The sequence below is a fragment of the Muscardinus avellanarius genome (genome assembly GCF_963383645.1).
Source record: "Muscardinus avellanarius genome assembly, chromosome: 13".
NCBI classification, from domain to species: domain Eukaryota; kingdom Metazoa; phylum Chordata; class Mammalia; order Rodentia; family Gliridae; genus Muscardinus; species Muscardinus avellanarius.
The window spans coordinates 44,707,080-44,779,168 of NC_137799.1; the positions used below are offsets into that span (position 1 = coordinate 44,707,080).

Sequence of the window (72,089 nt, forward strand, 5' to 3'; positions counted from 1 at the left end):
ATATTCTGTATATGTAACTTTATTAATTGAATTATGGATATGTTATAGTCTATTTTATTATTGTGTGTGTGTTTTTATTTTATTTACTTTTTTATTTTTATGTGGAACATATTGAAAATGGAATATATTCAGACTATGCTTGATACCCTCCCCCACTTCCCCTTCCACTCCTCCCAACAATGAGTGTCCAGGTTAAACAAGCTATATTTTATTTTTACACAAATTAGGGTGTATCTTTTTCATTAATCAACCTCAGCCTTCCTCCTCTTCTGTCCTTCCATTCTAGCTTTGATGGGGTTTCTCCTCCATTGTTCGGAGTCCCTCTGGTATCCCTAATACTCCCTAGTTTGGGCATATTAGAGAAAACCTAAGTCCCTTCTCTTTCTGTTCTTGGCTGATCTCTCTTAACATAATGTTCTCCAGCTCTTTTCATTTTCTTGTAAATGATATGATTTTGTTCTTTTTTATAGCTGAGTAGAATTCCATTGTGTGTATATCCCATAATTTTGCAATCCATTCATCTGTTGATGGAGACCTAGGTTGGTTCCATATTTTGGCTATTAAAAGTTGTGCTGCTATGAACATGGGTATGCATATTTTACTGTAGTTCTCTTATTTCAACCCCTTTCAAAAGATACTCAGGAGTGCTAAAGCGAGATCATACTGCTATGAACATGGGTATGCATATTTTACTGTAGTTCTCTTATTTCAACCCCTTTCAAAAGATACTCAGGAGTGCTAAAGCGAGATCATACACTGGGTCCATTCCCACTTTTCTAAGGAATCTCCACACTGATCTACATAGAAGCTGAACTAATTTGCACTCTCACCAACAGTGTAAAAGAGTTCCTCTTTCCCCACATCATTGCCAGCATTTGTTGTTATTTGAGATCTTTATGCTTGCCACTCTGATTGTGGTTAGATGGAATCTCATCGTAGTTTTGATTTGCATCTCCCTGATGGCTAATGATGTTCACCATCTTTTCATGAATCTATAGGCCATTTTTATCTCTTCTTTTGTGAATTGTCTATTCAGTTCATTTGCCATTTTGTGTTTGGGTTATTTGTTTTGCTAGTGTAGAGTCTTTTAAGAACTTTGTATATTCTGGATATTAACCCTCTATAAGAGTGGTGGCTGGTAAATATCTTCTCCCATTCTGTAGGCTTTCTCTTTAGGTTCTTGATAATTTTCTTTGATGAGAAGAAACTTTAGTTTAATGCCATCCCACTTATTAATTCTTGCTTTAATTTCCTGTGCTTTGGAGGTCTTGCTGAGAAAGTTACTGCCTATACTATATGTTGGAGTATTGAGCTTATGCCCTCCTCTCATGACTTTATAGTCTCTGGTCTAATTTCAAAGTCTTTGATCCATCTTGAGTTAATTCCCGAGAGGTAAGAATTTAGTTCCATCTTTCTACAAATGGATAGCCAGTTCTCTCAGCACCATTTGTTGAAAAGGTTGTCTTTCTCCAGTGTACAATTTTGGCCCCTTTGTCAAAGATCAATTGACTGTAGGTGTGTGAATTTGATTCTTTACCTTCTATTCTATTCCACTGGTCAGTCGGCCTGTTGTGCCAAAACAATGCTGTTTTTACTACTTTTGCTCTATAGTATAATTTGAGGTCTGGAATTGTGTTGCCTCTTGTTTGGATTTTTAAAATTTATTTATTTATTTATTTATTTATTTATTTATTTATTTATTTTGCTGGTACTGGGGTTTCTGGAAACCCTTCTACCTCCATTCTACATTCCCAGACACCTATTTTTTATATTTTTATTTGAAAACAGGGTTCTTTAAGCCAGCAAGGCTGACTTAGAATCTGTGCGATCCTCCTGTCTCTACCTCCCAACTGTGGGGATTACAAGCATGCACCACCATGCCTGGCCTCTTGCCTGGATTTTACTGCAGAGGATTGCTTTGGCTATTCTGGGTCTTTCTTTTCTCCATATAAAATTCATGACTGATTTTTCTAGGTCTATGAAAAATGTCGTTGGTATGTTAATAGGAAGTGCATTGAATCTGTAGATCACTTTTGGCAGAATGGCCATTTTGATAATATTTAGTCTGCCTATCCATGAGCAAAGGAGATCTTTCCATCTTCCAAGGTCTTCTTCAATTTATTTCTTTAATGCTTTATAATTTTTGTTTTGGAGGTCTTTTACATCTTTCATTAGGTTTATTCCTAGGTATTTTATTGGTTTTGAGGTAATAGTGAATGGAATTGTTTTCTTTATTTCTTTCATTTTGGATTCATTGTTGTCATAAAGAAAAGCAACTGATTTCTTTAGATTGATTTTGTATCCTGTTACTTGCTGACTTGGTTTTTCATCTCCAGTAGTCTTTTGGTTGGGTTTGTTGGGTCTTCTATATAAAGGATCATGTCATCTGCAAATAAAGATAATTTAATTCTTCTTTTCCTATTCAAATTCCTTTGATTTCCTTCTCTCGTCTTATTGCTGTGGCAAGAGTCTCAAGGACTATATTGAAAAGAATTGGTGATAGTGGGCATTTTTGTCTTGTTCCTGATTTTAAGGAAATTCTTGTAGCTTTCCTCATTCAATATGATGTTGGCTTTGGGTTTATTGTATACTGCCTTAATGATGGTGAAATACATTCTTTCTAGTCCAGTTTTCTGCAGTGTTTTTAACATGAATGGTGTTGTATTTTGTCAAATGCTTTTTCAACATCTATTGATATGTACATGTGGTTTTTGTTCTCAATTCTATTTGTGTGGTGAATAACATGTATTTTTGTGTACGTTGAAGCAGCTTTGCTTTTGGGGATGAAACCTACTTGGTCATTGGGTACAATTCTCTTGATATGGTTTTGAATGTGTATAGCTAGTATTTTGTTTAGAAAATTTGCATCTATGTTCATCAAGGATATTGGTCTGTAATTTTCTTTTCTTGAGGTATTTTTATTTGGTTTGGGGATTAATGTGATTAATGTGCTCAGGCTTTTTGCAGTGGATCCCTCAGTACAGAGTTATTGGATTCCTTTCTCTGTGGTTCCTGTTTCTGTTTTGGTTCATGAGCTGTATGTATTTTGCTCATCTAGATGCTGCCTTCTCAATAGTTGAACTTGTTTCTTTGTTTCACCTACTGAGATTTGTTGCTTTCCATGGTTGCCATTTTGAATCTCCTTGTGTGTGTATTTTAAATGTCAATGTCAGGGGAAAATATTGTGCTATTATGTTGAATATTTAATTCATGACTAAGACTAAAATGTGTAATGCATATAGTTTTCTGAACAGTATAAATTTACTAATTCATTGAATGGAATTTGTTTTGAATTAGCTTTTTTTCTTATATTTAAAACTATTATAATTATTATTAACTACTAACCTTTTCTTTTTTACATTTGTGCAATTTAAATATTTTATTTTTGATCCTTCAAGTGACATTCTTAAATATTACTTTGAATTTGAAAATGACATGGAGTGGGGAATGGAGGGAAGTTGGCGGCCACCGAAAAGGACATGCATTCCTCGAAGTAGCCCTGGACACCAGATGTTGTTTTAATTTCTAATTGGGACAACTTAAGGAGATATTTCCAGCCTCGACTTCTATCTAGAATACAGGGGAGAGAGTGGATAATGGTGGAATTAGAAGCAAGATGACAAGGAGGTGCCCACCATGCAAGAAAAGTGATTTTTGGAAGAATATCTCAGAAGAGATTAGAGAAAATCCACTTTAGCCACTCATGTTGGGGAACTCTTAACAGCATACCTTGTAAGAAAAATGATCCGGACATGGTGGATGGAGCCCAGCAGTGCTGGGCGGAAAGTCCAGTCATGCATCCCAGGGAACTCAGAGCGCCTGGCCACCACACTCCTCTGTGCTGTGCTCAGGGATGTGATACACTCTCAACAGCACATCCTGCTCTGTGCAGTGAGGCTGTGGGCTGCTGAGTGCTCAATCTCACAACCTCTTCAAAACACAAATACTGTCTTCTCTTATTAAAAAATATTGTAGAAGGGCCAAGATGGTGCCAGTGGCTGTCTGAATTCAGGAGATGCAGGCAAATCCTATCCAATCCACCTTGAACTTTTGGAAAAAATTCTCTGCAAAGGGGGACTGCTCTTGCTGCATATGCTTAAGAATTCTGGACATCATACCATGTAAGAAAGGAGCTCATTGGGGAACCAGGAGGAAGGCGGTGGCAGCAGGAGTGGCAGAGGCCAGTATTTGGGAGAGGCAGAGATCTGATCCAATCCACCTTAAAATTTCTAAGAAATTGCCCCACAGGTAGGCTTCTACAGCCATGAATGCTTAGGAATTCTGAACAACTTGCTGTGTGGGAAAAGTGTTTGGGAAAGAACTGAGATGGTGGTAGCAGAGGTGGCAGCAGTGGTGGTGGCAGCAGGGGCGGAGGCCAGTATTTTGGAGAGGCAGAGATCTGATTCAATCCACCTTGATCTTTCCAAGAAATCTACCCAAAGGTAGAATGCTACCACTGTGCATGCTCATGAATTCTGGACATCGTGCAGTGTGGGAAGAGTGTTTGGGAGAGAATTGAGATGATGGAGCCAGTGGCAGGAGAGGTGGCCAGTATCCAGTATCTGGGAGAGGCAGAGATCTGATTCAATCCACCTTGATCTTTTGAAGAAATTGCCCCAAAGGTAGAATGTTACCACTGCACATGCTCAGAAATTTTGGACAACATGCTATGTGAATAAGGTCCTTGGAAGAGAACCGAGATGGCTGTGGCAGTGGCAGCAGTCGTCAGTAGTGGAATAGGCAGAGATCTAATCCAATCTACCTTAAAATTTTAAAGAAATGTCCTCAAAGTTAGACTGCTCCTGCCACACATGCTCAGAATCTGGAAAATATACTGTGTGGGAAAGGTGTTCAGGAGAGAACCAAAATGGCAGTAGTGGCAGCAGCATTGGTGGTGACCAGTATTTGGAGGGGCAGACAGATCCAGTCCAATTCACCATGAACATTTGAGGAAATCTCAAAAGTAGACTGCTAGTGCCACACATTCTCAGGAATTCTGGACAATATGCCAAGTGGTAAAAGGTTTTTTGGAATATCAGATGGAGCCCTGCATAGCTAGGATGGGCCACCACACTGCATTTTCTGGGAGACATCAGCCCTCATGGACACCTCGCTCCTCTGTGCAAAGCAGGAGGCCAGGGTGCACGTGGAGCAGCAGAGCCTGCTCTCCAAAGTGAAGCTGTGGACCACTTCCTTTGGAGGGAAGACAAAATTCATTGCCACTAGGTATTAGGGGTCCCAGCTTTTGCAAAAGACATGTACTGATTTCTCATATTAAAAAAAAAAATGAAAGAATGCCAGGCGTGGTGGCTCATGCTTGTAATCCCTGTGCTTCTGAGGCAGAGACAAGATGATCGTGCAGGTTCGAAGTCAGCCTCACTGGTTTATGATACCCTGTTTCCAAATAAAAATATATATAAAAAATAGGTCTCCAGGAGTGTAGCCTGGAAGTAGAAGGGCTGCTTCCAAGAACCCTAGTATTACAAAAAAGAAGAAGAAGAAGAAGAAGAAGAAGAAGAAGAAGAAGAAGAAGAAGAAGAAGAAGAAGAAGAAGAAGAAGAAGAAGAAGAAGAAGAAGAAGAAGAAGAAGAAGAAGAAGAAGAAGAAGAAGAAGAAGAAGAAGAAGAAGAAGAAGAAGAAGAGGAGGAGACAGAGACCAGAGCCTGAATCACAGCAAGGCCAGTGCTGGGGCATCTGAGGCCAGGATAGGAGGCTTTTGGGTGGCAAGGCTGGTGCTGGGGCCAATGAGTCCGGGATCGTAGTCTGCCATGTGGTGAGGCCTGTGCTCGGGCCAATGGGGCCGAGATAGGAGCCTGCCATGAGGCAAGGTAGGTGCTGGGGCCTCTGAGACCAGAATAGGAACCTGCCAAGGGGTGAGGCCTGAGCTGAAGCCAATGAAGCCGGGATTGGAGCCTGCCATGAGTACAGGCCAGTCCTGGGGACTCTGAGGCAGGGATCGGAGCCTGCCAAGGAGTGAGGTTGGTGCCAGGGCCAGAGAGGCCAAGATCGGAGCCTGCTCTCAGGCAAGGCCAGTGCTGGGCTTCCGAGGCTGGGATCGGAGCCCGCCATGTGGCAAGACTGCTGCTCGGGTTGGTAAGGCCTGGATTGGAGTCTGTCATGTGGTGATGCTGTTGCTGGAGCCAGTGAGGCTGGGTGGGAGCCTGCCTTAAGGTAAGGCCTATGATGGGGCCTCTGAGGCCAGGATCTGAGCCTGCCTTGAGTCAAGGATGGTACTGGAGCCAGCAAGGCCAGGATCAGAGTCTGTTGGGTAGCCAGGCTGGTGCCAGAGACTTCATGAGTAGGATCGGAACCTGCAATGAGGCATACACAGAGAAATATCACAGAAAATAAAAAATTAGATGCTTTCCCTAATATGCAAAAACTAGGAAGAAATGGGTAATAGGAAGAAATCTAGTTGAAGAAAGGGCCCTATGGAAGAGCAATTAAGGCAACTTATCAGAGGGGATGGGATGGGGAAAATGAAATCTCTTTATTTTTATTTTTTTTAATTAATTTATTTTTTAAATTGGTGCATTGTAGTCATATATCAATCACATTGGAGTACAAGACTTGAGAGGATATACAAGCACACATCATCCAATTAGCCCTCCTCCAGCCCCCGTCCCATTCCCTCCCCCTCCCTCCATCCCACACTTCTTTGGTGATTTACTTTGATACATTTGTTTATGTACCTCCTGCGTTTTAAAGAGGCTCCGTCCTCCAGTATTACATACCCTCTGATTGGTCACATTAGTTGCTTCACTATAGGGCCCTTTCTATAGCTCAATCTCTTCCTGCTGCCCTTTTCCTCCTAGTTATTGCTGATTAAGAGAAGCGTCTGGTTTATATTTTCTGCGATATTTCTCTGTGCATGCTGCGTTGCAAGTACCAATCCCACTCTTGATGGTCCCAGTAGTGGCCTGGCTACTCAGTGGACTAATCCAGACCTCGCTGGCTCAAGCAGCGGCCTTGCCTCATGGGAGGACCCAGTTCTGGTCTCGCTGGCCCCTGAACCGGTCAAACCCCTAAGCTGGCTTTGGTCCCGACGTTGGAGGCCGCAGGAGTGAACTTGCCTCACGCCAGGCTCCGATGCTGGCCATTGGCCCCTGCACCGGTCTAACCCCTTGGCAGGATTCCAATCCCGGCCTCGGAGGCCCCAACACTGGTAATGCCTCACGACAGGCTCCGATGCCGGCCTCACTGGCCCCAGCACCGGCCTAACCACTTGACAGGCTCTTATCCTGGCCTCAGAGGCCCCAGTACTGGCCTTGCCTCAAGGCAGGCTCCGATGCCGGCCTCGCTGGCCCCAGCACCGGCCTAACCCCTCGGCAGGCTCTTATCCTGGCCTCGGAGGCCCCAGTACCGGCCTTGCCTCACGGCAGGCTCCAATGCCGGCCTCGCTGGCCCCAGCACCGGCCTAACCCCTCAGCATGCTCCAATCCCGGCCTCGGAGGCCCCAGCACTGGTCATGCCTCACAGCAGGCTCCGCTGCCAGCCTCGTTGGCCCCAGCACCGGCCTAACCCCTCGGCAAGCTCTTATCCTGGCCTCGGAGGCCCCAGTACCGGCCTTGCCTCACGGCAGGCTCCTGCCGAGGGGTTAGGCCGGTGCTGGGGCCAGCGAGGCCGGCATCGGAGCCTGCCGTGAGGCAAGGCCGGTACTGGGGCCTCCGAGGCCAGGATAAGAGCCTGCCGAGGGGTTAGGCCAGTGCTGGGGCCAGTGAGGCCGGCATCGGAGCCTGCCTTGAGGCAAGGCCGGTACTGGGGCCTCGAGGCCAGGATAAGAGCCTGCCGAGGGGTTAGGCCGGTGCTGGGGCCAGCGAGGCCGGCAGCAGAGCCTGCCGTGAGGCAAGGCCGGTACTGGGGCCTCCAAGGCCAGGATAAGAGCCTGCCGAGGGGTTAGGCCGGTGCTGGGGCCAGCGAGGCCGGCATCGGAGCCTGCCATGAGGCAAGGCCGGTACTGGGGCCTCCAAGGCCAGGATAAGAGCTTGCCGAGGGGTTAGGCCGGTGCTGGGGCCAACGAGGCTGGCAGCGGAGCCTGCCGTGAGGCATGACCAGTGATGGGGCCTCCGAGGCCGGGATCGGAGCATGCCGAGGGGTTAGGCCGGTGCTGGGGCCAGCGAGGCCGGCATCGGAGCCTGCCGTGAGGCAAGGCCGGTAGTGGGGCCTCCAAGGCCAGGATAAGAGCCTGCCGAGGGGTTAGGCCGGTGCTGGGGCCAGCGAGGCCGGCATCGGAGCCTGCCTTGAGGCATGACCAGAGCTGGGGCCTCCGAGGCCGGGATCGGAGCCTGCCGAGGGGTTAGGCCGGTGCTGGAGCCAGCGAGGCCGGCATCGGAGCCTGCCGTGAGGCAAGGCCGAAATCTCTTTAAAGCACATGATTTACTTAAACAAATATATCCAATTCAATCACTAAATCAAGCATGGGATCGAGTGCGGGGAGGGAATGGGATGGGGATTTGGTAAAACTAATTGGATGATGTGTGCTTGTATATCCTCATGAGTATTGTATGCCATTGAGATGGCTACAATGCACCAATATAAATATATTAAATAAAAATTTAAAAAATAAAAAATAAAACTGAAACATAAAAAAAGAAAATGACATAGAGTTCTGTTTTTCTTTTTACTAAATCTCGACTCATTCATTTTCTTTTGCTCTTATATTAATTTCATTTACATCTTGTCCTTATAAGAATTTTCCCCCTTTCAAACATTTCTCCAATAACATTAATTTATTTAATCTGTTTTCAACCTAGCTTAGTTATATTAGTATTCTTAAGCTTATATCAAATATACAAGTGCAAAAGAGAAAAAATAGATATTGACCTTACTATTATGTCTTTTAAAAATTGTATAACTACATGGACTTTTTTATTTTTTCTCTTATATTTCTGTTATATTTTCTCATATTTTTTTGCTTTACTACAACTATTATATATTATTGTTGTGTCCTTTGAAGAGTGTACCGGGGATTGAACCCAAGGACATGCTATCTCCTAGCTACATGAAAACATGGTCTTGCTAGGTTCCTGAGAGTCTCAATTGCGGAAATGTCAAGATCCTCTTCTTTCTATTCCAACTACTGAGGTTACAGTTGTGTACCACCTTGCCTGACTGCGTGTTTCTATCTTTATATGATAAGCTCTATGGGAGTGAGAACCTTGTTCCTTATATATTTTTCAAATTCCCCCCATGCCTAGCAGAATACTCTACATAGGTATTCAGGAATAATTTTAACATATTTATTATCAAATTTAAAAGCTTAAGGGAAATGAGCCAGGCTAGAGTAAATCCTTGGAAATTCTTATTAATTAGCACTAATGGTTTCCATTTCTTTATTAAAAACAAAGTTTCATCAGGTGTGGTGGTGTATGTTTGTAATCCCCACACTTGGGAGACAGAGACAGAAGGATTGTGAAGATTCAAAGCCAGCCATGCTGGCCTAAGAGATCCTTTTTCTAAATAAAATATTAAATAGGTCTGGGAGTGTAGCCCGGAGGTAGAAGGGTTCCATCCCCAGTACCACAAAAAAAAAGTTTCACATTTTATAGAAATATTTCTAGTTTCAAAGATTATTTGCTGTCATTTTATTTTATTTTTCAAAGATAATGGTATGGTAGGATGATTGACAATAGACATTAGAAATACACATGCTCTTATTCTGAAAATAAATAAAATAAATCTCACTTTGGTATAAGAAAATTCTTAATATTTAGCACAAATTGATAAAGAAGATAGTATATTAGCAGATTCATTTTTCATTGACAGTATTTTTATTTATTTGTAGTGAAAATGTACTGTCAAAGTAATTTAAGAAGGTATTTTATGACTTCAATTTTTAAAACATACCATAGAATTTTGATAGTTTTAAATTATTGATTAAATATATTTATTGTATTTTATTCATTATAAATGTTGTTACATAACTCTATGAATCAACTCAGAGAATTAAATTAAATGGAAGAAAGAATGAGGTTTAAAATCTTTTACACTGGTAACTTTAAGACTTGAATTCCCAAATGTTCCTGCCAAATTCTGCTAAACTAAGACTGTCTGACCAGCATTTACACTACCACAATTTCATTTTTACTATGCCTACACAGTGACCCATTATTTATATAATCTGCTTCCCCATACCTTCCAGAGATTTGTATAGTGAACAATTCTTAAAGTAAAAGTTTGAGCATCTTCAGTTAGACAAAATTTCAAAGTTACTTGTTGATCCCTTTCACAACACTTAAACTGTTCTCACTTGCTTCAGCTTGAACTAACTTTATGGTTTGGACTTTCTTTCTTTCTTTCTTTCTTTCTTTCTTTCTTTCTTTCTTTCTTTCTTTCTTTCTTTCTTTTCTTCTTGCTAATATCATTCAAAGTAGAATAAAACATCCTTATGTTTAGCCTGGAATACTTCAGTAAGGTTAAAGCATTATGGAAATTTTTTGCTATCTGCCTTCCTAGATATTCATTATTGGGCATCTAACAGCAGTAGCTTTGCTATAGTCTGTACTTTTGTTTTAGAGGACAACAAAAATAGATATTGTTCCTGTTAATTGGTGTTATTGTTATTATTATTAATATCACTTTTTTGAGACAACATCATTGATTTATATTATTGCCAGTAATTTTTAAAAGTCAGGTAATAGCAGAGAATTTATTTTGATTGGTGGTTACTTATAGTTGTTTGTTTTTCAACAAAAAGGCAAAAGCCAGCCATTACTTGTTAACCTTGACACCAAGACAATTCCCACCTACCTACAAGTGCCAATGATACAGAATATTTGAATTAGTGATATAATTTCAACAATGACAAACTATAATGAATAATTTTAGAATTTTTGACTTTTTTTTACTTTATAGGCACCTCAGTACAAAAGGAAAATAATCTAGTTGTGTGACCCAGAAAGAGAAAACACATTTACAAAGAGTTCACTTTATTTAAGAAGGCTATAATAAGTATGTGTATGTGTGTATGTGTGTGTGTGTCTGTGTGTGTGATTGTTGAAATGAATTTCTTACATCTAATCTTATCTATGTTATGCAGAAGAAAAGGAAATAACTTTTGATAGTTGTAAGTATGCATTTAACTATTTCTCCCTTAACTTTTTAATTTTTTTCTTTCACTGTATTCTTTCTGTTTAACAGTTTTTGGAGATTTACTAATCAAAGTAAAATGTTGTCATGTGTTTCTTGTCAACATTTAGTTCAGATCTAGTCCAGATATATAGCAAACCCTTCTACAAAAATAGATAAATATTAACCTGATTTATTTTCCTTTAAAATTATGTGAGCTATGTTTAAAAAAAAGCTGAAATAAGAGAAAATAATTTAGTCAAAAATTTGCAGGTTATATAAGAGAAAAACAAGACTTCTGCTCCAACAGAATTAAATAGAAAGTTTAAACATGATTTAAGCAATGAATAACAAGTTAAGAAATGTGTCTTGTTTACTATGTAAATTAATATAAGCAGCCAGGCATGGTGGTACACACTTGTAAACCCAGCACTTGGGATGCTGAGACAGGAGGATCTCACAAGGTTCGAAGCCAACGTCAGCTACTTAGTGGGACTCTCAACAACTTAGTAAGACCTGGTTTACAAAAGTATAAAAAAAAATAGATCTGGGAGTGTAGCTAGGAGGTAGAAAAGCCCCTGGGTTCCTTTGCAGTACCACAAAAAATAAATAAATAAATTAATTAATTAATATAAGCAAAATGTTCTAGTTTATGCAAGATTATAAGTAAATATTTAATGATTTAAATTTTAAATTTTTAAATAATTTCAACATTTACTCTCAAAATAGTTTAAGTTTAAAAATTTATAAAGAATTTAAATAAATTAATGTACAATAGGGTCTCTTTAATAATATTTAATCTAATTAAGGCTAATAAAATTATGAATAACAATGCACTTATTAGTTATTGTATTGGCTTTAATCATAATTTATAATTTTTTAATTAAACTTAAGACCTTTGACTAATATTAAATTGTCTTAATATATAATCTTTGCTTATCTCTATAATTTCAAACTAAAAATAAAGTTTGGCCACTAATTATATAGTTTTAATTTACATACAAATGCCTTTGTATGGTATATGTATTACATTTTTTCCTAACATAAAACATATAAAATATCTGCTTATAAAACTTTAATTTAAAAATGTGTCATTTATTTCAGTGTGCCTATGTCTGGAGGGTACAAAAATAACACTGGTTAAAATGAAAATTCATATGAGTAATTGAATTATAGCAAGTATAATTATAAAATAATTTAATGTATACAAAATAATTGTTTTGAAGAAACTTTTGCAATTTACTTAGAAGGAAAATTTAATGATCATACAATATGTATTTAAAAATTTAAGTAAACTTAATCATATTTTAGTTAAAAGAAAAAAGGTAGTTTTATTTAGTTAATGAGTGTGTGAATAAACACACATAAACATCTGGATACTGTGGGGCATGCCTACAATACTAGCAATTCAAAAGGCTGGCAGAGCTGAGCATAAAAGTACACTCCTGGAACCCTGGTATTTGGGAGGCTGAGGCAGGAATGTCACAGTTTCAAATCAAGCATTTTAGCAAGGCACTCAGCAACCCAGTAGGACCATATTTTAAAATAGAAAATAAAATAGGGCTAGGGATAGCTCAGTGTCCAATTTTCAGCACACACACACAAAACACACACACAAAACACACACACACACACACACATACACACACAAATTGATTGAAGAATAACAAACTGGAAGCAGTCTAAGGAAATTATTAAGACCCTGTTTCAAAATACAAATTTAAAAGACCTGGCTAAGCTGGAAGTGGTGGCACATGCCTGTAATTTAGTACTTGGAAGACTGATACAAGAGGGTTTCACATTTGAGCTTAGCAATTTCGTGAAACTCTAAGTGAGAGAGAAAGGAGAGAGAGAGAGAGAAAGAGAGAGAGAGAGAGAGAGAGAGAGAGAGAGAGAGATAGAGATATGAACAATAAAATTAAATATAAAGTACATTAAAAACCAAGTTTATTTAATATCAATAGGTTTACTTTGCTCAGATTAAAAAATTCTTAGTTTTTGAAAAATTAAAACTTCTTATAATAATTGTTTTTATTACTGATTTTACTCATTGAAAATCTATGCTTTTATTATTTTTTAGTTTTTGTTACTGCAGGTCTAAATATATAATAGTATAACTCAGTAATTTGGGAACATAAAGAAAAAAATGATACAGTTTGGTTATGAATCATACCCAAAGTCTCATGTGTTAGAGGTTTAGTTCCCTATGTAGCAGTGTTCTGAGGCTTTGCTTTTAGGAAGTGATTGGATCTTGAGGATACTAATCTTATCATGGAATTAATCCATTGATAGATGAATTCACTATTGGGAGATGGAAACTGTAGGGGTAGTGTAATGGATGGAGAAAGTATGGCAGTGTGGGGGTTATTTCTTTTCCCTATTCTTCATTTCTCTCTCCTCCTACTGCCTTCTGCCTTGTTCAGAATAGCTTTCTTCCATCATGTGTTTTCACCACAATTGTCTACCTCACCTGAGGCAAAACTATTAGGACTAGAACCATGGACTAAAATCTCTGAAACTGGAAGCCAAAGTAAATATTTTCTCCTTTAAGTTTTTATGATAGTTATTTTGGTAACAGCAACACAAGGCTGACACTAAAAATAAATGCTAGAAAGTAGGCTCATTGATGTGACTCTACCTGACCTGATCGTGGTTCAGAAGCCTTTGGAAATGGCTTGGGGGAAAATGTTGGAATGGGTTAGGGAATCCTTATAGTGTTTTAAGTGGAACTTAATAGGTGATTCTGGTGTGAGTTCAAAAGACCAGAATATTTATAGAAATAGTTCTGAGCAGACCTATATTGTGGACAACATTTCAGTCTCAGTAATTTCAATAATGTTTATTATAATCATGGCCAAGGCAGGTTATACATAACATTATGCAATTTATGATATTTTAGGCAGAGAGAGGGCTAGAAAAAGAGATTAATAAAACCTAGAAAATAGGTTGGTTAGATCATTTACCACAGAGCTCAGTTGTATGTACTGGGGTCTCAGGTGTGAATCACTTGCCTCTGGTCTGGGTCTTCAGAACTGACCCTAATCAGTACTCAACCAGAACTGAAGGTGAGGAATGACCCAACAGCATTTAGTCTCATTATTGGTGGTTGGTATGGCAAGGCGGCAAAGCTCCTTAGCAGAAGTACCCACAGGTTTGCAGTCTCAGGTACTTACAATTATAATACTCAGATTGCTCAGGGACTGATATGGTTGTCAAGTGCCCATGGTCAGCAGGCCTTGTGCCTATGCATTGCCTATTAGGTTTTAGGCACCTTGTGTCTGGTATCTGTGTATTGCCTCTGGTATCCAGGGAGTATTTGCTGTGAAAGTTATATTTATGCACTCCACATTATGCTAAAATGTGATGAGTCACACACAGTTATGTTTTGGAAATTAAGTTTTTCTTTGACTTTAATGGAACACTTTTTATTATTTATTTATTTGTTTGTTTATTTATTTTTGCAGTACCAGGGATGGAACACAGGAGCATTCTAACTCTGAGCTACACCCCCAGCCCTAATTTTTAGCTTTATTATTATTTTTGAAACAGGGTCTCACTGAGTTGTAAAGAGCCTTGCTAAGTAGCTGAGGCTGTCCATGAACCATGATCTTCCATTCTCTGCCTCCCAAATGCTGAAATCCCAAAAGCATGTGCCACCACCCCAGCTAATGGAATCCTTTTTTAAAAAAGAAATGTACTCAATACAGAAATTCATATAGTAAAGGCCATGTACATGAGGTTTCAGATGGGAATTAGTATTGTATTAACAATTGGACCATAGGCCAACACAAGTCATATTTTGGCAAGAATCTTGTCTATATTTTGTTCATCTTGAGACTTTGTGTGAGGCTAAATTTAAAGGTGGTAGAATAATATACCTGGCAGAGGAAATTTCAAGGAGGCACAGCATTCAAGCTCTGGCATAAATAATGCTGGAGTGTTCATCTAGGTTGACTATGAGGCAAGAAGAAAAGCAGTAAGATTTAAATATTTTGCAGTGTTTTCAGAAAAGTGCATAAAAGATTGGGTCTAAAGAAAGTGTGGATGGTGAAGAGATTATCACCACTAAAGAAAAACCAAGTACTTTGCACTAAAAAATAGTAAAGCTGCCTTGAATGTATCTCAGAAGTTGGCTAAATCCCACCCACTTTAGGCTTAAGGATATGGAAGTGTAAATGCATGTGAAAGACATTGCTTTGAAAGTAAAGGTTTCCCTAAGAAGTTGTTTTCCTAAGATTCATTTTATCTGTTTAGGCAGGCCTGATTGCTGCTTCTGTTGACCGCATATTTTTGTATCACCCATGTGGTTCTGGTTTTGCAGACATGAAGAATGCAAGAGTTAGAAGGTAATGAAAGCTTCCACTGAGATTTCAGAGGGAGGCCTAGAAGGCCAGGCAGTGTTTCGTGATCAGAATCCCTGAAGGCTGCCTCTGATGACAGGACAATATGTGAAGTTGTAAAAGTGAAGCAGAAGCTGCAGTAAAGACCCCAGGAAGTGAGATGCCAATAGCATAAAATTCCTGACAAGAAAAGCTGCCAAATGATCAGGGCCAATGTAAGAGTGAGGCCATGTGGGCTGCAGCCGGCAAGGCCATAAGTGGGGAACCCCAAGCCCTAAAAATGGAGCTCACATCTCACTACCATGTGCCCTGGATACTAGATGTGTAGCTATAGGGTTTAATGTTTTCCCTCCTGGTTTTCGGCCTTACTTTTATCCCATCCATTCTTGCTATGTCCTGTTCTTCATTTTTTTGGAATGAAAATGTTTTTCTGTGCTATTGTATTTTTGACTTTGTATCAAGCTTTTGAATTTCTAAATGGGCTCACAGATAGAAGTGTGCCTTGATTCTCAGAGGAGACTTTGGACTTAGATTATTGAGCATTGCTATTACTGTGAAGACTATGGGAACTCTTGGAGATGAACTGAGTGCATTTGGTATTATGTGATGGACATAAACCTTTGGGGGCCAGGGAAAGAATTCTATGGTTTTACTATGACTTGTCTCTTTAAGACTCATAGGTTAAATAATTGGTCTTCAGTTAACAAAACTCAGGTAGGGCTTTGGGAGAATGATTGGATCATGAGGATTCTGACCTCATCAGTAGCCTAATCAACTGACAGCTGAATAAACAAATGAAAAATGATGGACTCTGCAGGCAGTAGGGCAGCTAGAGGAAGCAGATCACTAGGTAAATGCCCTAGATGCTTATTTATTATCCCTAGCCCTTTTTCCTTCCCCTCACCTTTTTTTTCTTTGTTTTCTGACTACCATGAGGTCAATAGCTTTATCCCTTACACAATTATAATCTACCTCACCTAAGGTGCAAAGCAATGGAGCCAGCCAAACACAAACTAAAACTGTAAGCAAAATAGATTTTACTTCTTTAAATTGTTTGTATCAGTTATTTTTGTCACACCAACCAAAGGCTAAGATACACACACACACACACACACACACACACACACACACACACACACACACACACATTGTAAAGGAGAAATGCCCCTATTGGAATGTGGAATGGGTGGTTTGTAGATAACTTGTTAGTTGGAAAAAGCAGCCTAAGGGACATAAACTAAAATATTTCAGCACACTAAAAAAATTATTTTCTAACTTTACAGCTTCCTATAAGTTTTTTGGAATGTAGCAAAGCAGAAACAAAGCATCAATAGAAGGATACTATTAACATTTCAAAGTTAGGGGCTAATATTTGATTGGGTTATCACCCTCTGCTTCATTCTACTGATAGGTACCCTGGCCACCAGAGACACTGGTAGTTGCTGGAACCTACATATCAGACAAGACTCCCTAATGGAGAAAGAAGGTCTTGCTCAATATATTTTTTGTTATTTTGAGGGAAGTCCAATCCCTTTGGATTATAGATATTCTACCTAATCATTTATCTAATAAAAACCCTGACCTTGAACTCTGGGAGCTCAACTGATTCCCATGATAGGCTGTATTCTTCCTTGATAGTGTATACATTCACTTTTACTTTTTAATAAAGCCCCTCTTTATTTTGTAAAATCTGATTTTTCCCTCAAATTATTTCTGGTCACTAGCCTGTAATGTCTGAGTAGAGGTCTTTTCTGCCTCTGGATAAACATCTTAGAGCTCCTTATAGTGACAATGGAACCCAGGGGCATTCTATCGCTGAGCTACACTCCTGGCCTTATTTTTTATTCTTTATTTTGAAACAGGGTTTCATCGAGTTGAAAAGAGCCTCACTAAGAAGCTGAGGCTAGCCATGAATCACAATCCTCCTGTCTTAGCCTTCTGAATCCTGGGATTACAAGCATGCATCACCATACCTGGCTTTAGTATACATTTTGTTTATTAAATATCTCTAGATTATTTTGACTGACTCAGGTAGAAAATATTATATATATATATATGAATTAAAATAGTTATTAAAGTTTACTTATTCTTCTATAAATTTTAAAAAACATAATTATTGTGAGATTCATCTAATGAACCATAGATTTATTATCTATAATTAGCACTTTCAAATTAAAAGAAAAAAATAAGTTTAAGCTCAAAGAGTAGGAAGCTTATTGGTCACAGTCAATTATTTTGCTAGATCTCAGTACACTTCTCAATCACATATAAAGAGTGATAGTTGATGATATATCAATTTATAATTTGTAGCATATGATTTGATTAAGATGCTATAATTCACAATAACTTAAAGTTGTGTCAGTGTTCTATTTTTCAATAAACAATAATCAATAACTATATCCTTAAAATTAATATAATATTATCTTAAAAATAAGGATTTTTCCCACTATTTTATAAAATTTAAAGATGGTTTGGATGGTGAGACACTGCATATTCACACTTGGAAAGATAATAGGCAGAACTTTTTGTCACTTATAACTATAAAGGATACCAGACAAGGCCACATAGGACATTGTACTTAAGGACAGAATAAAAAATTGGAGCTGTAGGGAGCAGCATATGTATGAAAAATGGTGTGTGGTATAGTAGGTTTCCCAGGAATTTCTGTAGTTTCAATAATTAAAATAATTTTGTCCTACTGGGCATAGAAGCACAGGGATTATCCCTAATTATCTGATATCTGGACCAGGAGTTACTAAGGTAATTGCATAGTTGCCTGAAGTGTGAGGGCCTGATAAGGAAAGTGGGTGAGAGAATGAACTTAATCAGCTTTCCAAAAGGAACCGAGCTTCAAAACAGTGTAAAGACAACATTAAAAAAATAATAAAACCCACTATTTTTATTTTCTTTTTCTTCTTTTTCTGTGGATCATATTGAAAGTGGCATACATTCACTGTGCTTAGTGCCTTCTCCACCACCACTTTCCTTTCCCTCCCTCCCTCCCAATAATGAGTGTCCAGGTTGACCATGTTACATGCAAACTTTTATACATAATTGAATGTAGCACCTCCATTAATCAACCTCAGCCTTCTTCCTCTCCTACCCTTCAATTTTAGCTTTACTGAGGTTTCCCCTCCATTATCTGAAGTCCCTCTGGTATCCCCAGTACTCCCTATTTTGGGCATATTAGAGAAAACATATGTTTACAACTGACTCCTCGATGTTTTGACATCAGTTATATTTTATACTTTAATAGATGAATTATAGTCTCACATCATAATGTAGTTCACAGTGATTGTGACATACATGCACACAGCACTTGGTGAGCTTTCTGCAGCTCCCTGCCCTCTCTCCCACTTCCCCATACAGGGTATTGAGATTGGTATTGATATTCTCACATAGGTACATATTGTCAATGGGAGTGTTTCCTTGATTAATTTTTCCTCTTTCCTCTACTCACCTCTGCTAGTTCACCTTCTTTGTTCTACTGGAGTTTCTCCTCCATTATCCAAAGTCAATTTTATATTCTCATTACTCCTGGTTTCCATATAAGAGAATAAACACATGGCTCCTAATTTTCTATGATTGACTAATCTCACCTAACACAATATTCTCCAGGTCCATCCATTTCCTGCAAATGACATTATTTTGTCCTTCTTTATGGCTGAATAGAATTCCATTGTGTGTATATTTTATGATTTTCTAATCCATTCTTCTGTTAATGGGCACTTAGGTTGTTTCCATTAGCAGAAGTTTGGCTATTGTCAATTTTGCTTCTATAGCCAGGCGTGGTGGCGCACGCTTGTAATCCCCGCGCTTGGGAGGCAGAGACAGGAGGATCACGCAGGTTCGAAGCCAGCCGCGCTGGTTTAGGAGACCCTGTTTCCAAAAATAAAATAGGTCTGGGAGTGTAGCCCGGAGATAGACGGGATTCCAGGAACCCCAGTACCACCAAAAAAAAAAAAAAGAAAAAAAGAAAAAAAATGTTGCTTCTATAAATTTAAGTCCCTTTGGAAAGATAACCAGGAGTAGTGTGTGTATGAGTGTGTTTGTGCATGTGTGTGTTTGTATATTTATAAAACATATGTATATGTTTGCTGAAACAAAAAGATAAACTGGAAAATAGAAAAGCCATTTTTTTCTGTTGAAAAGTGCTACCTAAGCAGCTACCCAGCTCTCAGAAGCAGAATGTGCTTATTTTTCACACAAGATACAACAAAGGGTCTCTATTTTTATTGACTATGATACATCAGTAATATATATATATATATATATATATATAAACTTTATAAAACTATATAAAATATATAAATATAAATAAATATAGTTTTATATATACATATATAAGTATATATGTATGCATGCATATACTTTTAGTAATGCATAATAATCTCACATAATAATGTAGTCTATAGAGATAGTGACATACATACACACACTTGGTAAGATTTCAACAAGCTCCCTCCCCATTCCCCATTCTTCCAAATACAAATTTTGAGATTAATATTGGTATTTTCACATAGGTACATATGTTGGTGGAAGCGTTTTTTTTTTTTTATCAATTCTCCCTCCCCCTAACCTTCCCCCAAACACCTCCCTCACTCCATACCCAGGAATTTTAAGATCTGAATTCTGGGTATTCAAGTAACCTACATAATAATTTAAAAAATAACTTTTAGTAACTAGGGCATAATTTGTCATAAAAAATTAAAGAATGAAAAAGAAAAAAAAAACAAGTGGAAATATATACAAAGGAGCCTTGTAAACCAGCTTCTATAATCAGGTTTTCCTTTGGAAAACAGATCTGAAATTTTCAGAGTCTCTAACATTATCTTGATGTAATGTAAAACTATTTTAAAAGTATTAATTGCCTGTTTATTATAACAATAATATCTTAGTGTATTTCTTGGATCAAGATGGCAGGTCTCTCAATTAAGATAGACAGTATGAAATAATACTTTAGTGAGGTATATGTAAGGTTAGTAATATTTGTCACCAAAAGAAAAGCCCAATTGATGGTCATGATTGGAGACTCAGAACTGAAAGTCATGGTAAAAAACAAAACGGTTGGGGGCAGTAGAAGGCCCTGGAGATTGGAGGCTTTTCATTCTAGGAGGCCAAATATTGGGAAATATAACAATATCCATTTGTTTTTAGAATGGCACAATTAGAGATAAGCTCTGCCACACTTTCCCACATTTCTCTTTAGACATGGTACTATAGAGGTATACATTCTGGCAAAGAGCAAGTATAGCAAGGTCAAAGCTTAAGTGGACAGAGAGCTAAAATGTAGTTGAGAACCTAATGTCAATGGAAAACAGGGAATTAGTATTTCATAACCAATTCTCAACACCTCAAAAGAGGCCGAAATAGTCTCTAATAAAGGAAAAAGTAGTCTCTGATCTGTGTACAAATTAATCTCCATTAGTGAACTTCTAAAAAAAGATGATATTGTCTGAAATATCAAAGTATCCTTTCTAACTGAATACCTAGTTAGGTCGATTCAGTTCATTAAGTCAGAGGTTCTATGGTATTAGAGTAAGTTTCAGATACTTGCAGAAATTGAAGACAATGGTAGAAATGGGAGCTTGACATTTAAGTATAAATAGTAAATAAATACTCTTAATTCACGAATTTTTTGGGGGGGCAGGAAGAATAGTTACCAAATAAAATATTAATGTAATTGGTATTGATGTAATTCAGCAACTGGACTAAACCCAGAGAACCCAACCAATCTTAAAGTCCAAATGAAGGGAATCTGAGTTTAAAAGCTTCCAATAGTCCAGAATTTTCCCCACATCTGAGATAAGAAATGGTTCTGCTGTATTGGATTTTAAATCTGTCATCTAGTTTTAATGCATGTGGTTAATAATGTGTTATGTGCTTTGTCAATTAAAATATATTGAGATTTAAGCTCCAGCATTATCCTGTATACAGACTCTTCAACTTGTAAATTATTATGAGCAGACCCTAAGTTTCAGCTATAAGTTTGGCTCATGACGGGAAACTCCCTGATGTTGTTGGGTTATGTGGGACTTGTATTAGCCAAGCTTGATCACATGCTGTTCCCAGCATTTGTCCTATTTGGCTAAAACAGTAGCTTACATGGAAGATATGAATTTAGGAATCACAAAACAATATAAGTACTGAGAACATTAGTAGCAACACCATCAGTTAGCACAGCACTGTGCACAATAGCTTGACAGGTTTTTATTGCCTATTGATTTTCTAGAGCACATATTATTACCAAAGAGAAATTATCTGGTTTCATGGCTATGGGATATGGTATTGATTTCATTATGATATCTAAAGGTGATTTTTATTACAAAATGAAATATTCTACATTGCTTTTGGTCTTAGAAAATGTTCCAGAGTACTAATCTTTAATTTCCTGAAGTGATGAGAGGATAAACCCAGATTATAAGTATTGAGGAGCATTTTTGTGAGTGGTATGTTTTATGTTCAGATGGGCTTTTTATCAAGTGGTCAGGTACCACATGTAAGATAATGTATTAGTAATAAGTCTCAGGAGAGTATATCATGGTTTCTAGCTATTATGGAATATGTCCAGGGTTGAAATTTATAGAGATAGAGTAAATAATTATTATTATGATAAATGAAATAAAACTTTACATATATGTAGTTTAAATATATCTCTCTTTAAGGACAGTAGGAATTCTTTTTTTCTAAAATTTTCCATTTAATATATTTAGAGCAACACTGAATAATGATAAGTAAAATCTGATAAGTAAAATCACAGAGAGGAAAATCATAATAAGTGGAGATTATTGTATATTATAAATAAATAATCATAGTAACCATTGAATATTATAAATAAATAATCATAGTAAGTGGAGATTATTGTATATTATAAATAAATACACACATTTTTGTTTGCTTTGGATTTAATTTTACTTTCATGATGCTTTCTGTTCAATATTCCTCACTTTGTACTGATTAAAATTTTGTAATGATAGACTCTCTTTGCTTTAGGAATGCCTTTCAACATATCTTATACAATGATATCAACCACTAAGCCAAACATGTTAAGGAGGGATGGGAAGGGAATGGAGTGGGGATTGGATAGGGGCTAACTGGGCGATGCGTGCATATAGTCTACACAAGTTTTTTTTTTTTTTTATTCCATTATGATGTACGGATACAATGCACCAATAAAAAATAAAAAATAAAAATAAAAAATAAAGTACTAAAATTAAGAAGAAAAAAGACAATCAACCCAGAATTATAAGTTCATTAAAACATCACTTAAAATGAAAATAGAATCAAGATTTTATCAGATACACTCAGCCCATTTATTGTAAGGAATTTTCATTTAAAGTTGGTGTGAGTCATTCAAGAAGTCTTGAATAGGAGAAATTGAGACCTGAAGCAAAATAAATTCACTTAGAGGGCTCTCTGCCATTTTGTCACTTAGGAAATTTTGGAGAATTCCATCAAGTTTCTAAATTAACCTTGATGCCAAGAATGTATTAGGGACTATGAGCCCCAAAAGAAGTACAGGCATAACCCCATTTATTCTGTGCCCATCTTGCACAGCAACAGATGTGCATTTAGCTATATTAGCATGACTGGGCAAAATACAACAAGTCTGCCCATGTTCACACTAGCATGGCATGCACCATTTTGTCCAGAACTTTACATAAGGAACAAGTGTGTAGAATAAATCTGCTGTTATTCTTCTTTTGATGGCAACCTCAGATGTTTTCTTCTCTCTGGAAATCTCATCACTAAAACCTTCCCTGCAATCACAACTGGCTCCTGACACTTGGTATAATTAGCAGGAAGAGGTGAGTGCCCCCACCCAGTGCCCCTCTAGAGAAGTAGCCCTGAGAGCAACAACCCAGGGTGGAGATGTGGCCACTGGTCTCCTTGTGGTTTCAGTTAGCAGAATCTCTTGTGGCATAAAGTACATAAGAGGACTGTGACAATGTATTTCTCCAACCAGATGAGTTCCAGATATCATGACAGGTGCTGAGGCCAGAGGCTTTTGGTGGTGCACCAAAAGGCAACCAGATGGGTATCCTAGATGTTCCTTGCAGTCCTAGGGCATGCTAGTTGAGAGATTCATGTGGCTGACATTCTGCCAAACCAGGGACCTAGCTGGTGTGCCCAGCTAATGATAAAATCAGCTTACCTGAGGCAGTAAGTGGAATTGACTATTTATTAATTTCCCATCAATGTGCTGGCACTAGTTGATAGGATAACAGACAGCACCCTTCTCTTTGGAAACCTGCACAGATTTTCTGGACGTAAAGCTGCCACAGTCTGGTGACACAGGATTTATTGTTCCTCTGACTCTTTTGTAGAATTAGAAGCAGTTACATGCAGCCTCTGAGCTACTGTGCAGGAATGGTGGTGGGCTGTCAAAGAGTATAAGGTCCAGTAAACTCAACATCATGTTACAAATCTTGGGAGTTGTCTGATTGGGTAAGACAAAAGTGATATCTAAAAAAATTCTAGGTCTAATTGAGTGAACAAAAATGTGAGCTTGTAGACTATAAAAAAGAATTTGCAATATGAAGGTGATGGAGCTCAGTGGCAGAATGTTGGTTCTTTCCATCTCTTACACAAGATACCCTTAATAAAAGACAGAACCCAAGGGTCAGCACTATTGATAAAATTTCAGGCAGTTTAGACTCTCTGAACATCAAGTAGCCATAGTGGACATGTTTATAAATGTCTAGGCCATTGCCTACTAGTTAACTTCAGAGTAAGATCTCTCTAAAATTTTTTTACATAACAGGTGCTCAAAATGTAATTGGAGGTCACATGTCTCTCTTTACATATTAATGCCACTATGCAAGTCCTCATAAACACACTCCTAATCTCTTTGGTATTACAGACTTTACTGACAGCAACCAAGGCAAGTATTTCACTTCCCAAAATACAAAATTCTGAACACATATTTTTCAGGAAGAAGAACAGACAAAATAGGACTATCAAGTATAGAATTTATAGGTATATTTGTACATTTATTGATCACATCTTTTTTTTTGTTTTTGGTGGTACTGGTGATCCTAGAAACCCTTCTACCTCCGGGCTACACTCCCAGACCAATATATATATATATATATATATATATATATATATATATATATATATATATATATTTTTTTTTTTTTAATTTAGAAACAGGGTCTCCTAAGCCAGTGTGGCTGGCTTTGAACCTGCGCAATCCTCCTGTCTTCACCTCCCAAGCACGGGGAATACAAGCATGTGCCACCATGCCCGGCTTATTGATTACATCTTACTAAATATAAAGTTTTAAAGTTCTGATTCTCATTGGCTCTATTTTAAATCATATATATAATTTTTTTTACTTGCTAATAAGAGCGGTTTATTCTATACCACAAAGGATGAAAACTGCATCATTCAGTTTTTACTTGTTAACAAGAGTGGTTTATTCTATACCACAAAAGATGGCAAAGGATGATCTTATCCAATTTCAGTATTATTTTTGTAGTAATGTGAATAAAATCCAACCATGGCTTAGATAACCTTAGGAGTGAGCAATCCTAAGAGAAGAGACATTGACATCTTTTCATTAAATTACACTGTTAACTTATTAAAATGTGAGGTCCAACATTTATTTTCTTAAAAATAGAGCAATAAACAAAATCACCTAGGTGATAGTTAAGATGTGCCTCGAATGTATGCGGAATCCTTAAGACTATAGAACATCAAGGAGGAATGACAGATGTTCAAATAATAGTGACTTCTGAATAAAATATACACTATCTCACACCAGAGGGACTCTAGGAAATAAAGTGTGGAGCAAACAGTGTCCACGTGGGAACAATTGCATTTTAGATCTCAAAAGAAGAGTCACAGCGCACGTGCTTTATTTTAATCCCTAGCCTCAAAAAACTTTATCAGATTTGTTTTATTTTACTGGCAGCACATCTTTTCTATATATTTCTCACTTTTCATAAGAGAAAATATGAGAAACAGTTTGTGGTAATGCGTGTAAACAAGTTTCTCTAAGGCCATGAACTGGTTTGCTAACTTGCATTGTTTTAAGTACAAAGTCCTAAAGTAAGGGTTCTGTAAAGGGAACCACTCACCTGCAATTCTTGGACCTGTACACTTGTTAGGACCTCTATCACTCTGAACACCGAAAGGTAAGCTCCTTTGATCATTAGCAAAATGGTCTCTCCTTCCTTCCTTCCTTCCTTCCTTCCTTCCTTCCTTCCTTCCTTCCTGGGGATTGAACTCAGGGTCTCAAGAATGCTAGGCAAGCACTCTACTGCTGAGCTATACCCCTGGCCCTCTATTTATAATTTTAAAAATCTAATACATGTTCAGGTTTTCTGGCATTCTTTTTAACATTCTTTTTGTATGTTACGAAACCAAACAGCAAAAGCTTGAAAAAAGGTAAGAATCCTTTCTCTTAGAAATGTCAAGCAGATACTTCTTGACATTTTGTCCTTCACACAATGGCATACTGTTCATATAAAAGGTCTCATCCTATAAAAATCTTGACAAAGGCAGCCTTCTAATCCGATGCGTCCAGTTTCCGTTCTGCGGATTGCTACTTGATTGTTGCACACAAGTACACCTCCGACAAATTCAGCTTGGATCCCCTCGCATAAGAGAACTTGCTTGAAGTCTGACAGTCTTGGTTCATTCATAAAAACCGACTCATGTCCAGCAACCTCGTGAGGCAGCAGGGGCCCCAGAGTCGGGATGACCTCGCTTTCCTCCCCCAGATCTTTATCATTGCCAAACAGGCTCTTCATGGCTTTCTGCTGCGCGATCACGCTCGCATCAGAAGGAGCGTCCACTTGCATTTCCGGGTCGTCTCCATCATCCTTGAGTTCTCTTTCCTCTAAAATAACTCCTGTGTCGACTTTGGACACTCTCATGTCTAGGACACCGTCTATCCATGCCAATTCAGCATCTTTTGCCTTACAAAACTGAAGGGAGCTGATAAGTGAGTCTTTTAATCTCACCTGGTAGATGTGTGTCTCGCTGGTGGCATCAACCGTTTCATGCAGCTTTGGCATGTACACTTTGATGTCTTTCCCACCAAACGCGCGGCAGCACTCTGCCAGAACTCGGCTGGCCTCTTGGGGGGCCATGCACGATGATGAACTGGCGTGGCTTCATCTGGTTAATGATTTTTTTTTTAATGGAATCCCCATCAGAACGTCCTTTGTAGTCTATGTAAGTAACCCTGGCTTTTATTTCAATAGACTCTGTCGTAGAGATACACTTAGTGGGAACATCAGATAAATCCTGATCCATGCGTTCATCTCCATTTGTCAAACCAGATTCTAATTTGCTTTTTCCTTCTTCAGTAGCTTGAAGTTCTGGCACTAAGAAGTCCTATGGTTTGATAATCTCTCCATACTCGTCCCATTTAATTCTTTATTCTGGGGTGTGAAACATAGGGTAGGACTTCTTTGCCTGTTTGAAGAAACTGCCTTTAGGGCTGCCTTCCCCCTTCATCATCAGGTCGTGCTTGGCCTTGTGAGCCGACAGCTGCTCGATGTCTTCCTCTACGTCACTCTCTTCGCTGGAGTCTATGTCTGCCTCTTTGGATTGCTCCAGTTTTTTTTAGCGGCCTCTTTAGTTTCTCTTTTTCCAAGTATTCCTCAAGTTCTTTCCCTTCAAGCTTCACACATTTCCTCAACTCTATTTCTGTAATCTTTTCAGAAGGCTTATCAATTAAGAAACGTGCTAACGTCCCAGGAGTAGTTCTGTAAGTCAGAATTATTGAATTTTTAGGCTCCTGACACCACTGAATGAAGAGATCCCTTGAAAACACACATTCCAGGTCAGGCTGGCTGGCAAGCACAACTTTGGGGCTAGGTACTCGAGCCAAGTCAGAAAGACCGTGACACAGAGGGAGATGGGGAAACTGGAAAGGGTTGTTTCTTTTGTCTTCAAAACATCTCATCAATTTATCACTCATCCATTCTACCTGGGACTTGGAAAACTCCACCACATTATAACTCATGTTATTCAGTAATGCCAATGAGTAAACGCCCAGCCCTGCATCTTTAGTTCTCCAAATCTGATCAAGAAGTTGAGCAAGTTCCAAAACTCTGCCTGCTGTGTCCACAGCAATGAGTACGTTTCCATCCCCTCTAAGTGTTTCCAGGACATTTGTCAAAAGTTGCTCATCTCTGTTTTCTTCTAGGCTGCACATATGTAGCATTAAATGAATCTGTGATCAGTAGAGAAGGTCTGCTTAGCATATCCAGAGAACATCCATTTAAATGGATCTGCCTCTTGTGGTTGAAGTCTACTGCATAAACAATTTCTTCTTCTCCATCTTTGACTATTTTCCATATTGTTCCACTTATCATATGGCTGGCAGGCAGGGGGGTGATAGACAAGCCATGTCCTTTTCCTTTCAGATTCACAATCTGAGAGAATTTTAGCTGCTGCATTTTATCAAAGGCTGCGTCCACATCATCTAGTGTAAAGAGTGTAAAGTCTTCTGTATTGTGTCAAGATTGATAAAGATCATACATGAACATCTGTCCCATTTTGTAAACAGAGATGGTTGCATAGAGAGCACAGTTCAGCCCCAACTTTCCCACAGTGTATGGGAGCGCTCCAAGATGGAGAGGATCGGAGTGAGACAGCAGCACCGCATCCATCTGGTGGACGTGCTTTCTCAGGGAATCTATAATACCCATAGAAAAGTGGTCATCCCAGCCACAGTCCAATAAAAATCTAAACTCATCAACCTGGAGAAGGTAGCAGAAAGCAGACTCCTCTTGGACCTCAGAGAGGGTAGTTAACTTGATAATGGATGTCATCTTTTTGGTCCAGTAACTGTAACCTAAAAGGTTTGATATCTCAGTTGCACATATGATGACACACCATGAATTCAGAAGAAGAGTTCTTTATTAATCTCGTCAGGTCTCCGCACGCCACAGACAGCCCTTCCCGGCCCTGGTCGACAAGGGCTCGCAAGCGGGAAGGCCTCAGCAGTGGCAGCCGTGGTGGCCGGCCGGCAGCAGCTCCACAGTGGCGGCTGCCAACTTGGGCCGGAGGCACGTGGCCCATATATATAATTTTAAATTTGTAAATATATATAAATATAAATTATAAATTTATAAATTATAAATATATAATATATAATGTTATAATTATATAAAATATACACAGTATATAAAATATTCATTTTATATATAAAATGTATATTTTATATATTATATATTTATATATAATATATAAATTATAATTTATAAATTTAAATTATATATATATGATATATATATATGATATATATATATATATATATATCATATATATATATGATTTGGTACTGGAGACTGAATCCAGGAGAATTTAACTTCTGAACTATACCTCGAGCCCTATTATTTTCTTATAATTTTGAAATAGAATCTTGCTGAGTTGCTGAGGCTGGTCGTTAATTTACCATCCTCTTACCTTAGCCTTCCCATTACTGGGACAACAGGGATGTGCCACCGCATCCTCTTCCTCAGCATCTGTGTGCGTGAGCCTGCACGTATGACTGGCTAATGCTTAACAAAAACGAAGCCCTGAGGAGGGAGTGTTGTCTCTGGCCAGAGTACTCCTTGCTCTTAGATATATAAGCTATTATTCTTTTGGTAAGGATTCTATACTAATAGCTCCAATGACGTAAAACGGGATCCCAAAAAATTAGGACTGTAGGAGAAGTTGAGTCCGTGGAAGATAAATTTTCTAGTAATATGTCTGAGCCCTCAGACTTTCTCTGCATTGCTCCAAGCTGTAATAAAACATAGTCAGAGTTCAGGGGCTGGAGAGGGGCTGCAAAGTTCCTTTCGGCCTTTCTGCAGGCAGGTCCTTTGATCTACAGATCAGTTCCTGTATCTCAGCACCATCTCTGCCAGAAGGAGAGGCTGCAAGTTTGCCCTGCCTCCAAACACAGGCTCCTACCTTTTGCTTCATCCCCCAAGAGGTGTGAAATTGTTTCTCTGGAATCTGGGCCATTTGCTTCTCTTTTAGAGATGCAAATAAGCCTTTTCCTGGCCTTGGCTTAACAAAAGCCTACCATTTGTGACTCAGCAGCAGGATAGTAGGAGCTAAAAAGTACTTCTAACAAATTGTAAAATCCCAAAATCTGCAATAAAAAACTGGCTTCAAGGTTATTTATTAAAGAACAATTATAGAAATCAAATCGCCTGTGTCATAATGTTTTTGGCCCTGTCTACTAACTGTACTATAAGTATTGCCTCATAAGAGATGGCAGAGCAGACAGGACCGGACAGATTTCCACTGCAGCCCTTTGGATCATCATAAACGCACACGGCTTGGACCTTGTTAGACAGAGGAGGGCATGGACTAAGACCCAGGAATGGAAGACTCCAAAAGGGTTAAAGGGGATCCTAAAGGCTGAATTTCTCCAAAAAGACTTTGGGTGTGACTCCCGCCTTTCCAGACTCCAGACTCTGCCCCCTAGGGCTCACCTGTGAGGCCAGAAATCTGATCTCAATCACAAAACCAATGGGGCTGAATTAATCACAAGGTTCCAGACAAATCTTAAATTGTGATGCCACAGGTCCTCCTTTTATGCTGTTTATCTTGTTTACACTTAATGCCTCACTATTGTTCTTTGGTATTTACTCTTTGCCACTGCGGATAAGGGTATAAAAATAAAATTCTGTCAATTGCACGAGAGACAGTTGTCCATGTCCAGGCATTTTCAGATCTCTCTCTCTCCCAAGTCCTGGGAAAAATCCCCATGTTTAGCACCGAACAAGGACTTGAAGGAGTTTTACTTGGCCAGAGAGGGAAATCGCTGCAGAGAAGCCTATACAGAACACAGCCGAATCTCTTTGCCCACCTTTCAGGAATTAAGTCCCGAACGGATTTAGTGCCCGACTGAGCTGGTCTGTCACAGGGATGCATCACTACATCCACCTTTTTATTTTACATATTAACAGTCTTATCTGAGGATTCAATGGTACACAATATTGGTAGATCAATTTCTAGGTCCAAAGTCAACTTAATTTTAATTTAGTACTCAATTTTTAGAGTAATGGCTACTATTACTTGAGAAAATATAGGTAAAATGTAGTCAAAATGAAGTACAGCTATACTATCTTTTGTATTTAGTTATTCTCCTAAGATTATATGGTGCACCATTTTAGTGAAAATGGAAATGAAGATAGTTATTCCCTTGCCCTAAAGCCTATTTTGGAATAAACATACCAACAAGGGGCTGGAAATGAGAAGAGAACTCATAGCTGAAGCAATATATGCAGAAGAAGATGGGATAGTGTAATATCTCCATGTCAGCAGCTTTGACAGAGACCATGATGTCATCCCTATATCATGGAGGAGCCCGACCAGCACCTTCTACAATGGCTGCCCCAAATCAAACAATAATAAATATGAGTGCTAGAAAAGTGACAGGCCGCTTCTGCCAAACAATATGTGACTGAAAACAATGGAACACAGAACCCCACAAAGTGTAGTACAAATGGGCTATCACTCCTGTTGATGTAAGGTGAACCACACATGAGACATTCTATAGTTTCTGAAGGTAAACCAGATAAACACTACTCATTTTAATATTCTCACACCAATGATGTTTGGATAAGGAGAGAGATGAGAACCACTGGAAAACTCACAAAAGGTAGCAAGGGACTAAAGTGTAAGCTTGTTAGCTGGTGATAGTTTTGGCAATCTTGTTGTTGAAATGGTTTAGAACCAACTAGTAATGCAGCACAATCCTTTAAGAACATATGCTATTGTCCACCATGCTATCGTGCATAGAGTGCCCATTGGTTCATAATATTTGGAAGTTTATTTAATGGTTGGACGCAGAATACTGATACTGAAATAGAGAATAGACAGAATACGAAAAGCAGTCAGGCAGGCCATGAAAGGATTGCACCAGAAATAGGGTAACAGCAAGTTGAAGCCTAGGGGCAGTTTAGTATGTCAAGTGAAATGCAATTCGGTAGATTTCATGGGATCTCTCTATATATTGGCTGCTCTGAGTAGCTTGGAAGCATATTTGCTAATCCTAGTTGTTATTATTTTACCCCAGATTTATCAGGCCAATTGGTCAGAGAGAACAATAAGGGCAATTGTTGGAGGTGGGGGCTTAAACAGATGCTCAGAAAGGAAAACTGTCCAACTTTTAGTCAGAGCCTCAAAACTTAGTCATATGAAAAAGCAAACAACAACAGCAACATTAAAAAAAAAATCAAACTAGCTTCTCTATTCTAACATAATTCATTGGTCAAAAAAAAAAAAAAGAAAAGAAAAAAGAGAATAGTTGTCTGCAATCTCCAATCAGTATATCTAAAGGATAATTCACTCAAAATTACTGAGAATCTCTCTGGTACATGTCCCACCTGCCAATCTAGCAAAAATATATAAAAGTGGGGCTTAGATGTTTAAACACTACTAAATGGATTTTATACAATTGCATCATTCAAAGGAACATAAATACATTTTTATTGCAGTTTGTTCACTGGATAGCTAAATCTTTCTTAGGTCAAAAGGCAGTTATTTCCACAGTGACATAAAAATCAAACAAAACTTTAGGACTATGTGTTTCTATCTAAATTGGTTATCTGAATTTAGTAGTAACAAAGGCACTCATTTTATATTTTACCTTTTGAAAACTTTTTACAAGACAATATGGGAATGTAGTTTTCCTGGACTTCTTAGGGTCCTTACAGATTCTGACTTTCAGAACAATGAAAATTGAAATACAGCAAAGATTAAGAATGTCTCCTTTTGTCCTCTGAGAAGCACTTGCTCTTTATATTTTAAAAGTATGATGTACAGATGTATGGGTTTATATTTCAAAGTGGAATAAACCCTGAACCATTGTTTTGCATTCCAAGCTATTTTTATCTAGGGACTTTTCTTGTCTCAGAAAGCATTATTTTCATTATGGAAATACTGTTTCTTCTCCCTCTATCAAGTGGAAAGTATGCAGCTATATAGCCATTTCTATATAAACTCACAAATTCATAACTTTGGATTTTTCTCCTATGATATAGAAAAGCCCCTTGCATATATCCATGCATAACCTTCTGCCTCTCATCATATCAATCTGAATGAGGAGAGCAGAGAATAATGAACTTATGTGGCTATTGCTATAACTGATAATAATATGCTTTTTATCTAGAATTCTATTTACTTTTAAAATAATATAAAGAAATACAAATTACAATTTTATTCAATCTAGAACTCCCATTGTCCTTGCCATCCTTATTTACCAACAAGAATAGAGGGAATAAATAACAGCTCAACACAATTTACCCCCAAAACATTTACAGTTATCTAATGCCTTATTATAAAGTCTGATAAATTAGAGGTAAATTTATTATTAACTCATATAAGAAACTTCCCCCAAGAGTAAAACATAAGAACATTTGTATGACCCTCAGCCACGAATTTAAAATGACTTTGAAATAAGATTTATCTTTAACCTTTCTGGAAGAATCCTCATCAGATGGTGTTAACATACATCCTACAGTAAAAATCTGAAGAACTGACCTGTAGGTTCATGTGTCTTAATTAAAAAGATACCTTCAGTACTTCAGTTCTGCTAAGAGATCCCAGTAACAAAGGTTTTCAGTTAAGAAACAGATTGCATAATATTTTAGGACCAGCACACAAAACACCAGAAGCCAATACTTACAATGTATTTTTTATTTTTTAATCTCATTTTCTTATTAATTTTTGTTTTAATTGCTTGAGCCTTTGGGGTATTGTTAAGAAAGTTTTTACCCATCCCTATATGTTATAATGTTGGTCCTAAGCTTTTGTCAAGTAATTTCAGTGTCTCTAGTATAATTTCCAGGACTTGAAAAAGGAAGAAAATTATGACCCTTGCAAGGAAATGGATGGAACTGGAGAATATTGTGCTGAGATTTGTCAGTCACAAAAATAAATAAAATGAAGAGTTGGATGTCTTCTCTCACATAGAGAAGCCAGGGAGAAATTAAGACAAAAAAGTTATTCCAGAAAACCTGTTTGCTTTTTTATGAATATATTTTTATTGGTGCATTGTAGTCAAGCATCACAATGGAATACAAGACTTGTTAGGATATCCAAGTACACATCGTCCAATCAACCTATATCCAATCCCCATTCCACTCCTTCCCCTTCCCTCAATCCCATGCTTGATTTAGTATTTAACATTGATATATTTATTTATGTACTTCATGTGCTTTAAAGAAATTCCATCTTCCCCCCTCCTATCCCCTCTGATTGGTCACCTTGATTGCTCATCCATAGGGCCCCTTTTTCCATTAGATTCCCTCCTATTACCCATTTCTTCCTAGTTTTGCATATTAGAAAGAGCATCCGATTTTTTTTTAATTTTCTGTGATATTTCTTTGTGTACACTGCTTTGCAAGTTCCAATCCCACTCTTGAAGGCCCCAGCACTGGCCTGGACACCTGGTAGATTGGCTCCCAGCCTCGCTGGATCCAGTACCAGCCTTGTCTCATGGAAGGCTCCCATTCCAGCCTCGGGGGCCCCAGCACTGGCCTTGTCTTTAGGCCAGCTCATCTCGGGCTTGCTGACTCCAGCTACAGCCTCACCAAATGGCAGGCACAGATCCCAACCTTACTGACCCCAACACTGGCCTACCCACTCAGCAGGCTCCAATCCCAGTCTTCGAGGACCCAGCACCAGCCTTGCCTCATGGCAGACTCCCGGCCTCACTGGCCCCGGCACCAACCTCACCCCTTGGCAGGCTCTGATGTCTGCCTCTGAGGTCCCAGCAATGGTCCTGCCTCATGGCAGGCTCTGATTCCAGCCTTGCTGGGCCCGACACCGGCGTCACCCTTCTGCAGGCTCCGATCTCTGCCTCAGAGGCCCCAGCAACAGTCCTGCCTCAGGGCAGACTCTGTTCCCAGCCTCACTGGCCCCGACACTGTCTTCAACCCTTGGCAGGCTCTGATTCTGGCTTTCGAGGCCCCAGCACCAGCCTTGCCTCATGGCAGACTCTGATCCCAGCCTCGCTGGCCCCAGCACCAGCCTTGCCTCACCATAGGCTCTGATCCTAGCCTCATTGGTCCCAACACTGGCCTCACCCCTCGGCAGGTTCCAATCCCGGCCTTGCAGCAGGCTCCAATCCTGGCCTCAGAGGCCCCAAAACTACCCTTGCCTCATGACAGGCTCTGAACCCAGTCTTGCTGACCCCAGCAGCAGCCTCACCCCTTGGCAGACTCTAATCATGGCCTCAGAGGCCCCAGCACTGGCCTTGCCTCACAGCAGGCCCTGATCCTAGTCTCACTGGCCCTGGCACCAGCCTCACTTCTCTGCAGGCTCAATCCTGGCCTCAGAACCCCAGAACCTGCCTTGCCTCACAGCAGGCTCCGATCTTGGCCTCGCTGGCCCCGGCACCGGCCTCATCCCTCAGCAGGTTCTGATTCCAGGCTTGGAGACCCCAGCACCGGCCTTGCCTCACGGCAGGCTCTAATCCCGGCCTCACTGGCTCCGCCACTAATCTTGCCTCACAGCAGGCTCTGAATCCCAGCCTTGCTGGTCCTGAAACCAGCCTCACCCTTTGGCTGGCTCCTGTCCTAGCCTCCAAGGCCCCAGAACCAGCCTTGCCCCACTACAGGCCCTGATCCCGTCCTCGCTGGCCCCAACAGCGGCCTCACCCCTCATCAGGCTCTGATCCCAGCCTTGGAGGCCCCAGCACCAGCCTTGCCTCACAGCAGGCTTCGATCTCGGCCTCGCTGGTCCCAGCACTGGCCTAACCCATCAGCAGGCTCTGATCCTGGCCTCAGAGGCCCCAAAACAGGCCTTGTCTCATGGCAGGCTCTGATCCCAGTCTCACTGGCCTCAGCACTGGCCTAGCCACCTGGCAGGCTCCTGTCCTGGCCCCCAAGGTCCCACCTCTGGCCTTGCTTTCTCGCTGTGCATCAGGCTCTGTTCTCTGCAAGGCTGGCTTTGAGCCTGTGCAAGCCTCCTGTCTCTGCCTCCAAAGTACAGGAATTACAAGTGAGTGCCACCACGCCAGCATTCTTTGATTTTTTTTTTAAATATGAGCAAGCAGTACATCTATTTTGTGGAAGCTGGGACCCCAGATATCCAGTGACAATAAAATTTTGTCCTCCCTCCAAAGGCAGAGGTCCATGCTTCACTTTGGAGGGTAGACTCTGGAGGGTAGACTCTGCTGCTCCATACATGCCCTGGCCTCCCACTCTGTGCAGAGGAGCATGGTGGCCATGAGGGATGATGATTCCCAGAACTCACAGTGTGGTAGCCCACTCCAAACATGTGGGGCTCCCTCTGAAATCCCCCAAATCCTTTTACCACTTAGCATGCTTTCCAGAAATCCTGATTATGTGTGGGAGGAACAGTCTACTTTTGGGGAGATTTCCACAGAAGTTCATGGTGGACTGGACTGGATCTGACTGCCCCTCCAAACTCTGGTCACCACCACCACTACCACTGCTGCCACTGCCATCTCAGTTCTCTCCTGAACACCCTTCTCGCACAGTTTGTTTTCCAGAATTCCTGAGTATGTGCGGCATGAGCAGTATACCTTTGAGGATATTTCTTTCAAATTATGATGTGGATTGGATTGAATCTCTGCCTCTACCAAGTGCTAACTACTGCTGCCATTGTCACAGCCATCTTGGTTCTCTTCTGAGCACCCTCTTCACACAGCATGTTGTCCCAAGTTCCCGGGAGTGCGCAGTGGTAGCATTCTACCTTGGGGCTATTTCTTCAAAAGATCCAGGTGTGTTGCATCAGATCTCTGCCTCTCCTGAATACTGGCCACTGCCATTGCTGCTGCCTCCACCATCTCAGTTCTTCCCCAAACTCTTTTCCCACACTGCATGTTGTCCAGTATTCCTGAACATTTGCGATGGTAGCATTCTACCTTTGGGGCAATTTCTTCAGAAGATCAGGGTGGTTTGGATCAGATCTTTGTCTCTCCCAAATACTAGCCTCCACCACTACAGCTGCTGCTGCCACCACCGCCTTCCTCCTAGTTCTCCGCTGAGCTCCCTCCTTACAGATATGTCCAGAATTCTTAAGCATGTAAGGAAGAAGCAGTCCCCCTTCGTGGGGATTTTTCCAAAAGTTCCAGGTCAGTTGAATGTGTTTTGTCTGCGTCCCCAGTGTCTTGGCTGCTGCCGTGGCCATCTTAAACCCTCTCCAATATTTATTCTTTTTTCTTTTCTTTTCTTTTCTTTTCTTTTTTTTAATAAGAGAAGACAGTATGTGTGGTTTGAAGTGGTTGTGGGATCAGGCACTCAGCAGCAATGAATTTTTTCTCCCTTCTAAGAGAGGAGTTCCACAGCCTCACTGTGCAGAGCAGAATCTGCTGTTCTAAGTGCACCAAGGCCCTGGTGCAGCACAGTGGCACTGAGTTCCTTAGGACGTGCAGCTCAGCCTTCTTCTCAGTACTGGGCCTTCCTGAGCATGGGCAGGGCCACCCACTGCCAGCCTGGCACCGTGCCTTCTGGGGGTGGGCTGGGCTACCCATCTCCCACCCACCACCTGGCCTTCCTGGGCATGGGCTGGGCCACTATGCCTGCCTGGCACTGGGCCTTCTAGAGAAAACCTGTTTTTAAAAGTTTCACTTTGACGGGCATGGTGATGCATGCTTGTAATCCCCATGCTCATGCTTAGGTGGCGGAGACAGGAGGATCACGCAGGTTCAAAGCCAGCCACGCTGCCTTAAGAGACCCTGTTTCCAAATAAAAATATAAAATAGGTCTGGGAGTGTAGCCTGGAGATAGAAGGGCTTCCAGGAACTCCAGTACCACCAAAAAAAAAAAAAAAAAAAAAAAAAATTATCACTTTTCTCTTTATATCCCAACTTTGTTTCCTCTTTATATGATTTAAAATTTCATTTGTCTTGAGTTGTCTTTCTGTTGCAACATTAAAATAAACTGATCTTTGGTTGGTTTCATTCCCCATTAACAAAAACACTTCCAACTGCAAAGTCATTTTCATACTTTTTTTTTTTAGCTCAAATTGATACCTTAGGGAGTCATAATCTATTTTTTGGCACTTCAAATATTTCTTAATGCAATGTTTTACATAAGAACTCTACTTTTTCATTAGCATTAATAGTGGTTATGATTAAATACACTGCAAGATAGATCCTCTCTAAGTTTATATGAATGTTTTTTCATTCTCAGTTGTGTTTTGAGCTGGAGCTATGCAAATAACCAGAAAATCTGAAATCTGTGATTTTAAAATGATATTATTTACCTAACTAAATATTAGTGTATTAATTTGAACACATGGTGTACACGTTTTAGCTTATTACAAGATGATTTTACAGGGAGATTATGCTGATTAACATCTCTACCACTTATAGCAGAGATAGTTTAAGAGGCAGGCTTCCCTGAAATAAAGAGCTTTGTGAAAAGTATTGGAAATTCAAAGAAAAACAACAAACTGCATTAAAACAAGTTACTTTCTTTCACTTCTTTTTTTTCTTTGTGTGTGTGTGTGTGTGTGTGTGTGTGTGTGAATGTGTGTGTCTGTATGTCTGTGTGTGGTGCTTAGGATGGAACTAAGGGGCATTCTACATCCATAATACACCCCAGCCTGATTTTTTATTATTTATTTTGAAACAGGGTCTCACTTAGTTGCAGAGGGCCTCACTAAGTAGTTAAGGCTGGCTGTGAAACCGGATCTTCCTGTCTCAGCCTCTCAAGTACTGGGATTACAAGTGTACACCAAAACACCATGCTTGGCAATACTTATTTTGGTTTAAGATTTCAAATATTTTGTTATATAAACAATTGGATTCATTTTTTTCTGGTCTTGAGCTGAGTCAAAAAAAGTTATAGCAGAAGGGAATTCTAGAGTTAAGCTATTCACCTCATGGTGGACATGAAATACAGAGGAAGAGAGAGAAATAGACAGACAGAGAGAGAGAGAGAGACGGAGAGTCAGAGAGACAGATATGAGGAAATTCAGAACAAAATATTTCTTTTAAGGACAGTCTCCAAGTGTCTTATTTCTTCCAGCAAGACCCCAGCTCCTAAAGTGTCTATCACTTTTAATAACACCATGAGCTGAAGACCAAACCTTTTGCAGATAAACTTTTGGGAGAAATTCCAAATCAAGACTATAACAGCCTATTAATTAAAAATTTTCATTTTCATGACCTAAAAACTTTAACATTTTTATCAAAATTCTATTGGACCAAGATATTTTGGTATTTATTGTTTAATTTTGCCATCACTATAAATAAAAGTTACATATGAATGCAGATTTCTAAATTTTTGAAATATGCATCTTTTATTCTATTATTTTCATAAAAATTATCTTCATTTTATATAATGAATACTAAAAATAGTATAAACATAATCAATATTATTTAATTATTTTTGCTTTCCTAGATCTCTATGGTAAAGTGATTTTCTCAGAGTAAACATGAAATAAATATTTGTTCATTTTTTCAAACAACACTTATATATTAGACAAAAATAATTAAAAAATTAATAGTGTTTAATTCTTGCCTGTTAAGAATTGTCTACCACATTGCTGATTGAAGAAAGGGTCATATAAAATGTAAGGGGTAAAACTGAGAAATTTCTAGAAACAAACAAAAGTAGAGATACAACATATCAAAACCTCTGGGACACTTTCAAGGCAATATCAAAAGGAAAAATTTATAGCACTGAATGCTGATATAAGAAAATGAGAAAATCACTAAATAAATAACCTACAGACACACCTCACAGCCCTTGAAAAACAGGAACAATCTCACCCCAAAGAAAGTATAAGCCAGGAAATTATTAACATTAGAGCAGAAATCAATGAGGTGGAGAATAAAAAATACAGAAAATCAACAAAACCAAAAGCTGGTTCCTCACAAAAATTAACAAGATAGATAAACCAGTAGCCAACCTAAGCAAAAACAAGAGAGAATCAACCCAAAATTCTGAAGACACAACATGAAAAAGGAAATATCACTACAGACAGTGTAGAAATCCAGAGGGTTGTCAGGAACTACTTTGGAAAACTATACTCCAACAAGGTAGAAAATCTAGAGGAAATTAACAACTTTCTAGATAAATAAAATCTGCCTTAACTGAGTGAATAAGACATAAAATATTTAAATCAAATAATAGTAAAGAGATTGAAACAGCAATAAAAAGCCTACCATTAAAGAAAAGCCCAGGACCAGATGGTTTCCCAAGAGAATTTTATAAAAAACTTTATAGAAGAGCTAATCCCAATATTCCTAAATATATTTTGGAAAATAGAAAAAACAGAACTCTCCGAAATACATTTTATAAATCCAACATCACATTAATACCAAAATTAAATTTAAAAAGTTCTAGGAAGGAGAACTACAGGCCTATACCTTTGATGAAACTGATAAACAAAATTCTAGCAACACACATTCAAAACTGCATCAAGAAAATCACACACCATGAACAGGTAGGGTTCATCCCAGGAATACAAGGTTGGTTTAACATACAAAAAGCAATCCATGTAATTCATCATATAAAAAGAACCAAAGATAAAAAAAAAATCACATGATCATTTGGATAGACACTGAAAAAGCATTTGATAAAATGCAACATCTATTTATGATAAAAGCACTGCAGAGAATCGGGATAGAAAAAAACATACCTTAACATCATAAAGGCAATCTACAATAAACCCACAGCCAACTTCATATTCAGTGGGGAAAAACTTCAAGAATTCCCCAGAAAAACAAGGATGTCTTTTATCACCACTTTCTTCAATATAGTACTTGAGACTCTAGCCAGAGAAATAAGGCAAGAAAAGGAAATCAAAGGGAAATAAATAGAAGAAAAGAACTCAAAATTTCACTATTTGCTGATGACATGATATTATGCTTAGAAGACCCAATAAACTCAAACAAAAGGCTTATAGAATTGATCATCAAATTCAGCCAAATGCCTGGATACAAAATCAATCTTAACAAATTAGAAGCTTTTCTGTACACCAACCATAAATCCACTGAAAAAGAAATCCAGAAAACACTCACTCAGGATTTTCCACAAACAAATAAAATACTTAGGAATAAACTTAACCAAGGAGGCAAAATATCTGTACATAGAAAATTATAAAACATTGAAAAAAAGATATCAAAGAAGATCTTAGAAGATGGAAAGATCTTCCATGTTCATGAATAGGCAGAATAAATATCATCAAAATGGCTCTACTTCCAAATGATCTACAGATTCAAGGCAATACCCATTAAATTACCAAGATCATTCTTCACAGACATAGAAAAATCAGTCCTTAAATTCATCTAGAAAAACAAAAATTAATAGCTAAAGTAATTCTCAACCACAAAAACCATTCAGAAGGAATCACAATACCTGACTTAAAACTATACTACAAAGCCATTGTAATAAAAAATAGCATGGTACTGGCACAAAAACAGATTCATAGACCAACTGAGCAGAATATAAGACTCAGAAACAAATCCACACACTTACACGAATTGATTTTTGACAAAGGGGCCAAAAACATACACTGGGAAAAGGATAGCCTGTTCAACAAACAGTGTTGGCAAAACTAGTTAATCATATGCATAAAAATGGAAATAAATCCCACTTTCTCACCCTTCACTAGAATCAAATCAAGATGAATAAAAGAGGTTGGGCATGGTGGCATACGCTTGTAATCCCTGCGCTTGGGAGGCTGAGACAGGTGGATCACACAGGTTCAAAGCCAGCCTCATCATCAGCTACTTAGAGAGGCTCTCAGCAACTTAGTGAAACCCTGTTTCCAAATAAAGTATAAAAAATGTCTGGGAATCTAGCCCAGAAGTAGAAAGCCTCTGGGTTCTACCCCAGTGCCACCAAAAATAAAAATAAAAATAAAATAAAAGAATTGGAAATTAGACTAGAGACCTTGAGACTTCTTGAAGAGGACATAGGTCTAACACTGAACACAGGCACAATTAAAAACTTTCTCAACAAGACCCAAAAAAATGATTGCATGAAATATGTGAGAGTGCATGAAATTGAAGAGCTTTTGTACAGGAAAGGGAACTATCAAGAACCTCAACCAAGAGCCAAAAGAATGGTAGAAGATTTTTGCCAGCTATTCCTGATATAGGACTAATATATAAAATATACAGGGAACTCAAGAAACTCAACACTAAGAAAACAAATAACCCAATCAAAAAATGGGTAAGAGAATTAAATAGATACTTTATAATGGAAGAAATTCAAATAACTAATAATTCCATGAAGAAATGCTCAACATCATTAGCAATAAAAGAGATACAAATCAAAACTACCCTGAGAGTTCACCTAACTCCAACTAGAAAGGCAATCATTCAAAACACAAACAACAACAAATGCTAGTGAGGATGTAGAGACAAGGAAACTCTAAAACATTGTTGGTGGGATTGCAAATTAGTGCAACTACTTTGGAAAACAGTATGGAGGATCCTCAGAAGAATGGGAACAAACTTACTATTTGATCCAGCAATCCCACTTCTAGTATCTACCCAAAAGAAAGGAAACCAAACTACCAAACTAATGCATGTGTATCTATGTTCATAGCTGCATAATTCACCACTGCCAAACTCTGTATCCAGCTGACATGTCAACAGATGAATGGATTACAAAACTGTGGGATATGTCCACAATGGAATTTCACTCAGCTATAAAGAAAAACACAATTACATCATTTAGATAAAGTGGATGGAACTGGGGGACATTATGCTAAGTGAAATTAGTCAGTCACAAAAATATAAGAAATAAGAATCTTTCCATAATATGTGAAAGCTAGGGAGAAATGGGTAACAGGAGGAACTCTAGATGAAGAAGGAGATTCTATAGATGAGCAAATAAGACAACCTAACTGAGGGGATTGAAGGGCTGAAAAAAAAAACTCTCCATAACACATGATGTACTTAAACAAACATATCAAATTCAACCAGTAAGTCAAGCATGAAAAGGAGGGAGGGAAAGGGAATGGGGTGGGAATTGGGTAATGACTAATTCTGTGATGTGTGCACGTATGTCTCCACCATTTTTCCACATTAAGATGTATGACTACAATGTAGCAATAAAAAACTTTAAAAAGTTGCTAATAAGTAATAAACAATGAAAGCATAAAATAAAAATATGAACAAAGGACAAAGATGTTAGCTTATAAACTTTTACCTGTGGGAAATATTATCTTAGCCACCTGCAAAAACCAGTTATATCTTTGGTATTTTCATTGGAATCTCTTGTACAATGTTGTTAATTTAGGTGAATTTTGTTTTATAATTTTATATGGTGTTATGATTTTACAGGCTGGGACCTCTAGCCCAAATTTGGTTCATATGTTTAAGCTAATGACTCAGGAGAGTCTTGTTAATTCAGGAGAATTTGGCATAAAGTATATTCCTAACACAAGGGACTTTCAGAGTGCCCAAGGTCTGCACTGGCTTGGGCAAAGCAATAGTGAATTGGGCCTTTAGAGTGACTACTAGGAATGACTACTAAAAAAGTTTCCAGACTTATTCTGGAAATTTTAAGCATTCAACTCTTCTGCCAATGCCCAAAGGAAAAAGATTACAGGGATTACCTTACCAGCCTGTTCAGTTGCGAGGCCAACTGCGAAAGGGAGAGTGAAACTCAGTGACAGTAGCTACGACAAAGAACCCAAAACTCAGTTGAGTTGAATAAGGAAAAATGGATAGAAAAATGAGTATGTCTACTCACATATGCACATGCATGCACACACACACACATCCTACTTATAACGTCTTAGTGATTTTCACTCACTGAAATATAAACACTTCTATACCCAGTTAGTGGTAGTAAGTTTTCTTCTTTAGAAAGTCTCAATTAATAACTTCAGCATCAAGATAATTCCCTGCAGTTGTTAAAGAATTGAGGGTTCTAGGACTAAGATGAGAATGAAGAAAACATTATCATGTTAATATATCAAAGCCAGCTGGGCATGGTGACACATGCTTGTAATCCCAGCATTTGGGAGGCTGAGACCTGAGGATCATGGTTCCCAGAGAGCCTCAGCTACTTAGTGAGGCCCTCTGCAACTCATTGAGACCCTGTTTCAAAATAAAGAATAAAAAATTGGTCAGGGGGTGTAGCTCAGAGGTCAAATACCTGTGGGTTCCATCCCAAGATTAACCTACAAACATGTACTTACACATAACTTGTATTTCCTTCTACATCCCACCCAGCTTTTCACTCCTCCTTCCCTGAGCATATTAGAAGAATTTTTAGAGATACCTTTATATATGGATAAACCATATATGAACTATTTTCTTCCTCAATTCTCATTTTTCTCTTACCTACTCTCTTAAACCTCTTTCACTATTCTATTGATCCTGTTCCCTATTTTCTTTCTAAACCTACACTCCTTAACTTTCTAACTGGCTGATCTCAGCACAATATTCTCTAGTTTCATCTGTTTTTTTCTGAAAATTACATAATTTTTTTCTACTTTATGCCTGAGTGTGCATATACATCACATTTTCTTTAGTATTCATATATTGATGGACATCTAGGTTGGTTTCATAATTTACTATTGTAACTAATGCTGTTATAAACATGGATATGCATGTATCACTATTCATGGTGGCTTTAATTTTATTAGATAATGAGGAGTGCTATAGATGGTTCATATGATACGCCCTTACTAAGACTTTTAGATTATTATTTTACTGGTACATTGCAACTATGCATTATAGTGAGTCTCCATGTGTTACTTTTTGTTTGTTTGTTCATTTGTTTTAGGTATTGGGGATTAAATCCAAGGACATTCTACCTCCAAGCTACATCCCAGTTTTTTAATATTTAATTTGAAGCAGGGTATCGCTAAATTACTGAGGTTCTTGTTATATTGCTGATGCTAGCCTCCAACCTGTGATCTTACTGTCTCAGCCTTTCAAGTATGGTAAATATTGGCATGTACCACCATCTCCAGCTTCTATATGTCCAAAGCATGCGTGCACACTAATCTTTGTGTACTTTCTCCCACATGCTACCTTCTCCCTCCCCATATAAGTTAGGGAGATTGATAACAATACCTTAACATATTGCCATAGTATTATTTGAACTGTTTCTTTCCTCAGCCCTCTCTCTTTCTTTCCCTAACTCTCAGCTCTAACCCACTTCAATTACTTTATAGATCTCTTTATATAAATTTCTTCTCTTTCTTATTTTCTCTCTGGCTTCCATAAATCAGAAAAAGCATATGACTCTTCACTTTCTGAGCCTGATTAATCTCACTAGCATAATATTCTCCAGTTCCATCCATTTTGCTGCAAATGATAGCTTTGTTCTTCCTTATGTCTGAGTAAAATTCCATTGTCTGTATATACCACATTTCATTACCCATTCATTTGTTGACAAACACCTGGCTTGGCTCCATAATTTGGCCATTATGAATTGTGCTATAAACATGGGTGTGCATGTATCACTATAGTATTCTGACTGTTATTCTTTAGGAAAGATAATGAGGAGTGCTATAGCTGTGTCATATAAGAGTTATATTCCAAATATTTTGAACAACCTCCAGATTACTTTAATGGTTGTATTAATTTACAATTCCACCAGGATGTATAAATGTTCCTTTTTTCTCACATTCTCTTCAGCATTTGTTATTATTTTTATTCTTAATGATTGAAATTCTAACTAGAGTAAAGTAGTCATTTTGTGGTTGCATTTTTAGTATTTAAAAAAACAAAATATGAATCTCTATAGTGATTGAATTAATTTACAATTCTCCAAAACTGTCTAAACATTACTGTATTTATTTATTTTTATGCTAGTGGGGATTAAACTCAGAAGCATTCTACCTCCAAGATACACCCTCAGTTTTATTTTGTTTTTACTTTGAAACAGGATCTATGTTGATGAGAGTCTCATTATTTGCTCTCCTTGAACCTGTGATGCTCCTGTTTCTGCCTCCCAAGTACTGTAATTACAGGCATGCACCTCCATGCCCAGCTTAAGCATCATTTTTAATGATATTTTAAAGAATACTTTCAAATATCTGCCAAACAGAATGATATAGTAGCATGTAATAACATAGTACATGTAAGTGCAAAGAAAATCAGAAAGACCAAAGTATATATATTAATGTTAAGTTTTAACCCATATTCAAAACATGTACTATTATATCCAGAAAATATTTAACATTTAAAATTCTACATGCTAGAAAATTAAAGATATAGCATAGTTTTCTTTCTTTCAGTTATTTACCACCAAGATACTGTATAATCATTTCTTGATAATATTAAAGACTTCTTTTATTCTACTCTTTTGCATTATATATAAATAATCAATTTCAATATGTCAAAGATATTAGTGAGTCAAATATGCATGTAAATTAAATAAAATTGGACAGCTAGTGTGTGCGAAGTAACTAATGATTGTTAATGTTTGAGCCATAATGACTTTTTAAGTGATTGGCATCGTTGCTATATAATTAGCTCAAATCATTTTAATAAAATCAGTAATTGCTTTTGAAATAAGGGCAATATATTAAAAATCTACATAATATTAAATGTATGCATCCCATCTTCATTTAATTAAAATAAACACCTAAAAATAAGAAATAATGAAGATATGCTCATAACAAATAAAATACTATACAGTATTCTATATGTCAGAACAACTAAATTGTAATGGTTGGGAAACTCCTAATTTTTAATATTTTTATTTTTTGCGGGTCTGGGGATGGAACCCAGGGGCATTCAACCTCCGAGCTACATCCCCTTTCCTATTTTTTATTCTTTTTTTGAAACTGGGTCTCACTGAGTTGCAGAGGGCCTCACTAAGTAGCTGAGGCTGTCCACAAATCGCAATCCTCCGGTCTCAGCCTCCCGAATGCTGGGATTACAAGCGTGCACCACCACGCCCGGCTGGGAAACTCCTATTTTTATCTTTAAACACATACTTTTTGACCAACTAAAATATCAAAGAGAAATCTATTTTCTTTGATATCATGAAGACTTTGCCAATATTTCATCATTCTGGTTTACTTGAGCCTTGATAATCTAAAACAGGCATCTGTGTCCAACATGTCAGCAAATAAACCTTTTTTATTCCATCTTATTGAATGTAAACTTTAGTCAGGCTCAGAGCGGGAGCAAGAGTAAGCGTATAGTTCTTGTTGCACAAAGTAGAAGATAGCTAATCTCATAACCCAAAGATTTGCCATTCAATCTAGGTCCGCAGTAAAATTAAAATAGTTCTGTTATAAAATTATATTAGACACAAAAAAGTTTAAAAATTTTTAATTCAAACAACTAATCTTAATGTTTTGTAGAAATAGGGGTTTCAAATGGAATTATGGGTATTTTTCTCTAATATGACAGGCACAAAGCTATTGTAAAAGAGAAAATACCATAAAGATATTTTTCTCAGGCTTTTAATTAATAAAAACTGAAGATTTCATATTAGATCTTAAGAAAATATACAAAATATAATTAATATATAAGAAGATTGAATATGTGTAACAATATTTGTTCTTTTAGACACAAACCACTTAGGTGAAAGAATTATTGTAACCTATAAAGGAGTTATTAGGTCAAAATAGATCAGAAGAGTAAAATGTATTTAAAAAACAACAGTAGATCTAACATATGATCAGGGTATCTTTCCAAAGGGGTTGAAATCAGAGAACTACAGTAACATATGCATACTCATGTTTATAGCAGCACAATTCATAATAGCCAAAATATGAAACCAACCTAGGTCTCCTTCAACAAATGAATGAATTGCAAAATTATAGAAAATACACACAATTCAATTCTACTCAGCTATAAGAAGAACAAAATCATGCCATTCTCAAGAAGATGGGAAGACCTGGAGAACATTATGTTAAATGAGATCAGACAAGCACAAAAAGAGAAGGGACATACGTTTTCTCTAATATGCCCAAATTAGAGCCTATTAGAAATACTAGAAGGACTCCAGATAATGGAGGGGAAACTTCAGCAAAGCTGAAATGGAAGGGTAGGAGAAAAAGAAGGCTGAGGTTGATTAATGGAGGAGCTACATCCAAATATGTGTAAAATTATGAATATAGCATGCTTAACCTGGACACTCATTGTTGGGAGAGAGTAAGAAAAAGCAGGAGGGAGAGGGCACCAAGCACAGTCTGAATGTATGCCAATTTCAATATGATCCGCATAAAAATAAAATATAAAAAAGAATAAAAGAAATAATAACTGTTTGATTACACTTAAAAGAAATAGAAGTTTGTAATAATGTTGCTCTTTTTATAATATTTTGGGTCAGAGAATTAGAATTTTATTTATGGTTGTTTGTATCCATATAATTTTTCCATGCTAACTATGTTTCTTTATGTATTTATATATTTCATAATAAAGTATCTATCATAATCAAATAGAAAACTAATTACAAAAATATGAAAAAGCAAATGTGGTTAGAAATTATCTAATTTAGAAGCATAATTAGTAGTCTATTATCTTGTTTTAAAGCCTCTAAAATTATAGTGAAATACTAAATGTATAATTTGGTATACTAAAGTATAAAACTATGAAGTATAAAAATGTCAAGTGTTAAATGAAGCATAGATTAAAAAATTTCTCTGTCAACTCACCATTCACAGAAAATAAAAGAAGCATGTGACAAAGTGAAAATTTTCAGCCAGGCAATTTTTGAGTTTAGACACTTAAGAGAAAATTTAAAAACTTTAGTTTATTCAGTTATTTAGAATAGACATACTGAATCTGTCACCCAGCTAAGCCTAAAGTAAGTACATATACTAGAATCTAACACTAAGATGAGAGTATCCAATAAAATATTCCATTTATTGTTAGGTGATAATATATTTTATATCCACATATCCATTAATAAAAATGCATCACTTAGAGAACACAGTGATAGCAGATAGCTACTCTGTGAGCTAAAACAAACAGGCAAGAAATTTAAATGTGTACATTTTAGCAGACAAATATTTAGTGAGTATCAACTTGACATTTTGGATCTGGCTCTGACATTTGTCACTCTGCTGTTCACCAGGCTTGATTCTGCTTGTCTGGCTGTCTAGGTAGGTGTCTCCTACCTCTTCTTGGCTTCATGTGCATCCTTCCCAAAGCTATGCATTTGGCCAATGAGGACAATTTCTCCAATAGAAGGGTATCTTTCTTTGGTTAAGGGTATATGAGTAGCTGGGCTCCACTGTAAGAACCACCACTAAAGTAGTAATATAGTTATGTTCATTACCCTTATTACCTATTGTAATTTCTATACTACAAGGGCAATAGCAATTTTTCACACTATTATGTTTTCTTCCTTTAGTAAAATGCACATGTGCTGATTCTATTAGTGTTTAATTGTTACATATTTTATATTTTATCTTTAATAAGGTATTAAGAAACTAATATTTTAAGATTTAGAGACTACTGTATATCAGGTAGTGTTCTATTAACAGGGCAGTGAATGAAATATAGTCTTTGCTCTACTACCTTCGTCTTTTATCTATAACAAAATTCAGTATGTTTTAGATTCACTTAAAATGTATGCAATTTTATTACCATTTCTATTATTTCTAGGTTAAAATATCACTATTTACATAATGTTTGATAAGTTAAAATATGCAAAACTTGGAGTTATAAGTTTGTATATACCAGGCATGGTGGTGCATGCTTGTAATCCTAGCATGTGGGAGATTGAGAAAGAAGGATCTTGGTTCATGGACAGCCTCAGGTATTTAGTGAGGCCTTCGGCAACTCAGTGAGACCCTATTTCAAAATAAAGAATAAAAAATAAGGCTGGGGTGTACCTTGGAGATGGAATGCCTTTGGATTCCATCTTCAGTATGAAAAAAAAATTTCTATATGCAAACCATTAATTCACTGAGAAAGAAATCTAGAAAATAATTCCATTTACAATAATCTCAAAACCAATAAAATACCTAGGAATAAAGCTAACCAAAGATGTAAAAGACCTCTACAGTGAAAATTATAAAACACTATAGAGGAAATTGAATATTTTAGAAGATGAAAAGATCTCTCTTGCTCTTGAATAGGCAGGATAGATATTATTAAAATTGCCATTCCATCAAAAGTGATCTACAGATTCAATGTAATCTGTTTCAAAAAATACCAATGTTGCCAGGCATGGTGGCACATGCTTGTAATCCCTGCACTTGTGAGTCAGAGATGGGAGGATAGCACAGGTTTGAAGCCAGCCTCACTGGCTTAAGAGATCTTGTTTCCAAATAAAAATATAAAACAGATCTGAAAGTGAAGCCTGGAGGTAGAAGGGTTACCAGGAATCCCAGAACCACCAACAAAAAAATGTCATTCTTCATAGACTAGAAAAATCAGTCATAAATTTTATATGGAAAAACAAAAGACCCAGAATAGCCAAAGCAACTCTCAGCAATAAGAACCATGTATGAGGCATCACAATTCTTGACTTCAATTATACTACACAGCTATAGCAATAAAAAGAACATGGTATTGAGACAAAAATAGACCCATAGACCAATAAAACATAGGAGATGATACAGAAACAAATCCACACATTTATAGTCAATTGATTTTTTTATAAAGGTGCCAAACACATACAATGGATAAAAGAGAGCCTTTTCAACAGATGGTGTTAGAAAAACTGGATATCCATTTATAGGGAAATGGAATTAAATCATTACATTTCACCCTCCACAGAATTCAACTCAAGATGCACCAATGACATGGAAGTTAGACCACAAAGTGTGAATCTACTAAAGGAGGGAATAAGTTCAACAGTCCAATGTATAGGCACAGGTAGAAACTTCCTCAACAAGACTCCAAAAGCTCAGGAAATTAAATAAGAATTAATAAGTGGGATGGCATTAAACTAAAAAGTTTCTGCACATCAAAAGAAACCATCAGGAGTCTAAAGAGAAAGGCCACAGAATGGGAAATGATCTTTGCCAGCTATCCTTGTGACAGAGGACTAATATCTAGAATACACAAAGAACATAAAGGACTTTAAAAAAAAAAACAATAACCTAAGTTTCCATCCCTAGTACTAATTAACTAAATTAATTAATTAATAAGTAAATCTAAATATATATGCTAGTGACTTATCTAAGATATTTCTGGAATATGATATACTAAGATATGTTAATTTTTAAGATTTGTGGAGCTATGCATGGTGGCACACACTGGAAAACACTGTATTTGGGAGGATGAAACAGAAGGATTGCCTAGACAATAGACCAAGCAGAACATTTATCAATGTCCTCTTTTGCATAATAAAATTATGTGAAAGAGCACTGAAAGTTTGTTAGAAGATACCTCTTTGAGAAACAATGAGTGTTAAGCAGCAAAACAAAATAACAATTAACTCCCATTAAGCATTAGTGAGTGTCAAAATATTTATTGAAAACTATATAAATCTCAAATTCCAAGAACAAAGAAGTTGGATGTTATTCACATTTCAATTTAAATGTAAAAATAAAAAATCCTGAGACCAAGAACATTCACCTTGTCCCAACTCACATTGAACTTAAGTCTGAAACATGATTGCCATTCTAGTTGGAGTTAGGTGAAATCATAGGGTAGTTTTGATTTACATCTCTCTGATTGCAAATGATGCTGAACATTTCTTCATGCATTTATTGGCCATTTGATTTCTTCTTTTGTGAAGAGTGTATTTAGTTCACTTGCCCATTTTTAATTGGGTTATATGTTTTCTTAGTGGTGATTTTCTTGAGTTCTCTATATATTCTAGATATTAGTCCTCTATTGGAGGCATAGTTGGCAAATTTTTCTCCCATTCTGTTGGCTCTCTGTTGAGGTTTTTGATAGTTTTCTTTGCTTTACAGAAACTTTTCAGGTTAATGCAGTCCCACATATTGATCTGACTTTTAGTTTCTTGTGCCTTTGGAGTCTGGTTAAAAAAAGTTTTTTGCCTGTGCCTATGTACTACAGTGTTGGAACCTCTTCCCTCTTCAAGGAGCCTCGATGACTCTGGTCTAATTTCCAAGTCTTTGATACCCCTTGCATTGACTCTTGTGCAGGGTGAGAAAGTGGGCTTTATTTCCATTTTTCTGCATATAGTTAATCAGTTTTTCTAACACTATTTGTTGAAGAAGATATTTTTTCAGTGCATCATTTTTTAGTGTATGTTTTTGTAAAAAATCAATTGCTTGTAGTTGCCACTTTGGAAAACAGTATGGAGAATTCTCATAAGAATGGGAATGAATTTACCATATGATCCAGCAATACCACTTCTGAGTATTTGCTCAAAAGAATGGAAAGCAAACTACCAAACTAATGCATACATATCTATTTTCATAGTTGCACAATTCACAATTGCCAAACTATGCAACCAGCCAAGTCCATCAACAGATGAATGGGTTACAAAACTATGGGATATGCACACAATGGAATTTTACTCAGCCATAAAGAAAAACACAAGTCATTTACAGGAAAATGAATGCAATTGAAGAGTATTATTCTGAGTGAGATTAGTCAGTCACAAAAAAATAAGAAATGATTTCTTTAATATGCAGAAGCTAGGGAGAAAATGGCTCATTGGAGGAATTCTATATGAAGAAGGAGAAACTATGATGAGAAAATAAGGTGACCTAATTGAGGGGGATAAGATGGGGAAAGAGGGAAATTTTCTAATGCACATTATGTACATTCACAAACATATTAACATCAATTACTAAGCCAAACATGAGAAGGGAGGGGAAGAATGTGGTGGAAATTAGGTAAGGGCTAATTGAGCGCATGTATGTCTCTACCATCTTGTACTTTATTAATATGTATGACTATAACACACCAATAAAAAATTTAAAAAAATAAAAATGCAATTCAAATTTGTAATTATTATTATTAGTAGTAGTAGTAGTGGTAGTAGTAGTAGTAGTAGTAGTAGTAGTACTGGGGATAGAACCTAGGGAATTTCAAATATTAGCATTATAGATGTTTGCCACTGCACTGGGTTGGTAATTATTCTTTTTTATCTGGTACTAAGAATTGAACCCAGGAATATTCTACCTCTAAGCTACACTCCAGCCTGATGTTGTATCTTATTTGAAAACAGGGTCTCACTAGGTTGCTGAGAGCCTTGCTAAATTACCAAGGCTGACTTTGAACCTGTGTTCCTCTTGGCTCAGCCTCACAAGAACTGAGATTACAAATATGTGCTACTATACCTGACTTGTAATTATTCTTTATAGTAAAAATGTAAGTGTCATTATGTTCTTAATAACTGATTAATTATTTACATTTTATTTTCTCTACAAAATTATAAACTCAACAATTTTCAAGCCATCTCCTTAAAATGTCATGGTTTTTTTTTTTGGCCAAACTTAAAAAAATTAATATGTTAACTTAGGATCTTGAATAACAAAGCTGTATACTTTAGCTAAGTTATACCTGTTTCATTTAGTGCAAAAACAGTTTCCTTATTATTTTGTGTACCAGAATTCAAGATAAGTATTGTAGTCATGATATGTTATTGGGCAGTGACTCAATATTTTCCTTTTCCTTTTTGTATGTATGTATGTATGTATGTATGTATGTATGAATGTATATATTATTTTATCATACTGGGGATTGAACCCAGGGACATTCTACCTCTGAGCTATACCCCCAGCCCTATTTCTTTATTCTTTTCTTCTTTTATTTGTATATTATAATCATATAACCTGATGAAGTTAAGGGTGGTAGAGGCATACATGCACATATCACTTATTTAGCCCTCCCCCAATTCTCATCGTATTTCCTACCCCTTTCCTCCTTTCTGTGCTTAGCACAGTGGTAAATTTTGATAAGTTTGTGTATGAACATCATGGCCATTGAGGTGTTACCCTCTTTCTCCCTCCCATATTCCTTAGTTAGATCACCTTCCTCCCTCATTCAAGGTTTCTCCTCCATTGTTTGGAGCTTCTCTTGTCTCATTCTCTCCCTAGCTTCTGCGTATTAGGAATAATATCTGACTTTTCACTTTTTGTGACTGACTAATCTCCCTTAGCATCAGTTTGCCACTTTCATTCATCTTCCTGAGAATGACATAATTTTTTTCATTTTTTATGGCTGAGTTAAATTACATTGTGTATATATCCCATAGTTTTGTAATCCTTTTATCTATTGGTGGACATTTCAGCTGGTTTCATAGTTTGGCAACTGTGAATTGCACCACCATAAACATAGACATGTATACATTACTCTGGTAGTTTGATTTCCATTCTTTTGGATATATACCCAGGAGTGGTATTGTTGGATCATTTGGTAGGTTCATTCCCATTCTTTTGACAACCCTTCACAAAGTGTCTTCCAAAATGGCCCACCAACAATGTATTAAAATTTCTACATTGCTGGGTATGGTGGTGCACACTTATAATCCCAGTGCTTGAGAGGCTGAGACAGAAGGATTGCATAGGTTCAAAGCCAGCCTCAACTACTTAGTGAGGCTCTCAGCAACTAAGTGAGACTCTATTTCCAAATAAATTATAAAATAGGGCTGGGGATGTAGCCTGGAGGTAGAAAGCCCCCGAGTTCCACCCCCAGTACCACACACACACACACACACACACACACACACACACACACACTCCCACTTCTTCACATCCTCACCAGAATTTATTGTTTGTAGTGTGTGTGTGTGTGTGTGTGTGTGTGTGTGTGTGTGTTACTGGGGGTGGAACCCAGAGGCTTTCTACCTCTAGACTATACTCCCAGACCTATTTTATACTTTATTTGGAAACAGGGTCTAGCTACATTGCTGAAAGCCTCACTAAGTAGCTGAGGCTGGCTTCGAAACTGTGTGATCCTCCTGTCTTAGCCTCCCAAGCTCTGGGATTTACAAGCTTGCACCACCATGCCCAGCTGTTGTTTGTACTTTTAAATAATTGCCATTCTAATTGGGGGTGGGTGAAATTCCAGGGTAGTTTTCATTTGCAGCTCTCTAATTGCTAATGATGTTGAGGATTTTTGCATACACTTATTTGCTACTTGTATTTCTTTTTTTGTGAAGTGTCAGTTTAGTTCATTTGCCCTTTTTTGATTTCCTTATTATTTTTGACATTTAGTTTATTGAGTTCTCTGTATATTCTAGATATTAGTTTTCTATCAGAGGAATAGTTGTCAAATTTTTTTCTCCCATTCTGTTAGCTCTCTGTTGAGGTTCTTGATAGTTTCCTTTCCTTTCAGAAGTTCTTTAGTTTAATTCAGTTTAATCCGACTTTTAGTTTCATGTGCCTTTGGGGTCTTGTTGAAAAAGTTTTACCTGTGCCTATGTGTTGCAGTGTTGGACCTATGCCCTTTTCAAGGAGCTGCAAGGTCTCTGGTTTAATTTTCTGGTCTTTGATCCATCTTGTATTGACTCTTGTGAAGACTAAGAAAGTGGGGTTTATTTCCATTTTTCTGCATATGGTTAACAATTTTTCCAACAGTATTTGTTAAAGAGGAAATCTTTTGTTCTAATGTATGTTTTTGGCCTCTTTGTAAAAAATCAATTGGCTATAAGTGTACAATTTGTTTCCAAGTCTTCTTTTCTGATCCTTTGGTCTGTATTGCATTGTAGAATAGCTTGAAGTCAGGTATTGTAATGCCTTCTACATGTTCTTATTTCTGTGAACTACTTTGGATATTCTGGGATTTTTATTGTTCCAAATGAATTTAAGGATTGATTTTTCTATGTCTGTGAAGATTATTCTTTATTTTGAAATGGAGTCTCACTAAGTTGTAGATGGCCTCACTAAGTAGCTGAGGCTGGCCCTGAACCTACGATCCTCCTGTCTCAACCTCCCAAGTAGTAAAATTATAAGTGTGAGCCACCAAGCCAAGATTATTTTAATCATAAATTAATACTTAAAATAATTTTCAGATATAATGGATACATATCCAACAAGATAGCAATGCTTATTTGTGACTTCATTGTAGAGTCACATTCCAGGAACAGTTAGCTGTTAGAGTAATTGTTAGGTAGTTAGATTATAGATGAGTAGAGCAGGGAAAGGAATAGGACAGATTTTTCTTTTTTAACCTAAGTGCTATTTATTGAAAAGAGCAGAGAAAATTAGAGGATAAGAGTACAGGCCCCTAGAGACAGGATGAAACAAAACAAGCAGTTCAAGTCTTTCTCTGGCTCAGCATATGCACTTGTTACCGCACTTGGCCATCTTGTTATTGATAGGCATTTTACAGATTTTAAGCCAAGAGATAAGGAGATCCATCGCCCAGGTGCAATATTAATTTTAGACACCCTTTCTTTTTTATATATATTTTTATTGGTGCATTGTAGTCAAACATCACAATAGAATACATGACGTGTGAGGGTATATAAGCACACATCATCCAGTTAGCTCTTATCCCCTCCCTGTCCCATTCTCTCCCCCTCCCTCGATCCCATGCTTGATTTGGTGATTAAAATTGATTCATATGTTTACATATATCCTTTGTTTTGAAGAGATTCCATCTTCCCCCATCCCATCCCATCTGATTGGTCACCTTAATTGCTCTTCCATGGGGCCCTTTCCTCCACTAGATCTCCTCCTATTACCCATTTCTTCCTAGTTTTTGCATATTAGGGAAAGCATAGGGTTTTCTTTATGTTTCTCTATGTATGCCGCATTGCAAGTTTCAATCCCACTCCTGAAGGCCCCGGCAGTGGCCTGATGCCCTGGCAGACTCTGATCCCGCCCTCACTGGTTCAAGCACCAGCCTTGCCTCATGGCAGGCCCTGATCCCAGCCTCACTGGCCCCAGCACAGTCTTTGCCTCATGGCTTGCTCCAATCCCAGCATCACTGGATCTGGGATCAGCCTAACTCATCTGCAGGTTCTGATCCTGGTCTCAGAGGCCCCAGCACCGGCCTTGCCTCACGGCAAGCCCCGGTCCCAGCCTTGCTGGCCCCGGCACCAGCCTAACCTCTCAGCAGGCTCCAATCCCAGCTTGGTTGGCCCCAGAATCATCCTCACCTGTCGGCAGGCTCCTATCCTGGCCTTGGAGGCCCCAGTACTGGCCTTGCCTCACAGCAGTCTCCAATCCTGGACTTGCTGGCCCCAGCACTGGCCTAACCCCTTGGCAGGCTCTTATCCTGGCCTTGGAGGTCCAAGCACCGGCTTTGCCTCATGGTAGGCTCCGATCCCGGTCTCACTGGCCCTGGCATCAGCCTCACCCCTTGGCAGGCTCTGTTCCCGGCCTTGGACAGAAGCCCCAGCCCCAGCCTTGCCTCACAGCTGTATCCAACTAGGTCTCCCTGGCCTTGGCATCGTCCTAGTCACCCGGCAGATTTCTATCCTGGTCTCAGAGTCCCTGGTACCAGCCTTGTTGTGCACTGGGCTCTGGTCTCTGTCACTATGGGCAGGTCATCTACAGATGTTCCATTTTATCTTTTTATTTTTCTTTTTATCTTTCTTTTTTCTTTTTTATTTTTTTGGTGGTACTGAGGTTTCTGGAGACCCCTCTATCTCCAAGCTACACTCCTGGAGACCTATCTCTTTTTTATTATATATTTATTATATATCTCTTATATATTTATTTGGAAACAGAGTCTCTTAAGCCAGCAAGGCTGGCCTCGAACCAGCAAGATCCTCCTGTCTCTGCCTCCCAAGCATGGGGATTGCAAGTGTACGCCACCATGCCTGGCGTTCTTCCTTTTTTTTTTTTTTTTTTTTTTTTTTTTGCAAAAGCTGGGACCCAAAATACCTAGTGGCAATAAGTTTTGTCTTCCTTCCAGAGGCAGAGATCCATAGCTCCTCTTCGGAAAGTAGGCTCTGCTGTTCCACGTGGACCTTGGCCTCCCACTCTGTGCACAGGAGCGTGGTGGTCATGAGGGCTGATGATTCCCAGAACATGCAACATGTAGTCCCCCCCCACACACACACACAGCTATGCAGGGCTCCCTCTGATACCTCCCATACCCTTTTGCCACTTAGCATATTTTCCAGGCTTCTCGATGATGTGTGGTAGGTGCAGTCAGTCTACTTTGGGGGAATTCCCTCAAAAGCTCAAGGTGATTGAACTGGATCTGTCTGTCCCACCAATTTCTACCTTTGGGGCAATTTCTACAGAAGATCAAGGTGGGTTGAATCTGGTCTCTGTCTCTCCAAAATAATAGCCTCCACCTCTGCTGCCGGCACTAGTTCCCGTGCCTCTGCACTGCCCCATTGCTGCTGCTCCACCCTCCGCTCAGCCTGTGCTGCTCTCCTGCCCCACCTGCACCACTCTGCCACTGCCGCCGCTGCTGCCACCTGCCCATCTGGTGTTCCACCTGCGCATTTCTGCCACCCTGCCTGTGCAGTTCTGTCAGCGCCCACTTCCCCTTTGTTCTCCACTTGGTTCCTTCCTTACATGATAAGATGTCCAAAATTCTTAATTATTAGCAGCAGGAGAGGTAGGTCCCCCTTCGCGGGTTTTTTATTTCCAAAAGTACCAAGTGAATTGGATAGTGTTTGTCTTCATCTCCTGAGTCCTGGCTACCACTGCCACCATCTTGGCCTCTCTCCAATTGTATGTATGTATGTATGTATGTATGTATATATACATATACATATACATATACATATGTATATATACATACAATACAAATATATATACAATACAAATAATACAAAAATATATATACAATACAAATATATATATATATATATATACATATATATATATATATATATATATTTCTTTTTTTAATAAGACAGTATGTGTGGTTTGAGGAGGCTGTGAGATCAAGCACTCAGCACAATGAGCAGCAATGATTTTTTTCTCTCTTCCAAGATCAGAGGCTGCAGCCTTCCTGTGCAGAGCAGGGTCTGCTGATCCGGCGTGCAGTGGCCCCGTGCAGTAGAGTGGAGTAGGACAGCCATGTGCGCTAAAGTCCTGATACTGCAGCTCGGTTCCCTGCCCCACGCTATAAGGTTCCCTCCACCATCCCCGGCACATTTTTCTTACAAGTTGTGTTGATAAGAGTCCCCAGCGTGGGCGGTTGGAGTGGTCCCTTCTCTGATCCCTTTTGGGAAGTTTCTCCGAAGATCTCTTTTCTTGTGTATCGGGCACTTCGTTGTCTCCTTGCTTCTAATTCCGGCGGTATCCACTCCCTCTCCTGTATTCTAGATACGAAGTTGCAGTTGGAAGTGTCTCCTTAAGCTGTCCGATTTCGATATTACACCAAAACCTGGTGTCCAGGGCTGCCCCAAGAAATGCTTATTCTGTTCAGCAGCTGTGGTCGCCGCTGCGACTATGGCTGTGGCCATCTTCCATCCTCTATCTAGACACCCTTTCACCACTAAGTTTTCACTAGGCAACTTGGAGAAAGTTTTCAAAATGGTGAAAACGGCACAGGTGTACTAAAATGTGGGGCACAAAGAGCTAATTTTCTCCTCCAAATACATATACATAAGGTGGAAAGTTTTCAAAGTAAATAAATCCCACCAAGGTGATAACTTGCCACCTTGTCCAATTTCTAGAATGGATCGTTGAGACACTTTTTCGGGAAGGTACCCCACTGTCATAGCAGTACTCCCATTTCCCTAAATAAACCTCTTATATTCCCCTAATTGTGCCTGTGTTTAAATGTTTACTCTTAGCAACAAGGACCACAGCCTCATAATATATGTTTTCTGGAGATATTATCACCCTTTAACAGAACAACACTATTAATAATACAATAAAAATTTTATTTTCTCAAACACTAATCAGCATTCAGACAGGCTGACAAAAACAAACAAATAAATAGCAAACAAAGATGTTGGCTTAGAAATAAATGTTTTTCTATCAACACTCACTGTAGACTACTCTCTGTTACCTGTAACACATTTCCTCTTTTCACCTCTGGTTTCAGCCTCAGTTGTGGTGAAAATTGTCCTATCAGTTAAATTGCCTTTCCCCTAATTTAAGCTCCCTGCTACTTCCTGTATTCTACTCTAGCAAAATCCAGTGTGATTTGGCCAAGGGGTAGCCTAGAAGTCCTGAAGTGATAATGCCCAAAAGGCAATGCCCAAACAGGTTGTTGGTGGCTTTTTTTCTTCTAGATGCAACATTCTGTGAGGTTTTCTTATTCTCCAAATGAATGCCCAGGTGGAATTTTAAGTCAGGATCTACAGCAGTGACATTGGTAATTTACATTGACATTAGCTTTGTTTTGTATTGTTTTGTTTTTCTTCCTCTCACCTGTCCTTTTTCCTCACTCAGGTAACTGAGTCCTTATTTTAGGATCCATTTTAGGGGTGACTTAGAGTTTACTAAGATAAAGTCTCTAGTGGCGCAGAACAATTTAGTCTGGCTCATATTCAGTCATTGAGTTGTAATCCTAAATAATCAATAGCTAAATCCTTTAAAATATTCCTGAACAAATTAATCTCATCCTTGCTTTGTGATTCACGATTTTGTTAGTTCAACCTCATATATATTGGAGCACTAGAGCAGAACTCAAGCTCTTGAGTCTTGGCACTTCTTAAAAATTAGGAGCCAAACATTTAAATGCTTTAAATAAAATATTGGTAATAACACCTCCATTTAATAAATGTGAATCTGCTTACAACCACTAATAAGGAATGTCTATTTTTGGGTACTATAAACTATGCCAATTTTTTCTCATAAATTGACCTTTAAAAATACCATACCCAGAAAACTAATATATGGAATAGTTAGTCTGAAGTATAAAAAATTTACAATATTAATTATCTAAAGTTTATCCTAAAAATACATGCCTCAAACACATTTTGTATAACCAGGCATGGTGGCACACACTTGTAATCCTAGTACTTGGGAGGTGGAGATGGGAGAATTGCAGGTTTGCCACTAGACTCAGCTACTTAGTGAGCCCCTCTTCAACTTAATGAGGCCCTGTTTCAAAATAAAGAATAAAAATAGAACTGGGGATGTAGCTCTGATGTAGAATACCCTTGAGTTCAATCCTCAGTATTACAAAACAAATACAACTTGTATAACATAGAAATATATTTCATGAGTCCTGAGTTATTTGTAAAATAAAGAATAAATGAATTAATATCAAATGAAAGACACTTCTCCAATTTTTTAAAAAATTGCTATGAAACATATCCTTTATATGGTTCAAAAGGCCTTATAAGAAAAATATATAAAATAAATTAGCAGTTTATCACTGATAAAAATTAGATTATATCTGAATAAATTGGTTGGCAACTTTTCATTCATAAATAAAACATAAGGGTATTTTTTGTTTTCCTTTACTATGTTCTGACAGGTGGCTCAGAGATAAGTTTTATCCTTAGAGATAATTTTATCCAGATTAATCTTTAGTTTATATAATGCCTTCTCCCAGAGTGCCTAAATATTATTTGTTTTAATGATTTTTTAAGAATCATGTTAAATAACTATAAAAATAATATAAATAAAAAATGTAATTTTTATTATTATGTTACATTAGCAAAACTATTTTTCTCACTTTTCTCCTTTTTTATGATACTGAGGATTTAATTCAGAAATATTCTACCTATGAGCTATACCCCAGCCCTGTTTTACCTTGTTTGTTTGTTTGTTTGTTTGCTTGTTTATTTATTTTTGACTCAGGGTTTCTCTAAGTTTCAGAGAGCCTCACTCAATTGCTAAGGCTGGCCTTAACCTGTGATCTTCCTGTCTCAGTCTCCCAAGTACAGAGAATACAAGCATGTGTAATCATGCTGGTTTAACATTTCTTTTTTTAAAACATTATTCTCTAAGAATATAATAAAGTTGTACCTCAGTAATTATAACCCCATTTTTTAAAATCCAAGTTGTTTGCTCCCTCCCCACCATTTTGTACATTACTGTAATAAAATGGAGTTCAGGAAGTCATTTATTTATTTTTAAATATATTTTTATTGGTGCATTGTTTTCAAACATCTCATGGAATACAAGACTTGTGAGGATATATAAGCACACATAACCCAATTAGCCTTTATCCAATCCCCATTCCACTCCCTCCCCCTCTTCCTTCCCATGCTTGATTTAGTGATTAAGTTTGATATATTTAAGTACATCATGTACTTTAAAGAGTTTCCATCTTTCCCCCTCCCATCCTCTCAGAAAGGTCACCTTAATTGCTCCTCTATAGGGCCCCTTCTTCAACTAGAGTTCCTCCTATTACCCATTTCTCCCTAGTTTTCGCCTATTAGAGAAAGCATCTGTTTTGTGTGTGTGTGTGTGTGCGTGTGTGTGTGTGTGTGTGTGACATTTCCCAGTGGATGCCGCACTGCAAGTTATGATTCTGGCCTCAAAGACCCTGGCATAGGCCTCGTTGCTTGTCAGGCTCCAATCCCGACCATGAAGGTCCTGGCACCAGCTTTGCCTCATGGCAGGCTCTGATCCCGGCCTAGCTGGCCCCGGCACTACCTTGCCTCAGGACAGGCTCCGATCTCAGCCTCGCCGGCACCAGCACTGGCCTCACCACCTGGCAGGCTCTAATCCCGGCCTCAGTAACCCCATCAGTAGCCTCTCCAACCTACAGGCTTTGATCCCTGTCTCCCAGGCCTTGGCACTGGTCTCCCACCTGGCAGGCCCCAGCACCAACCTGGCTGTGCAGCAAACTCTTCTCTGTGACTATGGGCAGGTCTTCTACAGATGTTCCCTTTTTCATTCCATAATTTGTTTTTAAGTAAGAGAAAACAGTATGTGTCTTTTGCAAAAGATGTGAGCCAGAATACCTAGTGGCAATGAATTTTGTCTCTTCTCTGAAGGCAAAGGTTCACAGCTTAACCATGGAGAAACGGGCTCTGCTGCTCAAGTGCACCCTGGCCTCCAGTGCTGCACAAAGGAGCGTGACGGCCATGAGCACCAATGTCTCCTGGAATGCGCAGCACAGTGGCCTGAACCGGCTATGGGAGGCTCCCTCTGGTATGCCCCCAACAATTTTCCCACTTACTCTGTTGTCCAGAATTCCCGAGCACGTGGGACAGGAGCAGTCTATTTTGGGGGAGATTTCCTCAAAAGTTCAAGCTGGATTGGACTGGATCTGTCTGCCCTTCTGAAACACTGGTCCCAGATGCAGCTGCTGCTGCTGCCATCTGGATTCTTTCCTGAATACCTTTCCCACACAGCATGTTGTCGAGAATTCCTGAGCATGTGCAGCAGAAGCAGTATACCTTAGGGGAGATTTCTTCAAAAGTTCAAGTTGGATTGAGGCTGTCTGTGAACCACAATCCTCCAGTCTCAGTCTCCAGACTCTGCCTCTCCCAAATACTGCCTCTCCCAAATACTGGCCGCTGCCACCACTGCCATCCCAATTCTCCCTGAGCACCTTTCTTACATAGTATGCTGTCCAGAATTACTAAGCACATGCGACAGGAGCAGTCCACCTTCGGGGAGATTTCTTCAAAAGTTCAAGGTGGATTGGATAGGATCTGTCTGCCTCTCCTGAATACTGTCTACTGCTGCCACCGCCACCACTGTTGCCACCGCTTCCATCCTGGCCCCTCTTCAATATTTTTTAATAAAAGAAAACAGTATATGTCTTTTGCAGAGGTTGTGAGCCCAAGCACTCAGCAGTAATGGATTTCATCTCCCCTCCAAGATTAGAGGCCCACAGCCTCACCACGTAGAGCAGGATCAGCTGTTCTGAGCATACCATGGCCCTCAGCGCTGCATAGAGGAGTGCAGCGGTCAGGAGCACTGAGTCCTCCAGTATACATGGCTGGGCATCCCACCCGGCACTGCTGGGCTCCCTCCAACATGCCCAGAATATATATATATATATATATATATATATATATATATATATATATATATATATATATTTTTTTTTTTTTTTTTTTTTTTTTACAGAGTATGTTGTTAAAAATTCCTGAGCATGCACGGCTGAAGTGGTCTACTCTCTAATCTCTTCTGAGATGTTCTTCCTTAAATCACTTTTCTCACATGGCGAACACCTCACTGCCATCTTGCCTCTAATTCCACCATTATCCACTCTCTCTCCTATATTCTAGATAGGAAGTCATGACTGGAAATGTCTCTGCATTTTATCCCAATCAGATATTAAACCAAAATCTGTTGTTCAGGGCTTCTCAGAGGAATGCATGTCCTATTCGGCGGCCACAGTTGCTACTGCGATCATGGCCACCGCCATCTTATCCCCATCTTCACAGGAAGTCATTTATAACCTAAAGTTTAGCTGTGCATGATGATGCACACTTGAAATTCCAGCATTCTGGAGACTGAGACTGGAGGATTGTGGTTCACAGACAGCCTCAGCTACTTAGGCCTTTTACAACCTGATGAGACCATATTTCAAAATAAAGAATAAATAAAAGGTAAGGGGTATAGCTCAAAGGTCAATTGCCCATGAATTCCATCCCCAGACCCACAAAAATAAATAAATAAATATCTGGGCGTGGTGGCGCATGCTTGTAATCCCTGCACTTGGGAGGCTGAGACAGGAGAATTGCGCAGGTTTGAAGCCAGCCACAGCTACTTAGTGAGGCTCTCAGCAACTTAGTGAGACCCTGTTTCCAAATAAAATATAAAATGGGTCTGGGAGTATAGCCTGGAAGTAGAAAGCCTCTGGGTTCCACCCCTAGTACCACCATAAAAATAAATAAATATAAATAAATAAATAAATAAGTAACCCTAAAGTTTAGACTCTTAATATTTCCTCATTTATGTCAACTTAAAAATAATAAAGATCTATTATTATGATTATTTTTTGCTAAATATTAGTAATTTATTCTTTAATATTATTGTATTCATTTTTTCTATCTTATTAGTCTTAGTGGAAATAAGATATAGTGTGTTTAAACATACTATCTTTCATTCAGTGACTCTGTGTTTAGTTTTCTCTCAAGCTGAGAGAATACAAAATTACTTTCCTTAGTAGTGGTATTCATGATAGAAATCCTAAATGTTGCTTTTGATGTGTGTGTGGGTAAGGAAGCTTTGTAATATTATATGAAAATAGCAGTCCTATGACAGCAAGATTGAAGAAAAAATAACTGTAAAGCACAGCAATATCATTGTTAACATTTTTTTAATTAATTTATTTTTTAAATTGGTGCATTGTAGTCATATATCAATCACATTGGAGTACAAGACTTGAGAGGATATACAAGCACACATCATCCAATTAGCCTTCCTCCAGCCCCCGTCCCATTCCCTCCCCCTCCCTCCATCCCACACATCTTTGGTGATTTACTTTGATACATTTGTTTATGTACCTCCTGCATTTTAAAGAGGCTCCGTCCTCCAGTATTACATACCCTCTGATTGGTCACATTAGTTGCTTCACTATAGGGCCCTTTCTATAGCTCAACCTCTTCCTGTTGCCCTTTTCCTCCTAGTTATTGCTGATTAAGAGAAGCGTCTGATTTATATTTTCTGCGATATTTCTCTGTGCATGCTGCGTTGCAAGTACCAATCCCACTCTTGATGGTCCCAGTAGTGGCCTGGCTACTCAGTGGACTGATCCAGACCTCGCTGGCTCACGCAGCGGCCTTGCCTCATGGGAGGACCCAGTTCTGGTCTCGCTGGCCCCTGAACCGGTCAAACCCCTAAGCTGACTTTGGTCCCGACCTTGGAGGCCACAGGAGTGAACTTGCCTCACGCCAGGCTCCGATGTTGGCCATTGGCCCCTGCACCAGTCTAACCCCTTGGCAGGATTCCAGTCCTGGCCTCGGAGGCCGCAACACTGGTAATGCCTCACGGCAGGCTCTGATGCCGGCCTCACTGGCCCCAGCACTGGCCTAACCCCTTGACAGGCTCTTATCCTGGCTTCAGAGGCCCCAGTACGGGCCTTGCCTCACGGCAGGCTCCGATGCCGGCCTCGCTGGCCCCAGCACCGGCCTAACCCCTCGGCAGGCTCTTATCCTGGCCTCGGAGGCCCAAGTACCGGCCTTGCCTCACGGCAGGTTCCGATGCCGGCCTCGCTGGCCCCAGCACCGGCCTAACACCTCGGCATGCTCCGATCCCGGCCATGGAGGCCCCAGCACTGGTCATGCCTCACGGCAGGCTCCGCTGCCGGCCTCGTTGGCCCCAGCACCGGCCTAACCTCTCGGCAAGCTCTTATCCTAGCCTCGGAGGCCCCAGTAACGGCCTTGCCTCACGGTAGGCTCCGATGCCGGCCTCGCTGGCCCCAGCACCGGCCTAACCCCTCGGCAGGCTCTTATCCTGGCCTCGAGGCCCCAGTACCGGCCTTGCCTCAAGGCAGGCTCCAATGCTAGCCTCGCAGGCCCCAGCACCGGCCTAACCCCTCAGCAGGCTCTTATCCTGGCCTCGGAGGCCCCAGTACCAGCCTTGCCTCACAGCAGGCTCCGATGCCGGCCTCACTGGCCCCAGCAGTGGCCTAACCCCTCGGCAGGCTCCGATCCCGGCCTCAGAGGCCCCAGTACCGGCCTTGCCTCAAGGCAGGCTCCGATGCCGGCCTCGCTGGCCCCAGCACCGGCCTAACCCCTCGGCAGGCTCTTATCCTGGCCTCGGAGGCCCCGGTACCGGCCTTGCCTCACGGCAGGCTCCGATGCCGGCCTCGCTGGCCCCAGCAGCGGCCTAACCCCTCGGCAGGCTCCGATCCCGGCCTCGGAGGCCCCAGCACTGGTCATGCCTCAAGGCAGGCTCCGATGCCGGCCTCGCTGGCCCCAGCACCGGCCTAACCCCTCAGCAGGCTCTTATCCTGGCCTCGGAGGCCCCAGTACCGGCCTTGCCTCACGGCAGGCTCCGATGCCGGCCTCGCTGGCCCCAGCACCGGCCTAACCCCTCGGCATGCTCCGATCCCGGCCTCGGAGGCCCCAGCACTGGTCATGCCTCACGGCAGGCTCCGCTGCCGGCCTCGTTGGCCCCAGCACCGGCCTAACCCCTCGGCAAGCTCTTATCCTGGCCTCGGAGGCCCCAGTACCGGCCTTGCCTCACAGCAGGCTCCGATGCCGGCCTCGCTGGCCCCAGCACCGGCCTAACCCCTCGGCAGGCTCTTATCCTGGCCTCGGAGGCCCCGGTACCGGCCTTGCCTCACGGCAGGTTCCGATGCCGGCCTCGCTGGCCCCAGCAGCGGCCTAACCCCTCGGCAGGCTCCGATCCCGGCCTCGGAGGCCCCAGCACTGGTCATGCCTCAAGGCAGGCTCCGATGCCGGCCTCGCTGGCCCCAGCACCGGCCTAACCCCTCGGCAGGCTCTTGTCCTGGCCTCGGAGGCCCCAGTACCGGCCTTGCCTCAAGGCAGGCTCCGATGCCAGCCTCGCTGGCCCCAGCAGCAGCCTAACCCCTCGGCATGCTCCGATCCTGGCCTCGGAGGCCCCAGCACTGGTCATGCCTCAAGGCAGGCTCCGATGCCGGCCTCGCTGGCCCCAGCACCGGCCTAGCCCCTTGGCAGTCTCTTATCCTGGCCTCGGAGGCCCCAGTACCGGCCTTGCCTCACAGCAGGCTCCGATGCCGGCCTCGCTGGCCCCAGCACCGGCCTAACCCCTCGGCAGGCTTTTATCCTGGCCTCGAGGCCCCAGTACCGGCCTTGCCTCACGGCAGGCTCCGATGCCGGCCTCACTGGCCCCAGCAGCGGCCTAACCCCTTGGCAGGCTCCGATCCCGGCCTCAGAGGCCCCAGTACCGGCCTTGCCTCAAGGCAGGCTCCGATGCCGGCCTCGCTGGCCCCAGCAGCGGCCTAATCCCTCGGCAAGCTCCGATCCCGGCCTTGGAGGCCCCAGCACTGGTCATGCCTCAAGGCAGGCTCCGATGCCGGCCTCGCTGGCCCCAGCACCGGCCTAACCCCTCGGCAGGCTTTTATCCTGGCCTCGAGGCCCCAGTACCGGCCTTGCCTCAAGGCAGGCTCCGATGCCGGCCTCGCTGGCCCCAGCACCGGCCTAACCCATCAGCAGGCTCTTATCCTGGCCTCGGAGGCCCCAGTACCGGCCTTGCCTCACGGCAGGCTCCGATGCCGGCCTCACTGGCCCCAGCAGCGGCCTAACCCCTCGGCAGGCTCCGATCCCGGCCTCAGAGGCCCCAGTACCGGCCTTGCCTCAAGGCAGGCTCCGATGCCGGCCTCGCTGGCCCCAGCACCGGCCTAACCCCTCAGCAGGCTCTTATCCTGGCCTCGGAGGCCCCAGTACCGGCCTTGCCTCACGGCAGGCTCCGATGCCGGCCTCACTGGCCCCAGCAGCGGCCTAACCCCTCGGCAGGCTCCGATCCCGGCCTCAGAGGCCCCAGTACCGGCCTTGCCTCAAGGCAGGCTCCGATGCCGGCCTCGCTGGCCCCAGCAGCGGCCTAACCCCTCGGCAAGCTCCGATCCCGGCCTTGGAGACCCCAGCACTGGTCATGCCTCAAGGCAGGCTCCGATGCCGGCCTCGCTGGCCCCAGCACCGGCCTAACCCCTCGGCAGGCTTTTATCCTGGCCTCGAACCCCAGTACCGGCCTTGCCTCAAGGCAGGCTCCGATGCCGGCCTCGCTGGCCCCAGCACCGGCCTAACCCATCAGCAGGCTCTTATCCTGGCCTCGGAGGCCCCAGTACCGGCCTTGCCTCACGGCAGGCTCCGATGCCGGCCTCACTGGCCCCAGCAGCGGCCTAACCCCTCGGCAGGCTCCGATCCCGGCCTCAGAGGCCCCAGTACCGGCCTTGCCTCAAGGCAGGCTCCGATGCCGGCCTCGCTGGCCCCAGCACCGGCCTAACCCCTCGGCAGGCTCTTATCCTGGCCTCGGAGGCCCAAGTACCGGCCTTGCCTCACGGCAGGTTCCGATGCCGGCCTCGCTGGCCCCAGCACCGGCCTAACACCTCGGCATGCTCCGATCCCGGCCATGGAGGCCCCAGCACTGGTCATGCCTCACGGCAGGCTCCGCTGCCGGCCTCGTTGGCCCCAGCACCGGCCTAACCTCTCGGCAAGCTCTTATCCTAGCCTCGGAGGCCCCAGTAACGGCCTTGCCTCACGGTAGGCTCCGATGCCGGCCTCACTGGCCCCAGCACCGGCCTAACCCCTCGGCAGGCTCTTATCCTGGCCTCGAGGCCCCAGTACCGGCCTTGCCTCAAGGCAGGCTCCAATGCTAGCCTCGCAGGCCCCAGCACCGGCCTAACCCCTCAGCAGGCTCTTATCCTGGCCTCGGAGGCCTCAGTACCAGCCTTGCCTCACAGCAGGCTCCGATGCCGGCCTCACTGGCCCCAGCAGTGGCCTAACCCCTCGGCAGGCTCCGATCCCGGCCTCAGAGGCCCCAGTACCGGCCTTGCCTCAAGGCAGGCTCCGATGCCGGCCTCGCTGGCCCCAGCACCGGCCTAACCCCTCGGCAGGCTCTTATCCTGGCCTCGGAGGCCCCGGTACCGGCCTTGCCTCACGGCAGGCTCCGATGCCGGCCTCGCTGGCCCCAGCAGCGGCCTAACCCCTCGGCAGGCTCCGATCCCGGCCTCGGAGGCCCCAGCACTGGTCATGCCTCAAGGCAGGCTCCGATGCCGGCCTCGCTGGCCCCAGCACCGGCCTAACCCCTCAGCAGGCTCTTATCCTGGCCTCGGAGGCCCCAGTACCGGCCTTGCCTCACGGCAGGCTCCGATGCCGGCCTCGCTGGCCCCAGCACCGGCCTAACCCCTCGGCATGCTCCGATCCCGGCCTCGGAGGCCCCAGCACTGGTCATGCCTCACGGCAGGCTCCGCTGCCGGCCTCGTTGGCCCCAGCACCGGCCTAACCCCTCGGCAGGCTCTTATCCTGGCCTCGGAGGCCCCGGTACCGGCCTTGCCTCACGGCAGGTTCCGATGCCGGCCTCGCTGGCCCCAGCAGCGGCCTAACCCCTCGGCAGGCTCCGATCCCGGCCTCGGAGGCCCCAGCACTGGTCATGCCTCAAGGCAGGCTCCGATGCCGGCCTCGCTGGCCCCAGCACCGGCCTAACCCCTCGGCAGGCTCTTGTCCTGGCCTCGGAGGCCCCAGTACCGGCCTTGCCTCAAGGCAGGCTCCGATGCCAGCCTCGCTGGCCCCAGCAGCAGCCTAACCCCTCGGAATGCTCCGATCCTGGCCTCGGAGGCCCCAGCACTGGTCATGCCTCAAGGCAGGCTCCGATGCCGGCCTCGCTGGCCCCAGCACCGGCCTAGCCCCTTGGCAGTCTCTTATCCTGGCCTCGGAGGCCCCAGTACCGGCCTTGCCTCACAGCAGGCTCCGATGCCGGCCTCGCTGGCCCCAGCACCGGCCTAACCCCTCGGCAGGCTTTTATCCTGGCCTCGAGGCCCCAGTACCGGCCTTGCCTCAAGGCAGGCTCCGATGCCGGCCTCGCTGGCCCCAGCACCGGCCTAACCCCTCAGCAGGCTCTTATCCTGGCCTCGGAGGCCCCAGTACCGGCCTTGCCTCACGGCAGGCTCCGATGCCGGCCTCACTGGCCCCAGCAGCGGCCTAACCCCTTGGCAGGCTCCGATCCCGGCCTCAGAGGCCCCAGTACCGGCCTTGCCTCAAGGCAGGCTCCGATGCCGGCCTCGCTGGCCCCAGCAGCGGCCTAATCCCTCGGCAAGCTCCGATCCCGGCCTTGGAGGCCCCAGACTGGTCATGCCTCAAGGCAGGCTCCGATGCCGGCCTCGCTGGCCCCAGCACCGGCCTAACCCCTCAGCAGGCTTTTATCCTGGCCTCGAGGCCCCAATACCGGCCTTGCCTCAAGGCAGGCTCCGATGCCGGCCTCGCTGGCCCCAGCACCGGCCTAACCCATCAGCAGGCTCTTATCCTGGCCTCGGAGGCCCCAGTACCGGCCTTGCCTCACGGCAGGCTCCGATGCCGGCCTCACTGGCCCCAGCAGCGGCCTAACCCCTCGGCAGGCTCCGATCCCGGCCTCAGAGGCCCCAGTACCGGCCTTGCCTCAAGGCAGGCTCCGATGCCGGCCTCGCTGGCCCCAGCACCGGCCTAACCCCTCAGCAGGCTCTTATCCTGGCCTCGGAGGCCCCAGTACCGGCCTTGCCTCACGGCAGGCTCCGATGCCGGCCTCACTGGCCCCAGCAGCGGCCTAACCCCTCGGCAGGCTCCGATCCCGGCCTCAGAGGCCCCAGTACCGGCCTTGCCTCAAGGCAGGCTCCGATGCCGGCCTCGCTGGCCCCAGCAGCGGCCTAACCCCTCGGCAAGCTCCGATCCCGGCCTTGGAGACCCCAGCACTGGTCATGCCTCAAGGCAGGCTCCGATGCCGGCCTCGCTGGCCCCAGCACCGGCCTAACCCCTCGGCAGGCTTTTATCCTGGCCTCGAACCCCAGTACCGGCCTTGCCTCAAGGCAGGCTCCGATGCCGGCCTCGCTGGCCCCAGCACCGGCCTAACCCATCAGCAGGCTCTTATCCTGGCCTCGGAGGCCCCAGTACCGGCCTTGCCTCACGGCAGGCTCCGATGCCGGCCTCACTGGCCCCAGCAGCGGCCTAACCCCTCGGCAGGCTCCGATCCCGGCCTCAGAGGCCCCAGTACCGGCCTTGCCTCAAGGCAGGCTCCGATGCCGGCCTCGCTGGCCCCAGCACCGGCCTAACCCCTCGGCAGGCTCTTATCCTGGCCTCGGAGGCCCAAGTACCGGCCTTGCCACACGGCAGGTTCCGATGCCGGCCTCGCTGGCCCCAGCACCGGCCTAACACCTCGGCATGCTCCGATCCCGGCCATGGAGGCCCCAGCACTGGTCATGCCTCACGGCAGGCTCCGCTGCCGGCCTCGTTGGCCCCAGCACCGGCCTAACCTCTCGGCAAGCTCTTATCCTAGCCTCGGAGGCCCCAGTAACGGCCTTGCCTCACGGTAGGCTCCGATGCCGGCCTCGCTGGCCCCAGCACCGGCCTAACCCCTCGACAGGCTCTTATCCTGGCCTCGAGGCCCCAGTACCGGCCTTGCCTCAAGGCAGGCTCCAATGCTAGCCTCGCAGGCCCCAGCACCGGCCTAACCCCTCAGCAGGCTCTTATCCTGGCCTCGGAGGCCCCAGTACCAGCCTTGCCTCACAGCAGGCTCCGATGCCGGCCTCACTGGCCCCAGCAGTGGCCTAACCCCTCGGCAGGCTCCGATCCCGGCCTCAGAGGCCCCAGTACCGGCCTTGCCTCAAGGCAGGCTCCGATGCCGGCCTCGCTGGCCCCAGCACCGGCCTAACCCCTCGGCAGGCTCTTATCCTGGCCTCGGAGGCCCCGGTACCGGCCTTGCCTCACGGCAGGCTCCGATGCCGGCCTCGCTGGCCCCAGCAGCGGCCTAACCCCTCGGCAGGCTCCGATCCCGGCCTCGGAGGCCCCAGCACTGGTCATGCCTCAAGGCAGGCTCCGATGCCGGCCTCGCTGGCCCCAGCACCGGCCTAACCCCTCAGCAGGCTCTTATCCTGGCCTCGGAGGCCCCAGTACCGGCCTTGCCTCACGGCAGGCTCCGATGCCGGCCTCGCTGGCCCCAGCACCGGCCTAACCCCTCGGCATGCTCCGATCCCGGCCTCGGAGGCCCCAGCACTGGTCATGCCTCACGGCAGGCTCCGCTGCCGGCCTCGTTGGCCCCAGCACCGGCCTAACCCCTCGGCAAGCTCTTATCCTGGCCTCGGAGGCCCCAGTACCGGCCTTGCCTCACAGCAGGCTCCGATGCCGGCCTCGCTGGCCCCAGCACCGGCCTAACCCCTCGGCAGGCTCTTATCCTGGCCTCGGAGGCCCCGGTACCGGCCTTGCCTCAGGGCAGGTTCCGATGCCGGCCTCGCTGGCCCCAGCAGCGGCCTAACCCCTCGGCAGGCTCCGATCCCGGCCTCGGAGGCCCCAGCACTGGTCATGCCTCAAGGCAGGCTCCGATGCCGGCCTCGCTGGCCCCAGCACCGGCCTAACCCCTCGACAGGCTCTTATCCTGGCCTCGAGGCCCCAGTACCGGCCTTGCCTCAAGGCAGGCTCCAATGCTAGCCTCGCAGGCCCCAGCACCGGCCTAACCCCTCAGCAGGCTCTTATC

General features: G+C 41.6%; 1 pseudogene across 1 annotated transcript; it reads right to left on the minus strand.

Moving 5' to 3' along the window:
* Window positions 1–25,857: 25,857 nt before the first annotated feature.
* On the minus strand, window positions 25,858–28,201 carry LOC308272534 (cleavage and polyadenylation specificity factor subunit 2-like; annotated as a pseudogene). Its single transcript has one exon. The product of its transcript is annotated as a cleavage and polyadenylation specificity factor subunit 2-like (transcript).
* Between the last annotated feature and the right edge of the window lie 43,888 nt (window positions 28,202–72,089).